Here is a 72,089-nt window from a genome sequence, read left to right as displayed (position 1 = left end):
CCCATAGTGGCCCCTCCACACAGTATAATGTCCCATAGTGGCCCCTCCACACAGTATAATGTCCCAAAGTGGCCCCTCTACACAGTACAATGTCCCATAGTGGCCCCTCCACACAGTATAATGTCCCATAGTGGCCCCTGCACACAGTATTATCCCCCATAGTGGCCCCTGCACACAGTATTATCCCCCATAGTGGCCCCTGCACACAGTATTATCCCCCATAGTGGCTCCTGCACACAGTATTATCCCCCATAGTGGCCCCTGCACACAGTATTATGTCCCATAGTGCCCCCTGCACACATTATTATGCCACATAGTGGCCCCTGCACACAGTATTATCCCCCATAGTGGCCCCTGCACACAGTATTATCCCCCATAGTGGCCCCTGCATACAGTATTATGTCCTTTAGTGGCCCCTGCACACAGTATTATCCCCCATAGTGGCTCCTGCACACAGTATTATGTCCCATAGTGCCCCCTGCACACAGTATTATGACCCTTAGTGGCCCCTGCACACAGTATTATCCCGCATAGTGGCCCCTGCACACAATATTATCCCCCATAGTGGCCCCTGCACACAGTATTATGTCCCATAGTGCTCCCTGCACACAGTATTATACCCCATAGTGGCCCCTGCACACAGTATTATGTCCCATAGTGCCCCCTGCACACAGTATTATGTCCCATAGTGGCCCCTGCACACAGTATAATGTCCCATAGTGGCCCCTGCACACAGTATTATGTCCCATAGTGGCTCCTGCACACAGTATTATCCCCCATAGTGGCCCCTGCACACAGTATTATGTCCCATAGTGGCCCCTGCACACAGTATTATGTCCCATAGTGGCTCCTGCACACAGTATTATCCCCCATAGTGGCCCCTGCACACAGTATTATGTCCCATAGTGCCCCCTGCACACAGTATTATGTCCCATAGTGGCCCCTGCACACAGTATACTGTCCCATAGTGGCCCCTACACACAGTATAATGTCCCATAGTGGCCCCTCCACACAGTATAATGTCCCATAGTGGCCCCTGCACACAGTATTATGTCCCATAGTGGCCCCTGCACACAGTATTATCCCCCATAGTGGCCCCTGCACACAGTATTATCCCCCATAGTGGCCCCTGCACACAGTATTATGTCCCATAGTGGCCCCTGCACACAGTATTATGTCCCATTGTGGCCCCTGCACACAGTATTATGTCCCATAGTGCCCCTGCACACATTATTATGCCACATAGTGGCCCCTGCACACAGTATTATCCCCCATAGTGGCCCCTGCACACAGTATTATCCCCCATAGTGGCCCCTGCATACAGTATTATGTCCTTTAGTGGCCCCTGCACACAGTATTATGTCCCATAGAGCCCCCTGCACACAGTATTATGTCCCATAGTGGCCCCTGCACACAGTATTATGTCCCATAGTGGCTCCTGCACACAGTATTATGTCCCATAGTGCCCCCTGCACACAGTATTATGACCCTTAGTGGCCCCTGCACACAGTATTATCCCACATAGTGGCCCCTGCACACAATATTATCCCCCATAGTGGCCCCTGCACACAGTATTATGTCCCATAGTGCCCCCTGCACACAGTATTATGTCCCATAGTGGCCCCTGCACACAGTATAATGTCCCATAGTGGTCCCTGCACACAGTATTATGTCCCATAGTGTCCCCTGCACACAGTATTATGTCCCATAGTGGTCCCTGCACACAGTATTATGCCCATAGTGGCCCTTTCACACAGTATTATGTCCCATAGTGGCCCCTGCACACAGTATTATGTCCCATAGTGGCTCCTGCACACAGTATTATGTCCCATAGTGCCCCCTGCACACAGTATTATGACCCTTAGTGACCCTGCACACAGTATTATCCCGCATAGTGGCCCCTGCACACAATATTATCCCCCATAGTGGCCCCTGCACACAGTATTGTGTCCCATAGTGTTCCCTGCACACAGTATTATGACCCTTAGTGGCCCCTGCACACAGTATTATGTCCCATAGTGGCTCCTGCACACAGTATTATGTCCCATAGTGGCTCCTGCACACAGTATTATCCCCCATAGTGGCCCCTGCACACAGTATTATGTCCAATTGTGCCCCCTGCACACAGTATTATGTCCCATAGTGGCCCCTGCACACAGTATTATGCCCCATAGCGGCCCCTGCACACAGTATAATGTCCTATAGTGGCCTTTCCATACAGTATAATGCCCCATAGGTGTCAATGACGCTCTGTGTGTTGGCTGTTGTACTGTAAGCAGTGCTGGAACCAGGAATCAGGGCTGGACTCTCAGTTTGGACAGATAAGCCAGTATAATGCCAGGCTGGTCAGTTAGTCATCCTTGTTGTCCCTCTATATTTTTATCCAGACAGGTTCCTGTTGGTCCTTCTCCTCCCCAGTCACTTCTGACAACATCTGTATGTCCCTCTCGACCTCTGTCTAGATACAGCAGAGTCAGACGGGGATTAGTGTGTCTGCAGGGAGAGCAGATATGTAGTATTAGCCTGAGCTGTATCCCCAGTACTGCCAGCTCCTGAATAACCCTGCAGGCCGCCCCTCAGTATAGCCTGCCCGTATCTACACATCAGCCCATGGAAATTGTATCAATACATTAAATGGCGCCACAAAAATATCTCTTGCCCAAAATAAAACAAGCCCAGATATGGCTACATCAGCAGAAACATCTGAGAATGAGAATTGAAATGTCAGGACTTATGAGTGCCCGACTCCTCCAGACTTCTCCAAACTCCTCCAAACTTCTACAGACTGCTCCAGACTCCTCCAGACTCCTCCATACTCCACTAGACTCCACCATGTTCTTTGTGTATCTCCCAGGTCTTCCACCTGTCGGATCTTCATTGTCGCCCAAAGATCTCAGAAGCTCGCTCTTGATTCCTCTTGGACTTCAGTCCGAGGACTCTCCTTTCCTGGTGTCATGGACCAAAGAGAGGATCCTTGTGGGCAAAGTTCGTGGTGGGCAATGTACTTACGGCTGTGGTGAGAGGGTCTCTGTGCTCTCCAATGGGAGTCTCTTCCTGAGCTGTGTACAGAGAGAAGACAAAGGCACATATATGGCCAATGTGTACAACAAATTAGGAGCCTCCATCCACCATGATGAGATCCACCTGCAGGTTGTTGGTAGGTACCTCAGGAGGTTAGAGTTCTCCTGGACATAGGGATCAGAAGACTTTTAGCCATTACTGCTAAGGGTAACGGCCCATTGGATGATGAAAAGGGGCAGTGTCCTATACGAGAGAAGAGACTGTGCCCTGTATAAGAGACTGTCCTGTATAAGAGACTGTGTCCTGTATAAGAGACTGTCTTCTATACAAGCAACTGTGCCATGTAATAAGAGACTGTGTCAGTACAAGACACTGTATCATTTATAAAAGACTACAACCTGTATAGGAGACTGTGCCCTATATAAGAGACTGTGTTCTATACAAGAGACTGTGACCTATATAAGAGACTGAATCATGTATAAGAAACTTCATCCTGTATGAGAGACTGTGTCCTTTATGACACTGTCCTGTACAAGAGACCCGTTCTTAGCCTTGCCCTCATTGAGAGACTGTCTCTATTCACGCCACTTGTTGACTCTTGTAAGGTCGCTGCCTCATCTTCAGTAAAACCTCTTTTGAGTTGATCTATTACGTCGGTCTCGATTAGGGCCCCATATACACATATCATAGGGCCAACGTGCCAGGTAAGGAGAAAGGACCCCCGTCTTCTTATATCATGGGCACCTTACCATGAGGGCCTTTCCTTAGATAGCAGTGGGCTGGCAGATGTCAGCAGGATCCAGTGACAGCTGAGAGAGGAGGAATGATGGTGGTCATGGGGGATGAGGGTAGGATGGGTAAGATGTCAGGCCCACGACTACCCAGTGTGACAGTCGTGTTGTGGTGACATGCGTCTACATACAGTCCAGTCATTCCATATTCACTAACATGTTCTATTCAGATGTCTTCACAGATCACATAATTGACGTCAGCCTGGAATACGGGTCACCCGGTCGCCCTCGTCAGGTGGTCTGGAATAAAGGAGGAGAACAGATCGGTCGTATGTACATGGGGATATGCATCCACGGCTGTGATGGGAGGACTCAGGTCTTCAATAATGGCAGCCTGTTCATACAGCGTGTACAGAAATCAGATGAAGGGATGTACTCGGTGGTGATGAATACCTCTTCCTTGTCTTCAGGACACCAGACCAATATCTTCTTATATGTCAATGGTGAGATTCCTCTACAGCGCCCCCCTCAGTACATGCAGCCTGCAGTCTGCCCTGTTCCTGTCTGCTCCTCCCTTGGTGTCTCTGTCTTGAAGCTCCAGGAGTCCTTCTGCACTTCCGTCCTGTGCACCACCAGGAGGCGGTATCGAGGACCTGTCCCATAAGGTGGTGGTCATTCAGGAAGAAAAAGTGGAATGGCTGTTTATTACAAGATGGTGCGGCATGTTGGGCTAACCTGCCTAGTAAAACCCCGGAGCCCCTATGCTGTAGCCCTGCAACTGTTATACAGGATTGCTGTACACATCCTGCATATTTAATTACTGGAGCCATAACCCTGCCCATGCCCTATTTAGCCCTAATAAGTCCTTTTGTGCCCCCACACAGTAAAATGCCCTTTCATGTTTAACCCTTAGTGGTCCTCACACAGTATAATGTCCCCTTAGTGGTCCTCACACAGTATAATGTCCCCTTAGTGGCCCTCACACAGTATAATGTCCCCTTAGTGGTCCTCACACAGTATAATGTCCTCTTAGTGGTCCTCACACAGTATAATGTCCCCTTAGTGGCCGTCACACTGTTTAATGTCCCCTTAGTGGTCCTCACACAGTATAATGTCCCCTTAGTGGTCGTCACACAGTATAATGTCCCCTTAGTGGTCGTCACACAGTATAATGTCCCCTTAGTGGTCGTCACACAGTATAACATCCCCTTAGTGGTCGTCACAGAGTATAATGTCCCCTTAGTGGTCCTCACACAGTATAATGTCCCCTTAGTGGTCCTCACACAGTATAATGTCCCCTTAGTGGTCGTCACACTGTATAATGTCCCCTTAGTGGTCGTCACACAGTATAATGTCCCCTTAGTGGTCGTCACACAGTATAATGTCCCCTTAGTGGTCGTCACACAGTATAACGTCCCCTTAGTGGTCGTCACAGAGTATAATGTCCCCTTAGTGGTCCTCACACAGTATAATGTCCCCTTAGTGGTCGTCACACAGTATAATGTCCCCTTAGTGGTCATCACACAGTATAACGTCCCCTTAGTGGTCGTCACAGAGTATAATGTCCCCTTAGTGGTCCTCACACAGTATAATGTCCCCTTAGTGGTCGTCACACAGTATAATGTCCCCTTAGTGGTCGTCACACAGTATAATGTCCCCTTAGTGGTCGTCACACAGTATAATGTCCCCTTAGTGGTCGTCACACAGTATAATGTCCCCTTAGTGGTCGTCACACAGTATAACATCCCCTTAGTGGTCGTCACACAGTATTATGTCCCCTTAGTGATCGTCACACAGTATAATGTCCCCTTAGTGGTCGTTACACAGTATAATGTCCCCTTAGTGGTCCTCACACAGTATAATGTCCCCTTAGTGGCCCCTTCAGACAGGATGCACTGCATATTGCTCCAGTAGGACACAGAGGGCCCCCAACTCCCTACATAAAGTTAGGGTCTACACGGATATAAATGGAAATCCTGATAGATTGACAATTCCCACTGGAAGCAGTAAATTAGCTCAGAGCTGTTGTCACCTCCCTCCTCCACTACTCTTAGAAGCTCATACAAAGTTCATTCATCAGCAGGGGGCAGTACTGAGCACAGAAGAAAGCTCTTCTCAGGGTACATAAAACATGGATCCTGATCCCCATTGTGAGACATGATGGGAGGGATATACTGTATAGAGTAAAGTAACAGTATCATACTGTATAAGATGGGACTTGTGGGTGACTTCTGCTCCAGCAGTGGTGGTATCAGCAGTGCCTGGAGCCGGCCAACCATATGTCCTATAACTGGGCAGAGAAGTTTATGCAGAATTCAGTTATTGGTTAGGATATGTGGGATTTCCAGAGTTTTGGGTTCTCAAGAGAAAAGTATTTTTTATAGAAGACGTCCCGTGGGAAGGGTCCTGGTTTTTACCTGGGGCCTCTGCTTCACCGGTTGTTTCCTCATCACTTTTGGGCCTCCCCTACAAATGGAGCCTTCTCTTCATCTGGGGTCTAATGTTCAGCAAGAGCTTTCTCTTCATCTGAGGCCTCCTCTTTCCCAATGGCCTGCTTCTCACTTGTGGTGGCCTTCTCTTCACCTGGGGACTCCTTTTCACATGGAGCCTCCTCCTCACTTGGGGTGGCCTCCTCTTCACATGGAGCTTCCTCCGCCCTTGGGGTGGCCTCTTCTTCACATGGAGCTTCCTCCACCCTTGGGGTGGCCTCTTCTTCAAATGGAGCCTACTCCTCCCTTGGGGTGGCCTCCTCTTCACATGGAGCTTCCTCCGCCCTTGGGGTGGCCTCCTCTTCACATGGAGCTTCCTCCACCCTTGGGGTGGCCTCTTCTTCACATGGAGCCTACTCCTCACTTGGGGTGGCCTTCTCTTCACATGGAGCTTCCTCCAGCCTTGGGGTGGCCTCTTCTTCACATGCAGCCTACTCCTCACTTGGGGTGGCCTCCTCTTCACATGGAGCCTCCTCCACCCTTGGGGTGGCCTCTTCTTCACATGGAGCCTCCTCATCACTTGGGGTGGCCTCCTCTTCACATGAAGCTTCCTCCACCCTTGGGGTGGCCTCTTCTTCACATGGAGCCTCCTCCTCATCGCTTGGGGTGGCCTCCTCTTCACATGGAGCTTCCTCCACCCTTGGGGCAGCCTCCTCTTCACCACTCTCTATGGTTTAGTTTCAGAAGCCACAGATGGTTGGAGTGTCTCAACGTCCTCAGCCTTCTTCATCGGTATGATGACTGTATCCTGCCTGACTGCAATCACCTTCATGATACTGGGAAGATTCCTCTGGAAACGGAAAAATCTGGAGAAAACAGGTATCATTGTAAAGGGTGTCTCCACCCAACATGTAGAGGTCTGTAATGTTATTCCTGGTCCTGATGATGATGGTTTTATTGTTGACAAGTCTGAATAATGTAATTCCAGACAGGGGTATATATAACATTTCATATATTGAGATCTGGAAGAACACCGACCGAAAATATGCTGAACGGAGCCGATCAAGAAGTGTCATAGGTAGGAAGTGTCATGGCACATAAAGACATAGAATGTATACACATTGTATACATATACAGTATACACTACACACATATACTGTATACATATTACACACATATACACATTACATACATATATATACACTACACACATATACTGTATACCTATTACACACATAAACACATTACATACATATATATACACTACACACATATACTGTATACCTATTACACACATATACACATTACATATATATATTACACACATATACTGTATACATATTACACACATATACACATTACATACATATATATACACTACACACATACTGTATACTGTATACCTATTACACACATATACGCATTACATACATATATATACACTACACACATATACTGTATACATATTACACACATATACACATTACATACATATATACATTACACACATATACTGTATACATATTACACACATATACACAGTACATACATATATACATTGCACACATATATTGTACACATTACACTTATATCACACATGAATGTACATTATGCACTCATATACATATTAAACACATATTTAGACATTACATACACAGGTAAGGTCTTTATGGTAATGATACTTGTAGGGGGGTCACTTACTTTATTATGACTGTATCTCCATTACTCATCTATTTGTCTTGTGTTATAGATTCTCAGGTTGAGATGCAGGAGCTGGGAAGAAATGAAGAAAAGATCTATGAATCAGAAGATCTGTCCACCTTCCAGTGAGGATGGCTTTATTTGGTCTTTACAGGTAGACCAGGGTCACCAGAGTGAGGACCGGTGCCTAGACGCAGGGCTTACCCTCCTTCCTCGGGTGTTCTCGGGTCTTCTCACCTGCGGCTGATCACATGGTCTATGGTCAATCACCTATGTATCCCTACAGATTAGGACTAGACCTTTCACTCCATCCATTAACTGGACTTGACTAGACTTTCACCACCATTCTGATCAGCCCGACCCATTGCTTTTATCGCCCCTTCCTATGTTTGGACATTGCACCCTCCTGCCCATTTTGTTATTTAGTTGGCACCATCTCTTCAGGGGGCACCAGTCACATCAGTGGAGGTAGAGAGAACTACAAAATCTTCAGAGGCAACATTAAACAACAGTATATTGAGTATAATGGCTGGAAAGTCAACAGTATGGAACACAAAAAAGGAGCTTTGTATGGAGCCAACTCAAGCAGACTTGTTTGCAGGACTCAGAGAACCTAAGATGGCGGACAAAGAGTCTTCTGAGATTGGGGGTTCTTGTGATTATTTCCTCATCCTTTTTATCATAAGTATCAGCGAATAAAACATTCACGTGTGACAAGTTGTCAGTGAGTTCTACTTGTCTGTAGATGTGTTGGGGCGTCTCTCAATCCTTCCTATCTTATCTTCCTCTTCCTCAGTGCCTTGTGCATCAGATCTTCTCTTATGTCTTGTACATCTTCAGGTCATGTCTCAAGTTCTGGACTCAAGCCTTATCTGATGTATTGGAACCACATTGACCTCTAAACTGTGTTCACTTCCTTGATTGTCCAATTTTGCGAGGTTATCCATTGATACGGACCATTGCCGGCTTCCAGTAGACCGGTAATGTGTAAGGTCTGGGGCAATCTAGTAAAGATGAGTGATATCCATGGTGGATCTACTGATGGGATCTATATAATACTACATCATGATAAATGCTGCTGTTTAAGTTTTACATAACCCTCTTCCATCCAAACAACTGCAGTCGTCCTCTGGTAACTTTGTCCCTGGTTACTTCGCCTTCTGGTAACTTTGTCCCTGTTTACTTTGTCCTCTGGTAACTTTGCCCCTGGTTACTTCGCCTTCTGGTAACTTTGCCCCTGGTTACTTTGCCTTCTGGTAACTTTGCCCCTGGTTACTTCGCCTTCTGGTAACTTTGCCCGTGGTTACTTCGCCTTCTGGTAACTTTGTCCCTGTTTACTTTGTCCTCTGGTAACTTTGCCCCTGGTTACTTCGCCTTCTGGTAACTTTGCCCCTGGTTACTTTGCCTTCTGGTAACTTTGCCCCTGGTTACTTCGCCTTCTGGTAACTTTGCCCGTGGTTACTTCGCCTTCTGGTAACTTTGCCCGTGGTTACTTCGCCTTCTGGTAACTTTGTCCCTGGTTACTTCGCCTTCTGGTAACTTTGCCCCTGGTTACTTCGCCTTCTGGTAACTTTGCCCCTGGTTACTTTGTCCTCTGGTAACTTTGCCCCTGGTTACTTCGCCTTCTGGTAACTTTGCCCCTGGTTACTTCGCCTTCTGGCAACTTCATTCTATGGTAACGTTGCTGGACTTTTCATAGACAGATGGAGATAAATAGTTTCCCAATGTGAAGAAGCTCCCATTTGTGAGTTACAGGGCTCCTGAGCAGTGATCATGCTGTCTAAGGTCCTAAGAATCATATGAGAGTCTTGGTCATGGCTGGTGAGCTAATGTTCAGTTGGACCCTAATATTACTCCTGATACAAGAAAGCTTGGAAAGGCATTTTGAAGATCCATCAGATCCAGAAATAAGAACCTGCTGGGATAATGGGGCACAGACCCCTCTATGAGAAGAAATCTAGTCAAATGTCATGCTACTTCCCAAAACTATTAAACAAACATCTTCATCACTGTTCAGGCCTGGCAAATGTATGTAAAGTGTGTCCATAAATATTCTTGTCTTACTTTCACAGAAGGCGTCATCGGATGTCATAACGTGAATAGGAAGAAGAAGTGAAGACATAGATAACACTTCTATAAATGCCTTCGCTTCATACCAGCTTCTTCCTTGCTAATCTTCGCACATTTCTGGTGTCATGTGATCGCTGCAGATTCTTCGGTCTAGTTCACACTGTCTCACTAGTGCACATGATTAGTAAATCTGCCCCGTAAGACATCAACCAATACCTGACGCTCAGAATTCAACTCTTCATAACTGATTTTTCTTCTATGGCCATTATCACTTTCTTCTATTTTTACCATTGTCTTGTTCTTCTGTCACCATTTTCTTTACCTACCATCTTCTGGTATCAGTATGGTCCTGTTCTCCAGTCACCATCTTCTGGTATCAGTATGGTCCTGTTCTCCAGTCACCATCTTCTGGTATCAGTATGGTCCTGTTCTCCAGTCACCATCTTCTGGTATCAGTATGGTCCTGTTCTCCAGTCACCATCTTCTGGTATCAGTATGGTCCTGTTCTCCAGTCACCATCTTCTGGTATCAGTATGGTCCTGTTCTCCAGTCACCATCTTCTGGTATCAGTATGGTCCTGTTCTCCAGTCACCATCTTCTTTTATCAGTACGGTCCTGTTCCCCAGTCACCATCTTCTGGTATCAGTATGGTCCTGTTCTCCAGTCACCATCTTCTGCTATCCGTATAGTCCTGTTCTCCAGACACCATCTTCTGGTATCAGTATGGTCCTGTTCTCCAGTCACCATCTTCTGCTATCCGTATAGTCCTGTTCTCCAGTCACCATCTTCTGGTATCAGTATGGTCCTGTTCTCCAGTCACCATCTTCTTGTATTAGTATGGTCCTGTTCTCCAGTCACCATCTTCTGGTATCAGTATGGTCCTGTTCTCCAGTCACCATCTTCTGCTATCCGTATAGTCCTGTTCTCCAGTCACCATCTTCTGGTATCAGTATGGTCCTGTTCTCCAGTCACCATCTTCTTGTATTAGTATGGTCCTGTTCTCCAGTCACCATCTTCTGCTATCCGTATAGTCCTGTTCTCCAGTCACCATCTTCTGGTATCAGTATGGTCCTGTTCTCCAGTCACCATCTTCTTGTATTAGTATGGTCCTGTTCTCCAGTCACCATCTTCTGGTATCAGTATGGTCCTGTTCTCCAGTCACCATCTTCTGCTATCCGTATAGTCCTGTTCTCCAGTCACCATCTTCTGGTATCAGTATGGTCCTGTTCTCCAGTCACCATCTTCTTGTATTAGTATGGTCCTGTTCTCCAGTCACCATCTTCTTGTATTAGTATGGTCCTGTTCTCCAGTCACCATCTTCTGCTATCCGTATAGTCCTGTTCTCCAGACACCATCTTCTGGTATCAGTATGGTCCTGTTCTCCAGTCACCATCTTCTTGTATCAGTATGGTCCTGTTCTCCAGTCACCATCTTCTTTTTCACTTTGTTCTTGTGCAATCTTTTTTTCTTTTCCTCCATGTTTATTCCATATTTAATATTCAGATTATACACCCCTGAAATTACAGAATGAAGGAAATATTCTCACCCCAGACACAACCAGAGGGAACAAAACGTTGCAAAACAAAAAGATCAGTAAAGAATAAATATGGCCTGGTGGTGCAGACCTCAGCACGTAGCTCAGCCACACTGGCCAGATATCCTCAGCTCTTTCCTTATATATAATAAATGTACAGTCTATTTTACTCTATTTTTGATATCCGGCCCTTGATAACCACAGATGGCGTCACTCACATAGCTCAAAACCCTAAAATACATTTCCTAGCAGCGTACAGAGACCGGCCTAGATCTGACCTTTATATCTGATCTCTTCGCTTTACACAGTTTCTGTGCAGATATCACAATTCTCTTCTTGTTCTCTGACAATTTCATCTTTATTGAAGGAGATGTCTAGGGAAAAGCTCATTGTCTGTCACCTCACCCATCTCCGTCTATTCAAGGTGTGGAGCTACCCAAGGTCCTGAAATGTGGGAGTAGACATATATGTTATGGGGGATCTGCGAGTGGGGATCTGTAATGGCGAGGTCTCAGTGATTGTGATGAGGTGAGGCCTGGAGCAGGGACATTTCTCCTGGAGTTGTCTTCTTCATCTCTTTTCCTGTGGTCGAGGTTTAGATCGCCATAGAGCAGTTCAGTAGAACCAAAGGAGGAGTTTGGTGCAGGGCTGGGGTTAAAGGGAGTAAACTGGGCAATTGCCCAAAGTCCCCGTCCCCATAAGGATCCTCTTTTGATGGAATATTTGTGGCAGAGGTACTGAACTGTAGCCATATTAAGGTGACATGAAAACCGCCTTAGTGTGTACGGAGATGGCCATTGAAGGGTCTGCAGATGATCGCACACAACATGGCTGCCTCAAGAAAGTCCTGCGATTACAAATTTTCTGTCCTCCTGTATCTGCCACAGGAGCACTCGCTATATACGAGTAGTGGATTGTTCTTCTGTATCTGCAGGTCTGGACCATGGTCAGATATTCACCCGCTCGGACGTTCTCCTCTTCCCCCAGATATAACATGAGTGAAGATGACAATAATGGAAAGTGGCGTGATGACAATGAAGAGCCCTCAGGGCCACAGTGGATCACTATCACTAGATGTAAATGCTGTAAGGAACTGTAATATCCTGCAGATCTCTAATTATATGACATCACTGGATGGACACCTGACCCTGATCAACGACAGCGGGAAATATACCGTTACTACATACAAGACACGCAACATTCATACAGTATAAGACTCTCCATGTGCAGGGTAAGTGACCCCAAGTGCAGTGGCGTAACTAGGAATGGCGGGGCCCTGTGGTGAACTTTTGACATGCCCCCCTCCCCCCCCCCGACCAACACCGAAGACCTCGACCGTCCCCCTCCTCCGCATTCCTGCGCGCTCTATTATGTCCCTTAGTAGCCCCTTTACACAGTATTATGTCCCGTAGTGGCCCCTGTACACAGTATTATACCCCATAGTGGCCCCTGCACACAGTATTATGTCCCGTAGTGGCCCCTGCACACAGTATTATACCCCATAGTGGCCCCTGCACACAGTATTATGTCCCATAGTGGCCCCTGCACACAGTATTATGTCCCATAGTGGCCCCTGCACACAGTATTATGTCCCATAGTGGCTCCTGCACACAGTATTATCCCCCATAGTGGCCCCTGCACACAGTATTATGTCCCATAGTGGCCCCTGCACACAGTATTATGTCCCATAGTGGCTCCTGCACACAGTATTATGTCCCTTAGTGGCCCCTGCACACAGTATTATACCCCATAGTGGCCCCTGCACACAGTATTATCCCCCATAGTGGCCCCTGCACACAGTATTATGTCCCATAGTGGCCCCTGCACACAGTATTATCCCCATAGTGGCCCCTGCACACAGTATTATCTCCATAGTGGCCCCTGCACACAGTATTATGTCCCATAGTGGCCCCTGCACACAGTATTATGTCCCTTAGTGGCCCCTGCACACAGTATTATACCCCATAGTGGCCCCTGCACACAGTATTATGTCCCCATAGTGGCCTCTGCACACAGTATTATGTCCCATAGTGGCTCCTGCACACAGTATTATGTCCCATAGTGGCCCCTGCACACAGTATTATGTCCCTTAGTGGCCCCTGCACACAGTATTATACCCCATAGTGGCCCCTGCACACAGTATTATGTCCCCATAGTGGCCTCTGCACACAGTATTATGTCCCTTAGTGGCCCCTGCACACAGTATTATGTCCCTTAGTGGCCCCTGCACACAGTATTATACCCCACAGTGGCCCCTGCACACAGTATTATACCCCATAGTGGCCCCTGCACACAGTATTATCCCCCATAGTGGCCCCTGCACACAGTATTATACCCCATAGTGGCTCCTGCACACAGTATTATCCCCCATAGTGGCCTCTGCACACAGTATTATCCCCCATAGTGGCCCCTGCACACAGTATTATGTCCCATAGTGGCCCCTGCACACAGTATTATGTCCCATAGTGGCCCCTGCACACAGTATTATCCCCCATAGTGGCCCCTGCACACAGTATTATCCCCCATAGTGGCCCCTGCACACAGTATTATGTCCCTTAGTGGCCCCTGCACACAGTATTATCCCCCATAGTGGCCCCTGCACACAGTATTATCCCCCATAGTGGCCCCTGCACACAGTATTATCCCCCATAGTGGCCCCTGCACACAGTATTATGTCCCATAGTGGCCCCTACACACAGTATTATGTCCCTTAGTGGCCCCTGCACACAGTATTATACCCCATAGTGACCCCTGCACACAGTATTATGTCCCATAGTGGCCCCTGCACACAGTATTATCCCCCATAGTGGCCCTTGCACACAGTATAATGTCCCATAGTGGCCCCTGCACACAGTATTATCCCCCATAGTGCCCCCTGCACACAGTATTATGCCCCATAGTGGCCCCTGCACACAGTATTATGTCCCTTAGTGGCCCCTGCACACAGTATTATACCACATAGTGGCCCCTGCACACAGTATTATACCCCATAGTGGCCCCTGCACACAGTATTATGTCCCATAGTGGCCCCTGCACACAGTATTATGTCCCATAGTGGCCCCTGCACACAGTATTATGTCCCTTAGTGGCCCCTGCACACAGTATTATGTCCCATAGTGGCCCCTGCACGCAGTATTATGCCCCATAGTGGCCCCTGCACACAGTATTATGTCCCATAGTGGCCCCTGCACACAGTATTATCCCCCATAGTGGCCCCTGCACACAGTATTATCCCCCATAGTGGCCCCTGCACACAGTATTATAGCCCATAGTGGCCCCTGCACACAGTATTATGTCCCATAGTGGCCCCTGCACACAGTATTATCCCCCATAGTGGCCCCTGCACACAGTATTATCCCCCATAGTGGCCCCTGCACACAGTATTATAGCCCATAGTGGACACCCATAAACAATTATTATACTCTGGAGTCTTTTCAGATCCCCAGAGTATAATAATCGGAGATCGGGGATTAAAAAACATAAAAAAAACACTGTTACTTACCTGTCCCCCGGCTCCGACGCTGTTGGCCTTCTGCAATGATGTCGGATGTCACATGACCCGGGACACAGATCGGCTTCATGTGTCGTCAGAGACGTCAGACAACTAGGGCTGAGGCCTGCCCGGATCGTGGAGAGGTAAGTAACAGTGTTCTACCAGTGACCATCCCTAATCTACAGCTAGAACCGGGCCACTATGGGACACAGGGGTGAACCTAGGGTTTCTGCTGCCTGAGGCGGATGTCAGAAACCCCCCCCCCCCCGTAGGAGGGGGCGGGGCGGGGCGGAGCGTAGGGGGCGGGGGCGAGCGGAGAGAGCGTCGTTAGCAGGCAGAGAGCAGGCAGGGAGAGGACCTGCTCTCTGCCTGAGCGTGAGGGGCGGCCGCTGGAGCAGCGCTGCGTCCACAGGGCCACCCCAATCTACCGCTCAGTGACGGTTACGCTAAGCCAGTCCAGGACAGCTTGTCCTGGACTGGCTTAGGTCAGCAAAAATGCCGCCCTCCCCCGGGGCCCCGGCATAGCGCCGCCTGAAACGGTCGCTTCAGGTTGCCTCATGGGAGGTGTGGCGCTGATGGGACATGCAATGATAGATTTTGTGGTGCACTTGACGTCATAAATGACAGTGACTCATTTACTGCCGCTCATTACCACTAGGGGGAGACAGGGTTATATTGGGATTAATGTGTTTTAGCCTCGCTATAGTCCCAGATACTTTTGGTTTTTAGTTTCCTATCGCTGGAGCTGAGGGCTTGGTATTTGTGGCTTCAGCTGATGTTTTTATTCGTACTTTTCTTCCTGTGTTTGAGGCAACGTAAGCAAAAAGGCAGCAAGTTTGTATCTTTTTAATGTTTTTTTTATTTTTTATGTCAATAAATGTTGTATTTTTATATATTCATTTTTTTATTTAATTACACCATTTTGTTATATAATATATGAGGCTTATATTTACTCCCATACTGGGAGTGGACATTAGGTGGCGTGATACATTGCATTAAAAAGAGAACCCTTAGATTCCACCTCCATTATTGATCAATATATTATATGATCAACTGCAACTCCACACACAGTATAATGCTCCCTAGTGGTCCCCGCACACAGTATAATGCTCACTAGAAGTCCCAACACACAGTATAATGCTCCCTAGTGGTCCCTGCACACAGTATAATGCTCCCTAGTAGTCCCCACACACAGTATAATGCTTCCTAGTGGTCCCCACATACAGTATAATGCTCCCTACTGGCCCTCACACAGTATAATGCACCCTAGTGGCCCCTGCACACAGTATAATACTCCCTAGTAGTCCCCTCACACAGTATAATGCTCCCTAGTAGTCCCCACACACAGTATAATGCTCCCTACTGGCCCTCACACAGTATAATGCTCCCTAGTAGTCCCCACACACAGTATAATGCTCCCTAGTGGTCCCCGCACACAGTATAATGCTCCTTACTGATCCTCACACAGTATAATGCTCCCTACTTGCCCTCACACAATATAATGCTCCCTACTTGCCCTCACACAGTATAATGCTCCCTAGAAGTCCCAACACACAGTATAATGCTCCCTAGTGGTCCCCGCACAGTGTAATGCTCCCTAGTGGTCCCCGCACACAGTATAATGCTCCCTAGTAGTCCCCACACACAGTATAATTCTCCCTAGTAGTCCCCGCACACAGTATAATGCTCCTTACTGGTCCTCACACAGTATAATGCTCCCTAGTAGTCCCCACACACAGTATAATGCTCCCTAGTAGTCCCCACACACAGTATAATGCTCCCTATTAGTCCCCACACACAGTATAATGCTCCCTAGTAGTCCCCGCACACAGTATAATGCTCCCTACTGGTCCTCACACAGTATAATGCTCCCTAGTGGTCCCCACACACAGTATAATGCTCCCTAGTGGTCCCCGCACACAGTATAATGCTCCCTAGTAGTCCCCACACACAGTATAATGCTCCTTACTGATCCTCACACAGTATAATGCTCCTTACTGGTCCTCACACAGTATAATGCTCCCTAGTAGTCCCCACACACAGTATAATGCTCCCTAGTGGTTCCCGCACACAGTATAATGCTCCCTAGTAGTCCCCACACACAGTATAATGCTCCCTAGTGGTCCCCGCACACAGTATAATGCTTCCTAGTAGTCCCCGCACACAGTATAATGCTCCCTAGTTGTCCCCACACACAGTATAATGCTCCTTACTGGTCCTCACACAGTATAATGCTCCCTACTGGCCCCTACATGTGGTATAATGCTCCTTATTGGCCAGAGCACACACTATAATTCTACCCATGAAATTCACCCTAAGGGTATGTTCACACAACAGAAACCTTTTCCGCCATGTGAACTCTCTGCGCAGCCAGCTGCGACAGCATTTTGATGCAGTGCACCAGGATACCACTCCTAATTTGGCCCGAATGAATGGGCCTAATTGGGAGCGAGTCTTGCACCACGGACGCCATTGCTGTCTCAGCCGCAGAATTTGCGGGAAGAAGGAGCGTGTCGCTTCTCTTTCTGCTAGAGGAAAAAAATCGCTGGCGGGGAAAAAAAAGCAAGCGGCTCCCATTCTGCGTCAAAATCCGCCAGCAAAAAACTCTGTGTGAACTGACCCTAAGTTTTGCTACTTTCTGAAACTACAGAGCAACCAAACATCTTCATTACTGTTTAGACCTGGCAAACATCAGAGATCCAGAAGCTGAAAGTGGAGAGGAGGCAGAGCGAGGGATGGAGGAGGTGGAAAGATCGGATGAGTGACCTGTCCATACTGACTCTTACTTCAGGGCCTCTGAGCTTCAAAGGCTACCAAATACAAAACCCAAATACAAGACGTGCTGAGATTACAAAACGTCCTCAAAAATTACTAATCCCTTAATGCGCAATGACAGAAGTTCTGTCCCGGTTCTTAAAGAGGACCTTTCACCACTTTTGGGCACATGCAGTGTTATATACTGCCAGAAAGCCGACAGTGCGCTGATTTCAGCGCACTGTCGGCTTTCCCGATCTGTGCCCGGTGTAAAGAGCTTACGGTGCCGGTACCGTAGTGCTCTATGGTCAGAAGGGCGTTTCTGACCATTAGCCAGAGACGTCCTTCTGCCTCGCGGCGCCAATCGCGCTGTGCTGTGGAGCGGGGAGGAACGCCCCCTCCCGCTCCTGATAATACTCGTCTATGGATGAGCGCTGTGACCAGAGGGAGGGGGCGTTCCTCCCGGCTCCACAGCACAGCGTGATTGGCGCCACGAGGCAGAAGGACGTCTCTGGCTAATGGTCAGAAACGCCCTTCTGACCATAGAGCACTACGGTACCGGCACCGTAAGCTCTTTACACCGGGCACAGATCGGGAAAGCCGACAGTGCGCTGAAATCAGCGCACTGTCGGCTTTCTGGCAGTATATAACACTGCATGTGCCCAAAAGTGATGAAAGGTCCTCTTTAAGGGGTTAAATATACTGACTTACCGTAAATAGAAAGAAGAAGTCCAGACAGAGAAAAAGACTTCTATAAATGTCTTCTACTACTTCCATCAGGCTTCTTCGCTCGTTTCTGGTGTTGTGTGATCACTGGAGATTCTTCGGTCTCGTTCACACAGTCTAACTAGTCCACATTATTAGTAAATCTGCCCCATAAGACATGAAACAAAATCTGAAGCCCAGAAACCTTCTGTCACCTCTAGGTCTCCAGTAACCAAAATCTTCTTCTATTCTCACCAATGTCTCTTTTCTTAGACACCATCTTATCGTCATGACTGATCTTCTGATGGCTCCTAGGACACTATATCTAACCCCTGTCATGTCCAATCCCCTGAGGGATCCTAGGACTGTATCTAATCCTCTGAGGACTCCTGGTGCTATATCTAATCCTTTTTATGTCGGAGGGGGGGGGGGGCGGTGTTGCCATGTCAAATGTTCGTCATGGGGCCCACCATTCCTAGTTACGCCAAGTAGTATATACAATCGTCTGCAGTGGCCCCACATGGTATAAATAATGCTATCCAGTGGCCTCATATTTGCTAATTCTCCTCAGTTGCCTCACATGTTATAACAATTATAATGTTCTCCAGGTTTTCTGTCACTATGGTCATCTGATTCTCCTGTCACCATCTTCCTGTTACTATGATCTAGTTCTTCTGTCACCATTTTCTTCTTTTACTATGGTCTGGTTCTTCTGTCACCATCTTCTTCTGTCACTATGGTCTGGTTCTCAGGTCACCATCTTCTTCTGTCACTATGGTCGTCTGGTTCTTCTGTCACCATCTTCTTCTGTCACTATGGTCTGGTTCTCAGGTCACCATCTTCTTCTGTCACTATGGTCGTCTGGTTCTTTTGTCACCATCTTCTTCTGTCACTATGGTTTGGTTCTCCTGTCACCATTTTCTTCTGTCACTATGGTTGTCTGGTTCTCCTGTCACCATCTTCTTCTGTCACTATGATCTGGTTCTTCAGTCACCATCTTCTTCTGTAACTATGGTTTGGTTCTCCTGTCACAATTTTCTTCTGTCACTATGGTCGTCTGGTTCTCCTGTCACCATCTTCGTCTGTCACTATGATCTGGTTCTTCAGTCACCATCTTTTTCTGTCACTATGATCTGGTTCTCCTGTCACCATCTTCTGTCACTATGGTCTGGTTCTCAGGTCATCATCTTCTTCTGTCACTATGGCCTGGTTCTCCTGTCACCATCTTCTTCTGTCACTATGGTCGTCTGGTTCTCCTGTCACCATCTTCTTCTGTCACTATGGTCGTCTGGTTCTCCTGTCACCATCTTCTTCTGTCACTATGGTCGTCTGGTTCTCCTGTCACCATCTTCTTCTGTCACTATGATCTGGTTCTTCAGTCACCATCTTCTGTCACTATGGTCTGGTTCTCAGGTCACCATCCTCTTCTGTCACTATGGCCTGGTTCTCCTGTCACCATCTTCTTCTGTCACTATGATCTGCTACTTCAGTCACCATCTTCTTCTGTCACTATGGTCTGGTTCTCAGGTCACCATCTTCTTCTGTCACTATGGTCTGGTTCTCAGGTCACCATCTTCTTCAGTCACTATGATCTGGTTCTCAGGTCACCATCTTCTTCTGTCACTATGGTCTGGTTCTCAGGTCACCATCTTCTTCTGTCACAATGGCCTGGTTCTCCTGTCACCATCTTCTTCTGTCACTATGGTCGCCTAGTTCTCCTGTCACCATCTTCTCCTGTCACAATCTTCTTTTGTAACTGTTCTATCTTTTTTTGTCATACATTTTTCATGTAGTTCTTGTGCAATCTTTTAGCTTTACACAATTTCCTGCCTGGTGGACATCATACTGCTTTATTTCTGAGAACTTCTTTGTTTTTATTCAAGGGGATATCTAGAGAAAGGATGTTTCTCATTGTCTGTCTCTTCATTCATCTCCCCCTATCATCTACTCAAGGTATGGAACTACCCAAGGTCCTGAAATGTGGGGGTAGAAATACATGTCATGAGGTATCTGTGAGTGGGGATCTGTAATGTCGAGATCTCAGTGATTGTGATGAGGTGAGGGCTGGAGCAGGGACATTTCTCCTGGAGTTGTCTTCTTCATCTCTTTTTCTCTGGTTGACGTATAAACCTGTAGAAGCTTCTGGTTCTTATGTGTCATCTCATATAGTCATGGATTCTACTTGGGTTTATGGCCATTATATTTTTGAGCTGTAGTAAAGCCCCCTTAATCTGGAATCTTGGTGACTTGGAACCTCAATTATATGGCGGACACAAGAGTGGTCCATTACCAGGTTAGTGGGGACTTTCAGAGAGTCCAGCATGTTACTGGTGACTGTCAGGTCTATGGTGGCTGCTCGGTGGCTCACACAGGTGGTGAAGTCCTCATCTGTACACCAGCATATTCATGTACCAATGTTTAGCACTGCAGTGTTGATGGCAGCCAAGGTCACGATAAAGGTCTCATTAGACCACTGGCATCACCACTGGAGCACTGGAATCAGCGTGTCATCACTGCCGGAAGTGCAAGGAGGTGACACGTATACTGAGATACTGCGGTCTGCAAGAGGACTTCACCATCTTCATGTATGCGCCACATGGTTGTATTTCTTGGCAGTGTGGACTTATGGTTGTAGGGTGTTGACTCTATTGTATCCTGAGTATAGACCTGGGGTGTGCAGGACAGGTTAGCGAGGTGCACCTCATCGCTTCTGACCTGATATGGGGCAGACATACTTGCACCAACTCTTCCAATATTTGGTGAGGTTTTAGGGATTGTCGGCTCCTCATATATGTGTTCAGGGACACATACGCTTATGTACTGGACATGTCTGCAGTGGACACTGGTGGTCGTGGATCTTAGTAATATGTGACTCCATATCTGTCATCTCAGATCTTCTCTTTTCTTTCTGTATGAATTTGGACTATGGCCGGTCTCACATACCTATAAGATTTCCCATCCCCCAACCCCAAGGGGCCCCTATCGGTGGCTATAACATAGATACCAAATACTTATCACTGTATTATTGGATAGGATTAAATCTTACAGTGACTGAAACAGTGTCCCAGACTAAAACCTGCTACATGGACTTACTATCTATCCCTATAAAGAGAGTTGAGGCTGATAACAGAGAGCAAAGGAAGTTAAGGAGCCTTAGCAAAGACCTTACAACGGTACTACAGCACCTCACTGGTTAATAAGCCCAGAGCTCTAATGGTTAATATTAAAAATGAGTGAATTGGTTTGTAATGAATTTTCCACAAATCTCAGGATCGACCAATGCGTTCCTCCGTCTTAGTAGACGAGAGGCTCGGTCGGGAAATCCAGTTTTTTATTGATTTTTTGGGGGGTTTAAATTAAATGAAAGCACAAAAACATCTTAAAGAGACATAAAATGTACAAATAGCAAAAATAGGTGAAAAAAGTCCAAGATACTAAAAAAATCCCCAAATCTGACTAATTCAGTGTTTGTATCGGCACAAAAGGAAAACCTGAAGAAGAGCGAGCGAGAGATCTCAGTATAGGAGGATCGGCTGCCATGAGGTCATACTGGGTGAGACCCCAGAGCCAATGGTGGAGCGGTATTGGGGAGGAGGACAACGGTCTGACAGCTGTGTCATAAATACGGGGGATATAAAGGACTCCTGTAAGGTAGTAATCTCCCAGATGTTCAGTTCACCCAGGTTTCCAGATAACGGATGCCCAGACCAATTGGTAGGTAGTCGACCTAGCCTCAGCCAGTAGATGGGTCTGGGGTTGCTTACAAGGAAGTCCTTTGGGCCCAAATACCTTTTACTGGGCGGGTCCAGGAGCACAGTTCCTGGATAGCAGGACTCGGGGTAATATTTTTTTTATGGTAATAACCTCTTCTATTTTTATGTCCTCCAGTATCCGCCATATAATGGATTGTTCTTCTGTATCTGCAGGTCTGGACTATGATCAGATATTCGCCTATCCAGGTTCGGACGTTCTCCTGCCCCTCAGCTACGCATTGGCTATGGAGAACCCTACACGATGTGATGACTTTACCTGGTCTTATTATGGGTTCTCGGAGTCACGGCGGATCAGCAGAAGTAAAAGATGTGAGAAGAGAGAATATGACTTCACAACCATCTCTGACTATAAGATCTCACTGGACGGACAACTGACCCTGATCAACGTCACCGCCAGGAACAACGGGAATTATACCGTTATTGTAAACCATCCAAGAAGTGGAAAGCTGCTGCACATACATTCTTATAACCTCTGGGTACAGAGTAAGTCACCCTATGTGCCATCTATACACAGCAGAGGTTCTCAGACGCTGACCGAGGCGCCATCTTCCTGGTGATCGCTGGCACCCGGGTCCAGGATCCCATTGCCTTGACAGCAGGGAGCTTTTTGATGACTCTCTGGCCTGTCATTTAATGGATTCTATTGCATGATACTCTATGTAGCCTGCAATAGAATTGATGATTTTTTTTTTTTTTTTTGCAAAGCAAAAAAGACCACTAGGGGGTCTAATAAAAGCAAAAATAAAAAAAAAATAAAAAAGTAAAAAAAATTAAAAATAATAAAATGTCAAATCCCCCTTTCCCTAAAACACATATAAAAGTAGTTAAATACTGTGAAACACCTACATGTTAGGTATCCCTGTGTCCAAAAAAACACCCGCTCTACAAATCTATGAAAAAAAAAGAATTCCTGTACAGTAAATGCTGTAGCGGGAGAAAAAAAAAAATCAATAGTGCCAAAAACGGCGTTTTTTCACTGTTTTGCCTCTAATAAAAATTTGAATAAAAAGTGATCAAAGCAATAGCAATTCCCTAAAATGGTAGAACTAAAAAATATACCCGGCCCCGCAAAAAAAAAGACGCCCTATACGTCCCCGTACACGGAAGTATAAAAAAAGTTACAGGTGTCAGAAGATGGCGACTTTTAGAAAAAAAATTTTTTGGCACAGTTTTGGATTTTTGTTAAGGGGTTAAAACGTAAATAAAACTATAGAAATTAGGTATCCCCAGAATCGTACCGAAACACAGAATACAGGGCACATAACGAATACAGGGTGATACATAGAATACGAGGGACATATAGAATACAGGGGAGTATACAGAATACAGGGGACATATAGAATACAGGCAACATATAGAATACAGGCAACATATAGAATACAGGGGACACAGACTACAGGGGGACACATAGAATATAGGAGGCATATAGAATACAGGGGAGTATACAGAATACAGGGGACATATAGAATACAGGCAACATATAGAATACAGGCAACATATAGAATACAGGGGACACAGACTACAGGGGGACACATAGAATATAGGAGGCATATAGAATACAGGTGACATATAGAATACAGGTGACATATAGAATACAGGTGACATATAGAATACAGGTGACATATAGAATACAGGGGACATATAGAATACAGGTGACATAGAATACAGGGGACACATAGAATACAGGGGACATATAGAATACAGGTGACATATAGAATACAGGTGACATATAGAATACAGGTGACATATAGAATACAGGTGACATATAGAATATAGGGGGCATATAGAATACAGGTGACACAGAATACAGGGGACACATAGAATATAGAGGACACATAGAATACAGGGGGACATATAGAATACAGGTGATGTAATTTTGGCTGCACAGTGAACACTGTAAGAACAAAGCCCACCCAAAAGTCGTACAAATGCAGTTTTTCTCCACTACCCCCATACTGAATTATTTTCCAGCTTCGCAGCACCTTGTACAGAATAATAAATGTCACCATAAGAAGAATAATTCGTCCCACAAACATGAAGACCTCAAACGGCCCTGAGAAGAGAAAAGTAACAAACTTATGGGGTTTGGGGGTCAAAAATTAAAATTGAAAAATACCTGTGGAAGGAAGGGGTTAAAGCAGTATTTCTGGATATTACTATTGATGGGTTATCCTTAGACAATGACTCTCAGATCTCTGGGCTTCGTCTCCAGGCTTGAGCAGTGGGATCTGAGCTCTGAGACCCCCACTGATCCTAAGAATGGGGGGGGGGGGGGGAATCATCCAGATTGAAGTCTGTGCCGTACTTTGGCTACCTCTGGTGCTCCCATTGAAGTGAAAGAGAGTCCAATACCAGTCCTGGCCACATTGGCTACTGTCAGGCTAATTGTGCAACAGAAGGAAAATAAACCCCTTGTTCTTGGGATTGGTGGGGGTCTCCAGTAATAACAGCCAATGGCAGACAGCAGCTTCCTCTTAGGCTGGAACATAGCGGGGGTCTCAGCAGTTCCCATGCAGCGCTCTCTCCGGTGTATAGGTGCAGGAGACAGTGGGGATAATATACAAGCAGAGATATTATTACAAGCTCTACCAGGGGGCCCTACAGGGAATGGGGGGCCCTGGGCTATTGCCCAATTTTCTCCCTCCCCCCTAACACCGGTCCTGGCTACACTGTGCTGACCACTACCTTGCACAGATAATAACCCCCCGATACACCACCGGGGCCACCCATACATCAGACTGAAGGGTGTCCAGAGGTGGCATCTATACACCACCAGGGGAGGGTCAGAGGTCGCTCACACTGCTCGCTGACTGGTAGAAAAATGGGAAATACTAATAAAAGTTCTCATGTGAAAGACACCACAAGGGTGTTACTGACTGTGAGTATTCAGGACATTGTGGTGAGACTGTAAATTCACTTATGTCACAGCAATATCTTATTAGTGGCTTCCTGGCCTATTAGGTGCAGAACTGTACATCACCCATAGGGGGAGCATTTCAGCATTGCATCACAGTATAGTACAGTACAATACCCCAGTACTACCTGGGCACTCTGAGAACAGTGTGTGCAGAGGTAGCTGAGGGTGGGGAGAGAACAGTATATGCAGAAGGGGCTGAAGCCTAGGGAGCTTGTGTAGAGGTATCCATCAGTGTGGAGAGACCAGTGGGTGCAGAGGGGGCTGAGAGTGAGGAGAGAACAGTGTGTTCAGAGGTAGGTGAAGGTGAGGAGAAAACAATGTGTGCAGAGGGTGAGGAGAGAACAGTGGGTACAGAGGGGGCAGAGGGTGAGGAGAGAACAGTGGGTACAGAGGGGGCAGAGGGTGAGGAGAGAACAGTGGGTACAGAGGGGGCAGAGGGTGAGGAGAGAACAGTGGGTACAGAGGGGGCAGAGGGTGAGGAGAGAACAGTGGGTACAGAGGGGGCAGAGGGTGAGGAGAGAACAGTGGGTACAGAGGGGACAGAGGGTGAGGAGAGAACAGTGGGTACAGAGAGGGCAGAGGGTGAGGAGAGAACAGTGGGTACAGAGGGGACAGAGGGTGAGGAGAGAACAGTGGGTACAGAGAGGGCGGAGGGTGAGGAGAGAACAGTGGGTACAGAGGGGACAGAGGGTGAGGAGAGAACAGTGGGTACAGAGAGGACAGAGGGTGTGGAGAGAACAGTGGGTACAGAGAGGGCGGAGGGTGAGGAGAGAACAGTGGGTACAGAGAGGGCGGAGGGTGAGGAGAGAACAGTGGGTACAGAGAGGGTGGAGGGTGAGGAGAGAACAGTGGGTACAGAGGGGGCGGAGGGTGAGGAGAGAACAGTGGGTACAGAGGGGACAGAGGGTGAGGAAAGAACGGTGGGTACAGAGGGGGCAGAGGGTGAGGAGAGAACAGTGGGTACAGAGGGGACAGAGGGTGAGAAAGAATGGTGGGTACAGAGGGGACAGAGGGTGAGGAAAGAACGGTGGGTACAAAGGGGACAGAGGGTGAGGAAAGAACGGTGGGTACAGAGGGGACAGAGGGTGAGGAGAGAACAGTGGGTACAGAGGGGACAGAGGGTGAGGAGAGAACAGTGGGTACAGAGGGGACAGAGGGTGAGGAAAGAACGGTGGGTACAGAGGGGGCAGAGAGTGAGGAGAGAACAGTGGGTACAGAGGGGGCAGAGAGTGAGGAGAGAACAGTGGGTACAGAGGGGGCAGAGGGTGAGGAGAGAACAGTGGGTACAGAGGGGGCAGAGGGTGAGGAGAGAACAGTGGGTACAGAGGGGGCAGAGGGTGAGGAGAGAACAGTGGGTACAGAGAGGGCAGAGGGTGAGGAGAGAACAGTGGGTACAGAGGGGACAGAGGGTGAGGAGAGAACAGTGGGTACAGAGAGGGCAGAGGGTGAGGAGAGAACAGTGGGTACAGAGGGGGCAGAGGGTGAGGAGAGAACAGTGGGTACAGAGAGGGCAGAGGGTGAGAAGAGAACAGTGGGTACAGAGAGGGCAGAGGGTGAGGAGAGAACAGAGGGGGCAGAGGGTGAGGAGAGAACAGTGGGTACAGAGGGGGCAGAGGGTGAGGAGAGAACAGAGGGGAAAGAGGGTGAGGAGAGAACAGTGGGTACAGAGGGGGCAGAGGGTGAGGAGAGAACAATGCTCATCTCCCTCTCCTCACACTCTGCACATTTTGTTCTCTCCTCACGTTCTTCCCCCGTACACACTCTGTTTTCTCCTTCCTCTCCTCTCTCTTCTCTCATATAACATGATTACATCTTTCTTGATACATTTTGTCATTTTTCTCTTGTTCACTTTCCTAACACAATATCCATTTCCTCAGCCCCGGTATCGGTGCCTCTCCTGAATGTTTCATGTCACCAGGACGGTGGAGCGGACATATTGTGCAGGACGGACACTGGGGATGATCCTCGGTTTTCCCTTATGGTAAATGGACATTTATTGCTGGAGAACTCTACCTCATCCAGGACTGTGGGGGGCGCCACCGAGGTTACTGTTCCTGTAACTTCACCGAGACCTTGGGATATTACGTGTTCTGTAAGAAACCATGTCAGTAACAACCAGACCAGGAAGACCCAGGTGACATGTCCAGGTGAGTGTGGCTCATGATGGAGGTGAAGATCTGAGAGAACTGCAAGTATAGAGACTGGAACACTTTGTGATGAACCGATTTGCCAATCTCTAGTAGTTTGTAGACTTGGAATGAAGAGGTTCTATGTGTAGTTTATAGTGGAGTGAACAATATTTCTCATATACAACCATAGAGCAAATTATTTGTGCCTTGTAGATGTAGAATGGTCATACACAGAGAGATAACTAGCAAAGACTGGGCCCCATACCAAACCTTAGACTTGGCACCCAACTCCACATGGCATATAGCCCCCTTTCCTAGCGCCGCCATGGTAAAATGCTCTTTACTGGCCCTCACATGATAAAACAATCCCTTTATTGACCCCACATGGTATAATGTAAATGCAAAAAAATTGGTTTGGGCCAAACCCAAAATTTTTGGGGCTCACCACCTACGAACTATTATTCCTGGGGGATTCTTCAGACTCCAAAGTATACAGAGTAAAGGCCCAGAGGAGGTGATCAATCATAATAAACAGTGTTACTCACCTCTCCTGGGCTCTGGTGCCGGTCTTTGCGCTTCTTTAATGACATCACCTCCTCTGGCTCATTATACAGTACTTTGGGGTCTCAAACATGTTTAGCCCCCCCAAAAAAACACTGGGTGAGACGAATCTCATGAGTGTAACCCCTGCTAGGGGTAAAGTAACAGCAGTACACAACACTGTACAGACACCCTGGATTACCTATCCCAGCCCCACCTACTTCTCTGTGCCCCTGCCACCTAGGGGAGGAGCTGCAGAGGATTGGGGGAGAAGGGGATTGGGGGTCAAGGGAAAACAGGAAGAAGATGAGGGGACTTTTCCAATGTGTTCTCCTGAGCACACTCCTATTTACTTCTATTCCAATAAATATTCCCCGATTGTTTTACCCCTATTTCGGTGAGTGTGTACTGAGCTTAGGCAGGGGTTTCCTGAGTCAACCCCTGGCAGAAGAGGACAAACCCTCCTGCCTTCCTACAGAGCTCCGAGAAAGATTCGGGTGGAGGCACTGCGCCATAGCGAATTTAAAGATACACACACCCTTCCTATAGAGTGAGGTCTGAAGGGGTGTTACATGAGGTTCACACAACAACACCCTGCACATGGCTGCGTTTACTCTCCATTCAGCCTCTAGGAGGTCCCGTGTGGGGACCCCTGGAGGGCTAAAGGGGGAGGGGAGGCGGCCGTGGGTAAGTAAGTAGTGGCCATTACTTGCTGTGGTAACTCCTGTTAGTGAAAAATGTTTTTGGGCAAGAGTTAACATTTTTTCACTAAATTCACACATAAGTGCTGCTGATTTTGCCTGAGAAAACCTTAAAAACAAAATAACTCGATTGTATGCAAGCCGTGGTTATTCACCCAATATAAATTCTAGCCTGCGCAAATATTAAAAAAAAAAATCTTAAAAAAAAAAATTCTGAATTTCATGTTTTTTTGTGCTCTGGTCTGTTGTTTGATCCACGTACAATGTGAAGGAGCGTTGTCACTAATCTGAGCAAATTATTTAACCCTTCAGAACACAGCCAAAAATTACTTTAATGACCAGGCCTCATTTATCTAATCTGATGCGTCACTTTATCTCTCTATATTATAAAAATGAGCTTCTGTCTGTTCGTCTGTCTGTTCTCTATTGCAAACCAAACGACTGGACCGATCTTCACCAAATTTGGTACAGAGATACTTCAGGTATCCGGGAAGGTTTAAGATGAGACTCCAACTTGCTCGGACGTACCGTTACTGAGATACAGCATTCCAAACACAATGCCCCCCCCCCCTCCTTAGCCAATACAAACCTGCAAGTCTTTCACTCATATTCCAACTGCAATACACACGGTCACTCCACATGCACAATACAACACTGATATGCAAGCTGAGATACACGCATCAGTGGATTAGGTACACAGGTAAGCACACAGTATCATACGCCACAGGATTAGATACACGCATCTGCACACAGTCCCACACATCAGAGGATTAAATACGCACTTCTGCATACAGTTCCACACACTGGAGGATTAGATACGCATGTCTACACACAGTACCACACGACCAAGGATTAGATATACGCGTCTGCACACACTACCACATGGGGGAGGATTAGATACATGCATCTGCACACAGTACCACACACCGGAGGATTAGATACGCGCGTCTGCACACAGTTCCACATGGGGGAGGATTAGATATGCGCGTCTGCACACAGTTCCACACGCCAGAGAATTAGATACGCATGTCTGCACACAGTACCACATGCCGGGGGATTGGATACATACATCTTCACACAATACCACACAGTAGAGGATTAGATACATGCCACTGCACACAATACCACATGGGTGAGGATTAGATACATGTCTCTGCACATAGTACCACACTGGGAAGGATTAGATAAGCGCGTCTGCACACAGTACCACAAGCCAGAGGATTAGATATGCGTCTCTGCACACGATTCTACACACCAGAGTATTAGATACACGTGTCTGTACACAGTACCACATGCCGTAGGATTAGATACACGCGTCTACACACAGTTCCACACGCCGTAGGATTAGATATGTACCTCTTCACACAATACCACACAGGGGAGGATTAGATACGTGCGTCTACATACAGTACCACATGATCGAGGATTAGATATTCGCATCTGCATACAGTTCTACGTGCTGAAGGATTAGATACGCGTTTCTGCACATAGCACCACACAGGAGAGGATTAGATACACACGTCTGCACACAGTTCAACACGCCGGAGAATTAGATATGCTTGTCTTCACATAGTACCACCGCCAGAGGATTAGATACGCGCATCTATACACAGTACCACACGCCGGGGGATTGGATACATGCGTCTGCACACAGTACTACATGCCAGAGGATTAGATACATGCCACTGCACACAATACCACATGGGTGAGGATTAGATATGTGCATCTGCACACAATACCACACAGGGAAGGATTAGATACATGCCTCTACACATAGTACCACACGCCAAAGAATAAGATACGTGTCTCAGCACACAGTACCACACGCCAGAGGATTAGATATGCATGTCTGCACACAGTTCTACATGCCAGAGGATTAAATGTACGCGTCTGTACACAGTACCACATGCCGTAGGATTATATACGCGCGTCTTCACACAGTTCCATATGCTGTAGGATTAGATATGCACCTCTCCACCAAATTCCACACAGGGGATTAAATCAATTAATAAATTAATAAATGCATCTGCAGACAGTACCACACTTTGGAGGATTAGATACATGCCTTTGCACACAGTACCACACGCTAGAGAATTAGATACGCGTCTCAGAACACAGTATCACACGGGGGAGGATTAAATACACGCATCTGCACAAAGTACCACACGGGGGAGGATTAGATACATGCATCTGCACACAGTACCACATGACGGAGGGTTAGATACGCGCCTCTACACACAGTTCTACACACCCAGAGTATTAGATACACCGTGCGTCTGCAGACAGTACCACACGACCGAGGATTAGATATGCATGTCTGCACATAGTACCCCACGGGGGAGGATTAGATACGCACTTCTGCACACAGTTCAACACGCCGGAGGATTAGATACGCACGTCTTCACATAGCACCACCACCAGAGGATTAGATACATGCGTCTGCACACAGTACCACACGGGGGAGGAGGATTAGATACGCACATCTGCACACAGTACCACATGCCATAGGATTAGATACACCTGTCTGCACACAGTTTTACACATCAGAGGATTAGATACACGTGTCTGCATAAAGTATTACACCCTGGGGGATTGGATACAAGCGTCTTCACACAGTTCCACACGCCAGAGGATTATATACGCACGTCTGCACACAGTTCCACACGCCAGAGGATTAGATACGTGCGTCTGCACACAGTTCTACACGCCAGAGGATTAAATGCACGCGTCTGTACACAGTACCACATGCCGTAGGATTATATACGCGCGTCTGCACACAGTTCCATATGCTGTAGGATTAGATATGCGCCTCTACACCAAATTTCACACAGGGGATTAAATAAATTAATAAATGCGTCTGCAGACAGTACCACACTTTGGAGGATTAGATACATGCCTTTGCACACAGTACCACACGCTAGAGAATTATATACGCGTCTCAGAATGCAGTATCACACGGGAGAGGATTAAATATGCGCATCTGCACACAGTACCACACGGGGAGGATTAGATACATGCATCTGCACACAGTAACACATGATGGAGGGTTAGATACGTGCCTCTACACACAATTCTACACACCCAGAGTATTAGATACACCGTGCGTCTGCACACAGTACCACGCGACCGAGGATTAGATATGCATGTCTGCACATATTACCCCACGGGGGAGGATTAGATACGCACTTCTGCACACAGTTCAACACGCCGGAGGATTAGATACGCACGTCTTCACATAGCACCACCACCAGAGGATTAGATACATGCGTCTGCACACAGTACCACACGGGGGAGGAGGATTAGATACGCACATCTGCACACAGTACCACATGCCATAGGATTAGATACGCCTGTCTGCACACAGTTTTACACATCAGAGGATTAGATACACATGTCTGCATAAAGTATTACACCCTGGGAGATTGGATACAAGCGTCTTCACACAGTTCCACACACCAGAGGATTATATACGCACGTCTGCACACAGTTCCACACACCAGAGGATTAGATACACATGTCTGCACACAGTACCACATGCCGTAGGATTAGATACGTGTGTCCGCACACAGTTCCATACGCCAGAGGATTAGATACATGCGTCTGCACACATTACCATATGCCGGGGGATTGGATACATGCGTCTTCACACAATACCACATGGGTGAGGATTAGATATGTGTGTCTGCAGACAGTACCACACGGGGCAGGATTAGATACATGCCTCTGCACACAGTACCACGTGCCAGAGGATTAGATGTGCATCTCAGCACACAGTACCACACGTTGGAGAATTAGATACGCACGTCTTCAGACAGTACCACACGCCAGAGGATTATATACGCGCGTCTACACACAGTACCACATGCCAGAGCATTAGATACACACCTCTTTACACAATACCACACAGAAGGGATGAGATACATGCCTCTGCACTCAGTACCACAAACCGTAGGATGAGATATGTGCCTCAGCACACAGTACCACACGCCGGAGGATTAGATACGCGGCTCTGCACAGAGTACCACACAGTACTGCACATCTACCCTCCACTATCTCCTGTATACCGCACATCTACCCTCTGCTATCTCCTGTATACCGCACACCTACCCTCCGCTATCTCCTGTATACTGCACACCTACCTTCCGCTATCTCCTGTATACTGCACACCTACCCTCCGCTGTCTCCTGTGTACCGTACACCTACCTTCCGCTATCTCCTGTATACTGCACACCTACCCTCCGCTGTCTCCTGTGTACCGTACATCTACCTTCCGCTATCTCCTGTATACTGCACATCTACCTTCCGCTATCTCCTGTATACTGCACACCTACACTCCGCTGTCTCCTGTGTACCGTACATCTACCTTCCGCTGTCTCCTTATACTTCACATCTACCTTCCGCTATCTCCTGTATACTGCACACCTACCCTCCGCTGTCTCCTGTGTACCGTACATCTACCTTCCGCTATCTCCTGTATACTGCACATCTACCTTCCGCTATCTCCTGTATACTGCACACCTACCTTCCGCTATCTCCTGTGTACCGTACATCTACCTTCCGCTGTCTCCTGTATACTGCATACCTACCCTCCGCTATCTCCTGTATACCGCACACCTACCTTCTGCTATCTCCTGTATACCAGACACCTACCTTCCACTATCTCCTGTATACCGCATACCTACCCTCCGCTATCTCATGTATACCGCACACCTACCCTCTGCTGTCTCCTGTATACTGCACATATATACTCTAGCTCATGTATACCATGAGTCTTTGTAAACATAGACCTACGGTATAAAGGAACAATCTTCACCCCTTATAGGTCTTTGAGCGATAATCTGGCACCTCTGTGCAGTAGAGAAGAATAATGTGAGTGTGTCACACTTGTGAACTTGTGTAAGTGATCAGACTGCAGACCACTGACATAGAGTGTTAGCTCTTCAGCCCATGCTGTAGGTCTTTCCCCTCGTACGTACATCTCTTCAGCAGATTTCCTTCTCTCTCCTAGTTCCACTATCAGATCCTGACCTGGAGGTCTCGTGTCTCCATAATGGCCACCTCCAGATCTCCTGCTCGGTGAAGAATGGATCAGACCCCATCTTCTCCCTGTCCGTGAATGAGAAATTATTGTTGACAAATGAAAAGGGAAGGGTTAATGTCTCCTCACCATCACTGGGGCCTTGGGATATTCGTTGTTCGGTGAAAAACATCCTCGGGGAGAAGAGTCACAGCAAGACATACACGGCTTGTCCAGGTGAGTGGTGGCACGTTCTGTCTGCTCAGTGAGAGATGGTAGATCGGGTGGAGGAGAGGAGAAGCTTCTTCCACCTACTGTGTTGGGTGTCACATGGGTGGGGTCCGAATAACTGATCCCGAGACCTTGCTCCTGTCCACGTATAACTCACCACACCACTGGGCTGGACCGTGCAGGCGATCTGGGTCAGTGCTGGGTCTTCTGCATTTTCAGGTTCTCTGCTGGGTAACCCAAAAAATGGCAAAACTTCAATTTATTGGTAAGTATTATAAATCTAATATCAAAAACCCGGATATAACATCAAATAAACTATTCCTATGGGAACCCCACCCAACTAGGGACAGAGAGCCCCCTTAAGTGACAATGACCTAACACATCAGGGGTGTCTTCATATTCATAAATAATACATAAATTCAACTTGCTACTATTGGTAACAGTCACATAGAATAAGATGTTTCATGTAGTCAGTCAGGTGTGTGTTGATTTCTTCGAGAGACTCGGATGCTAAGCCCAGGAGAGGTGAGTATAAGTATTTTTTTTTTTTTTTTTAATTTTTAGTCACTTCCCCTGGGCTGGCATCAATTGGAAAGTAGCCCAACAATAGTCAGACCCCTTTCCATTAACAATATGTACAGCAGTCAGGGAACCAGGCTTAACTGCTAACATGGTGGCCCAGGGCCCTGGCCATTTCCATCTGGCCGTGGCTCCCATACCTTTCCAGCTCCAGACATTACGCCATTTTATCTAGTACTAGACCTAGTCATCTGTCTCAGAATAAAGTGGCCAAAGCAAAAATCATTTCCTTTAATGTGTCCAGTTTTCTGAAAATGTAGCCTGCAGGTAGGGCATGGCCTAAAATAACAAATGCAACACTACAATGACACATCTAGTAACATCTGTGGTGTACTGCCAAGGACAGTGATAAGGAGTAATGATGCAACGGTGAGGACATTGATAAGTAGAAGTGGGTGAACCGCTCAAGATTTATTTTATTTCAGGTTAGGGTGGCTCAGATCCAAGATTCATTTCGGGACAAACAAGTTTAGTACAAAACACAGCTTAAAATGACTTAAAACACAGTGTATGACACCGTCAGGGCTCCTAGGACTATATATCTATAATACATAGTGTATGACACTGTCAGGGCTCCTAGGACTATATATCTATAATACATAGTGTATGACACTGTCAGAACTCCTAGGACTATATATATCTATAATACATAGTGTATGACACCGTCAGGGCTCCTAGGACTATATATCTATAATACATAGTGTATGACACTGTCAGGGCTCCTAGGACTATATATCTATAATACATAGTGTATGACACTGTCAGAACTCCTAGGACTATATATCTATAATACATAGTGTATGACACTGTCAGGGCTCTTAGGACTATATCTATAATACATAGTGTATGACACTGTCAGAGCTCCTAGGACTATATATATGTGTAATACATAGTGTATGACACTGTCAGGACTCCTAGGACTATATATCTATAATACATAGTGTATGACACTGTCAAGGCTCTTAGGACTATATATCTATAATACATAGTGTATAACACTGTCAGGGCTCCTAGTACTATACATCTATAATACATAGTGTATGACACTGTCAAGGCTCTTAGGACTATATATCTATAATACATAGTGTATAACACTGTCAGGACTCCTAGGACTATATATCTATAATACATAGTGTATGACACTGTCAAGGCTCTTAGGACTATATATCTATCATACATAGTGTATGACACTGTCAGAGCTCCTAGGACTATATATATCTATAATACATAGTGTATGACACTGTCAGGGCTCCTAGGTCTGTATATCTATAATACATAGTGTATGACACTGTCAGGGCTCCTAGGACTATATATCTATAATACATAGTGTATGACACTGTCAGGGCTCCTAGGACTATATATCTATAATACATAGTGTATGACACTATGACCCCCGGAAGAAGGCTGGTCACGTGCCGAAACGCGCGTCGGGTTAGGGTGCCTGCAGCTACGGAAGTGTGTGCTTTATTATCCTAGCAATGGGTAAGATACTTTGTGTCTGGGTTTGATTATAGTATTGCTAAAGATTCTTTGTATGCATGGAGGTTTCTTACATTCTCTATAGTAATGGAGTCTTTCTTCACTTCTTGACACTTGTCTCATATATTTGTTTGATTCATTCCCCTAGACATACATAGCTCTCTGTTGCTCTTTTTTAGTACATCTCACTTATGCATTCCCTCAGTCTGAGGGCTCATTCACACTGAGTAAACGCTAGCTTATTCTGAACGTAAAACACGTTCAGAATAAGCGGCGTCTAAAGCAGCTCCATTCATTTCTATGGGAGCGGGGATACGAGCGCTCCCCATAGAAATGAATGGGCTGCTTCTTTCACTCCGTGCAGTCCCATTGAAGTGAATGGGGAGTGCCGGCGTATACGGCAAGCTCTGCTCATGCCGGAGCGTACACGCCGGCACTCCCCATTCACTTCAATGGGACTGCACGGAGTGAAAGAAGCAGCCCATTCATTTCTATGGGGAGCGCTCGTATCCCCGCTCCCATAGAAATGAATGGAGCTGCTTTAGACGCCGCTTATTCTGAACGTGTTTTACGTTCAGAATAAGCTAGCGTTTACTCAGTGTGAATTCACCCTGAGGGTGTTTATGTGATAGATTATTTAGTCTGTATAGAAGGGATGTATTCTTGAGCAGCTATAAGTTCATGATGTTATCACCTTTGACATTTATTATGCTATAGTACCTTTCCGTACCTGTTGGTTACCCTATTTGTGGAATATGGTGTCCTATGTGTCTATTTTAAATGATGTGAATTTTTCATAAATAAAAGCTATTTTTGTATATTTTCTGATATATGCTGAGTATTCTTCAACCTTCTGGGATTTTCTATCCCTCCCCTCTTTTTCTTGGAATATAGTGCATGGTTGGGATATGCTTTGTATTATGGGGCTGATATATGAGAGTTAGATATGTATATTTGATGGTAATATAACTCTCTTGTGCTATGCGTTTTCTATATATATATATCTATAACGCATAGTGTATGACACTGTCAGGGCTCCTAGGACTATATAGCTATAATACATAGTGTATGACACTGTCAGGGCTCCTAGGACTATATATATCTATAATACATAGTGTATGACACTGTCAGGGCTCCTAGGACTATATATATCTATAATACATAGTGTATGACACTGTCAGGGCTCCTAGGACTATATATCTATAATACATAGTGTATGACACTGTCAGGACTCCTAGGACTATATATCTATAATACATAGTGTATGACACTGTCAGGGCTCCTAGGACTATATATATCTATAATACATAGTGTATGACACTGTCAGGACTCCTAGGACTATATATCTATAATACATAGTGTATGACACTGTCAGGGCTCCTAGGACTATATATATCTATAATACATAGTGTATGACACTGTCAGGGCTCCTAGGACTATATATCTATAATACATAGTGTATGACACTGTCAGGACTCCTAGGACTATATATCTATAATACATAGTGTATGACACTGTCAGGGCTCCTAGGACTATATATCTATAATACATAGTTTATGACACTGTCAGGGCTCCTAGGACTATATATATCTATAATACATAGTGTATGACACTGTCAGGGCTCCTAGGACTATATATCTATAATACATAGTGTATGACACTGTCAGGACTCCTAGGACTATATATCTATAATACATAGTGTATGACACTGTCAGGGCTCCTAGGACTATATATCTATAATACATAGTGTATGACACTGTCAGGGCTCCTAGGACTATATATCTATAATACATAGTGTATGACACTGTCAGGGCTCCTAGGACTATATATCTATAATACATAGTGTATGACACTGTCAGGACTCCTAGGACTATATATCTATAATACATAGTGTCTATTGTTCTATATTTTTTGTTCCCATAAAAAACTTCAAAAACCTTAAGCTGAGTTCCGTGTTGTCATTGTCCTTGTACGCCCGGGGTATTGGGCAGTCCTTCAGCCTTGGCTCCCTAGATGTTACTTCCACATGTGGGTCTTTTCCTCTCCACAGTGCTGGAGTATGACTCCATATGAGTCTGGGGTCTGGAGCCTTTTGTATGGCGGTTGATCTAATTTTATTGTTACATTTTATAATTCATGAAAAGAAGTTTTCCAATGAAAGTCAATGTTTTCTGCATCCTTATTGGTCTGTTCATTATCAGTCATGATGTAGTGGATGGGGAGTCGGGGACATTGCAGGAAATTTGATGGATTCATTGTATCTAATGGTGGAAGGTCAGTGCATAGTGACGGCCATTCTTATGTGTGATAATGGTAACACATTCGGGGATTGGCAGGTGGTTCATAGTGGACTGAGTGTCTTCTGTAGGGACACTGAAGTAGACTTGTGTGTCAGATGGCCGAGGTATCTAATAGACACGTCCTGATTAGAGATGAGCGAACAGTGTTCTATAGAACTCATGTTCGATCGGATATTAGGCTGTTCGGCATGTTCGAATCGAATCGAACACCGCGTGGTAAAGTGCGCCATTACTCGATTCCCCTCCCACCTTCCCTGGCGCCTTTTTTGCTCCAATAACAGCGCAGGGTAGGTGGGACAGGAACTACGACACCGGTGACGTTGAAAAAAGTAGGCAAAACCCATTGGCTGCCGAAAACATGTGACCTCTAATTTAAAAGAACAGCGCCGCCCAGGTTCGCGTCATTCTGAGCTTGCAATTCACCGAGGACGGAGGTTTCCGTCCAGCTAGCTAGGGCTTAGATTCTGGGTAGGCAGGGACAGGCTAGGATAGGAAGGAGAAGACAACCAACAGCTCTTATAAGAGCTAAATTCCAGGGAGAAGCTTGTCAGTGTAACGTGGCACTGACGGGCTCAATCGCCGCAACCCAGCTTTCCCAGGATCCTGAATGGAATACACTGTCAGTGTATTCCCGTATACCCGATATATACCCCCGATACCCGTTCCAACGGTGTGCCCCCCCACCTTCACCCCAGAAATACCCTGCAAGTCCCCTAGCAATAGAATTGGGGCTATATACACCCACTATTTTTGCTACTGCCATATAGTGCCATTGTCTGACTGGGAATTCAAAGAATATATTGGGCTTACATATAACTTCAATTCCAGGGAGAAGCTTGTCAGTGTAACGTGGCACTGACGGGCTCAATCGCCGCAACCCAGCTTTCCCAGGATCCTGAATGGAACACACTGACAGTGTATTCCCGTATACCCCATATATACACCCCAAATCACCGTTCCAACGGTGTGCCCCCCACCTTCACCTCAGAAATACCCTGCAAGTCCCCTAGCAATAGAATTGGGGCTATATACACCCACAATTTTTGCTACTGCCATATAGTGCCATTGTCTGACTGGGAATTCAAAGAATATATGGGGGTTACGTGCACCCACAATTTTTACTACTGGTATATAGTGCCATTGTCTGACTGGGAATTCAAAGAATATATTGGGGTTATAAATACCCTCATTTCTTGCTACTGGTATATAGTGCCATTGTCTGACTGGGAATTCAAAGAATATATTGGGGTTACGTGCACCCACAATTTTTACTACTGATATATAGTGCCATTGTCTGACTGGGAATTCAAAGAATATATTGGGGTTACGTGCACCCACAATTTTTACTACTGGTATACAGTGCCATTGTCTGACTGGGAATTCAAAGAATATATTGGGGTTACGTGCACCCACAATTTTTACTACTGATATACAGTGCCATTGTCTGACTGGGAATTCAAAGAATATATTGGGGTTACGTGCACCCACAATTTTTACTACTGGTATACAGTGCCAGTTTCTGACTGGGAATTCAAAGAATATATTGGGGTTACAAATACCCTCATTTCTTGCTACTGCCATATAGTGCCAGTTTCTGACTGGTAATTCAAAGAATATATTGGGGTTACGTGCACCCACAATTTTTACTACTGGTATACAGTGCCATTGTCTGACTGGGAATTCAAAGAATATGTTGGGGTTATAAATACCCTCATTTCTTGCTACTGCCATATAGTGCCAGTTTCTGACTGGTAATTCAAAGAATATATTGGGGTTACGTGCACCCACAATTTTTACTACTGGTATACAGTGCCATTGTCTGACTGGGAATTCAAAGAATATATTGGGGTTACGTGCACCCACAATTTTTACTACTGGTATATAGTGCCAATTTCTAACTGGGAATTCAAAATGCGCAAGGCTCCCGGAAAGGGACGTGGACGAGGCCGTGGGCGAGGTCGGGGGAATGGTTCTGGGGAGCAAGGTAGCAGTGAAGCCACAGGGCGTCCCGTGCCTACTCCTGTGGGGCAGCAAGCATTGCGCCACTCCACAGTGCTAGGGTTGCTTGCCACATTAACTAAACTGCAGGGTACAAACCTTAGTAGGCCCGAGAACCAGGAACAGGTCTTGCAATGGCTGTCAGAGAACGCTTACAGCACATGGTCCAGCAGCCAGTCAGACTCTGCCTCCTCTCCTCCTATTACCCAACAGTCTTGTCCTCCTTCCTCCCAAAATTCCCAAGCTTCACAGAACAATAACCCCAAATGTCCCTGCTCCCCAGAGCTGTTCTCCGCTCCTTTCATTGTCCCTCAACCTGCCTCTCCACGTCACGATTCCACGAACCTAACAGAGGAGCATCTGTGTCCAGATGCTCAAACACTAGAGTCTCCTCCATCTCCGTTCGATTTGGTGGTGGATGACCAGCAACCCACCCTCATCGACGATGATGTGACGCAGTTGCCGTCAGGGCATCCAGTTGACCGGCGCATTGTGCGGGAGGAGGAGATGAGACAGGAGTTGGAAGAGGAAGTGGTGGATGATGAGGACACTGACCCGACCTGGACAGGGGGGATGTCAAGCGGGGAAAGTAGTGTGGATGTTGAGGCAAGTGCAGCACCAAAAAGGGTAGCTAGAGGCAGAGGCAGAGGTCAGCAGCTTAGGCGAAGCCAGGCCACACCCGGAATCTCCCAAGATGTTCCAGTTCGTACCCAGCCCCGAAAAACTCCCACCTCGAGGGCACGTTTCTCGAAGGTGTGGAGTTTTTTCAAGGAATGCGTCGAGGACAGATATAGTGTTGTCTGCACAATTTGCCTCTCGAAATTGATTAGGGGCTCTGAGAAGAGCAACCTGTCCACCACTTCAATGTGCCGTCATTTGGAATCCAAGCACTGGAATCAGTGGCAGGCAGCAACGGCAGGACAAAGGCCGCCTGCCGTTCACGCCACTGCCACTGCCTCTGCCACTGCCTCTGCCTCTGCCACTGCCACTGCTGACTGTGCTGGCGATGCACTCCAGAGGACGAGCCAGGACACCACTTCATCTGCCTCCGCCACTTTGTTGACTTCTCCCTCATCCTCCCCTGTTCCTGTCTTATCTCCTTCTCCTGCACCATCAAAGGCACCATCAGGCGCTTCTTTACAACAACCCACCATCTCTCAGACATTGGAGCGGCGGCAGAAATACACTGCTAACCACCCACACGCGCAAGCCTTGAACGCCAACATCGCTAAACTGCTGGCCCAGGAGATGTTGGCGTTCCGGCTTGTTGAAACTCCCGCCTTCCTGGACCTGATGGCAACTGCGGCACCTCGCTATGCCGTCCCTAGCCATCACTACTTCTCCCGGTGTGCCGTCCCCGCCTTGCACCAGCACGTGTCACTCAACATCAGGCGGGCCCTTAGTTCCGCGCTTTGCACAAAGGTCCACTTGACCACCGACGCGTGGACAAGTGCATGCGGACAGGGATGCTACATTTCACTGACGGCACACTGGGTGAATGTAGTTGAGGCTGGGACTGCTTCCCAAACTGGCCCGGTGTACCTCGTCTCCCCGCCTAACATTCCTGGCAGGGACACGAGAAGAACACCCCCCTCCTCCTCCTCCTCTACCGCCTCCTCCTCCGCCACCGCCTCCTCCTCCGCTGTTAGATTGACCCCAGCTACGAGTTGGAAACGTTGCAGCACTGGCGTTGGTAGACGTCAGCAGGCTGTGCTGAAGCTGATCAGCTTGGGGGACAGACAGCACACTGCCTCCGAGGTGAGGGATGCCCTCCTCGATGAGACGGCAATATGGTTTGAGCCGCTGCACCTGGGCCCAGGCATGGTCGTTTGTGATAACGGCCGGAACCTGGTAGCAGCTCTGGAGCTTGCCGGACTCCAACATGTTCCATGCCTGGCCCACGTCTTCAACCTAGTGGTGCAACGTTTCCTAAAGAGCTACCCCAATGTTCCAGAGCTACTGGTGAAAGTGCGGCGCATGTGCGCCCACTTTCGCAAGTCGACAGTAGCCGCTGCTAGCTTAAAATCTCTCCAGCAACGCCTGCATGTGCCACAACACCGGCTTTTGTGCGACGTCCTCACACGCTGGAACTCAACGTTTCAGATGTTGAATAGAGTGGTTGAGCAGCAGAGACCTTTGATGGAATACCAGCTACAAAACCCTAGGGTGCCACAAAGTCAGCTGCCTCAGTTTCTCATCCATGAGTGGCCATGGATGAGAGACCTTTGTGACATCCTACGGGTCTTTGAGGAGTCCACAAGGAGGGTGAGCTCTGAGGATGCGATGGTGAGCCTTACAATCCCGCTCTTGTGTGTTCTGAGAGAATCCCTGATTGACATCAGGGATAACTCAGATCACACAGAGGAGTTAGGGATAGCATCCGATCCGTCACAGCTGGAGAGTAGGTCCACACATCTGTCCGCTTCACTGCGTTTAATGGAGGAGGAGGAGGAGGAGGAAGAAGAGTTGTCCGATGATGTGATGGTGATACAGGAGGCTTCCGGGCAACTTCGAATCGTCCCATTGTTGCAGCGCGGATGGGTAGACATGGAGGATGAGGAGGAAATGGAGATTGAACTTTCCGGTGGGGCCAGAGGAGTCATGCCAACTAACACTGTGGCAGACATGGCTGAGTTCATGTTGGGGTGCTTTACAACCGACAAGCGTATTGTCAAAATCATGGAGGACAACCAGTACTGGATCTTTGCTATCCTTGACCCCCGGTATAAAAACAACATCTCGTCTTTTATTCCGGTAGAGGGGAGGGCCAATCGCATCAATGCTTGCCACAGGCAATTGGTGCAGAATATGATGGAGATGTTTCCAGCATGTGACGTTGGCGGCAGGGAGGGCAGTTCCTCCAGTAGGCAACCAAGTTCTCACCGGTCCACACAAACGAGGGGCACACTGTCTAAGGTCTGGGACACCTTGATGGCACCCCCTCGCCAAAGTGCCGCCACGGAGGGTCCTAGTGTCACCAGGCGTGAGAAGTATAGGCGCATGTTGCGGGAATACCTTTCCGACCACAGCCCTGTCCTCTCCGACCCCTCTGCGCCCTACACGTATTGGGTGTCGAAGTTGGACCTGTGGCTTGAACTTGCCCTATATGCCTTGGAGGTGCTGTCCTGTCCTGCCGCCAGCGTCCTATCTGAGAGGGTGTTCAGTGCAGCCGGTGGCTTCATCACTGACAAGCGCACCCGTCTGTCAGCTGAGAGTGCCGACCGGCTCACTTTGATAAAAATGAACCACCACTGGATAGAGCCTTCATTTTTGGGCCCACCTGTGTAAAGCACCCCAACATGAAACTCCATGTCTGTACTCAACCTCTCCAATTCCTCCGCATCCTCATACTCATCCACCATAAGCGTTGCACAATTCTGCTAATACTAGGCTCCCTCCACCCTGATTTCCCCCAACTCTGCTGGTTAGAGGCTCCCTCCACCCTGCTTTCCCACAACTCTGCTGGTTAGAGGCTCCCTCCACCCTGATTTCCACCAACTCTGCTGGTTAGAGGCTCCCTCCACCATGAATTGGTCCAAACTGGGCTGTTTAGCGGCTCCCTCCACCATGAATTGGTCCAAACTGGGGTTTTTAGAGGCTCCCTCCACCATGAATTGGTCCAAACTGGGCTGTTTAGAGGCTCCCTCCACCATGAATTGGTCCAAACTTGGGTTTTTAGAGGCTCTCTCCACCATGAATTGGTCCAAACTGGGCTGTTTAGAGGCTCCCTCCATCATGAATTGGTCCAAACTGGGGTTTTTAGAGGCTCCCTCCACCATGAATTGGTCCAAACTGGGGTTTTTAGAGGCTCCCTCCACCATGAATTGGTCCAAACTGGGCTGTTTAGAGGCTCCCTCCACCATGAATTGGTCCAAACTGGGGTTTTTAGAGGCTCCCTCCACCATGAATTTGCCCAAACTGGCCTGTTTAGAGGCTCCCTCCACCATGAATTGGTCCAAACTGGGGTTTTTAGAGGCTCTCTCCACCATGAATTGGTCCAAACTGGGCTGTTTAGAGGCTCCCTCCACCATGAATTGGTCCAAACTGGGGTTTTTAGAGGCTCCCTCCACCATGAATTGGTCCAAACTGGGCTGTTTAGAGGCTCCCTCCACCATGAATTGGTCCAAACTTGGGTTTTTAGAGGCTCTCTCCACCATGAATTGGTCCAAACTGGGCTGTTTAGAGGCTCCCTCCATCATGAATTGGTCCAAACTGGGGTTTTTAGAGGCTCCCTCCACCATGAATTGGTCCAAACTGGGCTGTTTAGAGGCTCCCTCCACCATGAATTGGTCCAAACTGGGGTTTTTAGAGGCTCCCTCCACCATGAATTTGCCCAAACTGGGCTGTTTAGAGGCTCCCTCCACCATGAATTCGTCCAAACTGGGGTTTTTAGAGGCTCTCTCCACCATGAATTGGTCCAAACTGGGCTGTTTAGAGGCTCCCTCCACCATGAATTGGTCCAAACTGGGGTTTTTAGAGGCTCCCTCCACCATGAATTGGTCCAAACTGGGCTGTTTAGAGGCTCCCTCCACCATGAATTGGTCCAAACTGGGGTTTTTAGAGGCTCCCTCCACCATGAATTTGCCCAAACTGGCCTGTTTAGAGGCTCCCTCCACCATGAATTGGTCCAAACTGGGGTTTTTAGAGGCTCTCTCCACCATGAATTGGTCCAAACTGGGCTGTTTAGAGGCTCCCTCCACCATGAATTGGTCCAAACTGGGGTTTTTAGAGGCTCCCTCCACCATGAATTGGTCCAAACTGGGCTGTTTAGAGGCTCCCTCCACCATGAATTGGTCCAAACTGGGCTGTTTAGAGGCTCCCTCCACCATGAATTGGTCCAAACTGGGGTTTTTAGAGGCTCCCTCCACCATGAATTTGCCCAAACTGGGCTGTTTAGAGGCTCCCTCCACCATGAATTTGCCCAAACTGGGCTGTTTAGAGGCTCCCTCCATCATGAATTGGTCCAAACTGGGGTTTTTAGAGACTCCCTCCACCATGAATTGGTCCAAACTGGGGTTTTTAGAGGCTCCCTCCACCATGAATTGGTCCAAACTGGGCTGTTTAGAGGCTCCCTCCACCATGAATTGGTCCAAACTGGGGTTTTTAGAGGCTCTCTCCACCATGAATTGGTCCAAACTGGGCTGTTTAGAGGCTCCCTCCATCATGAATTGGTCCAAACTGGGGTTTTTAGAGGCTCCCTCCACCATGAATTGGTCCAAACTGGGGTTTTTAGAGGCTCCCTCCACCATGAATTGGTCCAAACTGGGGTTTTTAGAGGCTCCCTCCACCATGAATTTGCCCAAACTGGCCTGTTTAGAGGCTCCCTCCACCATGAATTGGTCCAAACTGGGGTTTTTAGAGGCTCTCTCCACCATGAATTGGTCCAAACTGGGCTGTTTAGAGGCTCCCTCCACCATGAATTGGTCCAAACTGGGGTTTTTAGAGGCTCCCTCCACCATGAATTGGTCCAAACTGGGCTGTTTAGAGGCTCCCTCCACCATGAATTGGTCCAAACTGGGGTTTTTAGAGGCTCCCTCCACCATGAATTTGCCCAAACTGGGCTGTTTAGAGGCTCCCTCCACCATGAATTGGTCCAAACTGGGCTGGTTAGAGGCTCCCTCCACCATGAATTTGCCCAAACTGGCCTGTTTAGAGGCTCCCTCCACCATGAATTGGTCCAAACTGGGGTTTTTAGAGGCTCTCTCCACCATGAATTGGTCCAAACTGGGCTGTTTAGAGGCTCCCTCCATCATGAATTGGTCCAAACTGGGCTGTTTAGAGGCTCCCTCCATCATGAATTGGTCCAAACTGGGGTTTTTAGAGGCTCCCTCCACCATGAATTTGCCCAAACTGGGCTGTTTAGAGGCTCCCTCCACCATGAATTGGTCCAAACTGGGCTGGTTAGAGGCTCCCTCCACCATGAATTTGCCCAAACTGGCCTGTTTAGAGGCTCCCTCCACTATGAATTGGTCCAAACTGGGGTTTTTAGAGGCTCTCTCCACCATGAATTGGTCCAAACTGGGCTGTTTAGAGGCTCCCTCCATCATGAATTGGTCCAAACTGGGCTGTTTAGAGGCTCCCTCCATCATGAATTGGTCCAAACTGGGGTTTTTAGAGGCTCCCTCCACCATGAATTGGTCCAAACTGGGGTTTTTAGAGGCTCCCTCCACCATGAATTTGCCCAAACTGGGCTGTTTAGAGTCTCCCTCCATCATGAATTGGTCCAAACTGGGGTTTTTAGAGGCTCCCTCCACCATGAATTGGTCCAAACTGGGGTTTTTAGAGGCTCCCTCCACCATGAATTGGTCCAAACTGGGCTGTTTAGAGGCTCCCTCCACCATGAATTGGTCCAAACTGGGGTTTTTAGAGGCTCTCTCCACCATGAATTGGTCCAAACTGGGCTGTTTAGAGGCTCCCTCCACCATGAATTGGTCCAAACTGGGGTTTTTAGAGGCTCTCTCCACCATGAATTGGTCCAAACTGGGCTGTTTAGAGGCTCCCTCCACCATGAATTCGTCCAAACTGGGGTTTTTAGAGGCTCCCTCCACCATGAATTTGCCCAAACTGGCCTGTTTAGAGGCTCCCTCCACCATGAATTGGTCCAAACTGGGGTTTTTAGAGGCTCTCTCCACCATGAATTGGTCCAAACTGGGCTGTTTAGAGGCTCCCTCCACCATGAATTGGTCCAAACTGGGGTTTTTAGAGGCTCCCTCCACCATGAATTGGTCCAAACTGGGCTGTTTAGAGGCTCCCTCCACCATGAATTGGTCCAAACTGGGGTTTTTAGAGGCTCCCTCCACCATGAATTTGCCCAAACTGGGCTGTTTAGAGGCTCCCTCCACCATGAATTGGTCCAAACTGGGGTTTTTAGAGGCTCTCTCCACCATGAATTGGTCCAAACTGGGCTGTTTAGAGGCTCCCTCCACCATGAATTGGTCCAAACTGGGGTTTTTAGAGGCTCCCTCCACCATGAATTTGCCCAAACTGGGCTGTTTAGAGGCTCCCTCCACCATGAATTGGTCCAAACTGGGGTTTTTAGAGGCTCCCTCCACCATGAATTTGCCCAAACTGGCCTGTTTAGAGGCTCCCTCCACCATGAATTGGTCCAAACTGGGGTTTTTAGAGGCTCTCTCCACCATGAATTGGTCCAAACTGGGCTGTTTAGAGGCTCCCTCCACCATGAATTGGTCCAAACTGGGGTTTTAAGAGGCTCCCTCCACCATGAATTGGTCCAAACTGGGCTGTTTAGAGGCTCCCTCCACCATGAATTGGTCCAAACTGGGGTTTTAAGAGGCTCCCTCCACCATGAATTGGTCCAAACTGGGCTGGTTAGAGGCTCCCTCCACCATGAATTGGTCCAAACTGGGGTTTTAAGAGGCTCCCTCCACCATGAATTGGTCCAAACTGGGCTGTTTAGAGGCTCCCTCCACCATGAATTGGTCCAAACTGGGGTTTTTAGAGGCTCCCTCCACCATGAATTGGTCCAAACTGGGCTGTTTAGAGGCTCCCTCCACCATGAATTGGTCCAAACTGGGCTGGTTAGAGGCTCCCTCCACCATGAATTTGCCCAAACTGGCCTGTTTAGAGGCTCCCTCCACCATGAACTTGCCCAAACTGGCCTGTTTAGAGGCTCCCTCCACCATGAATTGGTCCAAACTGGGGTTTTTAGAGGCTCTCTCCACCATGAATTGGTCCAAACTGGGGTTTTTAGAGGCTCCCTCCACCATGAATTGGTCCAAACTGGGGTTTTTAGAGGCTCCCTCCACCATGAATTGGTCCAAACTGGGGTTTTTAGAGGCTCCCTCCACCATGAATTTGCCCAAACTCTGCTGGTTAGAGGCTCAATCCACCCTGATTTTCAAAACAAATGTTGGTGCCAACCTCAACTTACTACAAGGGCCAAATTCACTGCTGGTGACAAGCTCTCCTCACTGCAAGTGCCAAATACACATGTTTCAAGGTGTTTTCCTACTGTCAGAGAGGTGGTATTGAGTGTGTAAAGTGTGTAGTTGTTAGGCTGTGATGTTGGGGTAATAGAGGGTCTTTGGTGTGTTAGATGCCCCCAGACATGCTTCCCCTGCTGTCCCAGTGTCATTCCAGAGGTGTTGGCATCATTTCCTGGGTTGTCTTAGTGGACTTGGTGACCCTCCAGACACGGATTTGGGTTTCCCCCTTAACGAGTATCTGTTCCCCATAGACTATAATGGGGTTCGAAACCCGTTCGAACACACGAACATTGAGCGGCTGTTCCAATCGAATTTCGAACCTCGAACATTTTAGTGTTCGCTCATCTCTAGTCCTGATCATCTCCCGAGTCCTTCTCTGATGGTCATGTACTAAAATATAAAGCTGTTCATGTATTGACATCATAGAACCAACGGTGAGGAGCCATCTCATATCCAGAAGTCATGATCTCAGGAACATCTGTGATACTCCAATATTTCTAAAACTACAACTCCCAGCATTCCCTGATCAGTAGAGTGTTAGCTCTGGGGCCCACACTGGACGTTGATCTCTCTTCATCAGCTGTCTGTCTCTCTCCTAGTTCCACCATCAGTACCTGTCCTGAAGTTCTCGTGTCACAATGGCAGCCTCCAGATCTCCTGCTCGGTGGACAGTGGCACGAGCCCCTACTTCAATCTCTCTATGAACGGGGAAAAATTTACTAAAAATGTCAGAGAGGGGCAGAAAATGATCAATGTCACCTCCCCGACGTCACCAGGACCTTGGCACGTCCACTGCTCTGTGAGGAACAGCCTGGGGGAGAAGACTTCCAGCAAGACCTACGAGACTTGTCCAGGTGAGCGATGACATGTTCTACTTTATGGAGTCAGGTAGGTGATTATAGTCCGGCTCATTGACTCCTCTAATCTGTGTGAATGGAGGGCAGTAACCTAAGCGGTGCGCCACAGGCTGCACTGGGGTCTATGGGAGGATTGCTTCTAGCTGTAAGCCTCCGGAACATTCTTATACATAGAAATGACTTCCAGCTTATAGTGAAAATTTAACATTACAAAATCCGAGTTCTGAGGCACCTTATTATATGAGGCCACTATATAGTCATATACAGACACGTATAGGAGCGGTCCCTGTCACCCCAATAACCTGCACATTGGGCACATTATTTATAGGGAGCGATAAATGTCATAAATTAATTTTATCCATCATTTCGCCCATAATAAAATGTAATGCAAATGAAATAGTTACAGCAAAATCAGAAGTGGCCCCTCTGGAGAGTGCGGGGCCCCGAGCATGGCCTTACAGTGGCCCCACAAACACCTTGGCTCCGTTCTCATGGAGTAACGTGCTGCTCATTTAGACACGTATACACGGTGTATATACTCAGCACGGCGCTTCAGAACAGATCTTCTCCTCGTTCACTCAATGTCTCTTTAGTTCCCATCTCTGTACCCTCCATTAATGTCTCCTGTCAAAACGATGGAAGTGCCAGAGTCGTCTGTGAGGTAGAGAGAGGCAGCAGAGTCACATATAACTGGACCGTGAATGGGAAACTCACTCACTGGAACACTGTTCCAAACCTCACTATAAACGCTCTAGAATTCACATCTGGTGCCATAAACATCAGCTGTTCTGCAGAGAACTCTGTCAGCGAGGAGCAAAGCAGAGACATCAGAGTGTTCTGTGCAGGTGAGTTATAGAAAGAGCGAGCAGAGAGGTAAATAGGTAAATACTCACATCTCACACTCCAGCCTGTCCTTACACCAAATTATCTGCTCTCTCTCTCCTCACACTCTGCTGTCTCTGATGTCTCTGCACTCTTATTCTGATCTTTTCTCATGTTCTCTTCCTCCTCACCTCCTCTTGTCTCTTCTGCTTTCTCTCCGTCAGCTCCAGTATCAGACCCCCTGCTCAATGCCTCCTGCCTCAGTAATGGCAGCGCTGTCATCACCTGCCGGGTTCTTAGAGGGACTGACCCCAAATTCCACCTGACTGTGAATGGAGACGTAATAAGACTTCCTAATACTAGTTCCTCTTATTATGGGGTTAATTATACAATATCAGCGAGAGGTCCATGGAATATTTCCTGTTCTGTGGAGAACACGTTAAAGACGTCTCTGACCAATATATCAAATCATTCATGTCCTGGTGAGTGTGTGAGATTATGTGATCGCTCCTCGTACTGTACGTAATATAGTGGTGTATAAGACTCTTTATTATCAATGAGATTTATCATCCAGTACAATATATACATTACATTACTTATCCTGTATTATACTCCAGAGCTGCGCTCACTATTCTGCTGGTGCAGTCACTGTGTACATACATTACATTACTTATCCTGTATTATACTCCAGAGCTGCGCTCACTATTCTGCTGGTACAGTCACTGTGTACATACATTACATTACTTATCCTGTATTATACTCCAGAGCTGCACTCACTATTCTGCTGGTGCAGTCACTGTGTACATACATTACATTACTTATCCTGTATTATACTCCAGAGCTGCGCTCACTATTCTGCTGGTACAGTCACTGTGTACATACATTACATTACTTATCCTGTATTATACTCCAGAGCTGCGCTCACTATTCTGCTGGTACAGTCACTGTGTACATACATTACATTACTTATCCTGTATTATACTCCAGAGCTGCACTCACTATTCTGCTGGTGCAGTCACTGTGTACATACATTACATTACTTATCCTGTATTATACTCCAGAGCTGCGCTCACTATTCTGCTGGAACAGTCACTGTGTACATACATTAAATTACTTATCCTGTATTATACTCCAGAGCTGCGCTCACTATTCTGCTGGTGCAGTCACTGTGTACATACATTACTTATCCTGTATTATACCCCAGAGCTGCACTCACTATTCTGCTGGTGCAGTCACTGTGTACATACATTACATTACTTATCCTGTATTATACTACAGAGCTGCACTCACTATTCTGCTGGTACAGTCACTGTGTACATACATTACATTACTTATCCTGTATTATACTCCAGAGCTGCGCTCACTATTCTGCTGGTGAAATCACTGTGTACATACATTACATTACTTATCCTGTATTATACTACAGAGCTGCACTCACTATTCTGCTGGTACAGTCACTGTGTACATACATTACATTACTTATCCTGTATTATACTCCAGAGCTGCGCTCTCTATTCTGCTGGTACAGTCACTGTGTACATACATTACATTACTTATCCTGTATTATACTCCAGAGCTGCACTCACTATTCTGCTGGTGCAGTCACTGTGTACATACATTACTTATCCTGTATTATACTCCAGAGCTGCACTCACTATTCTGCTGGTACAGTCACTGTGTACATACATTACATTACTTATCCTGTATTATACTCCAGAGCAGGTACAGCAGACATTACAGACAATGTGATTTGCCGTTCACTAGGAAACTGAGGGAGCGTTCACACTACCGTCGGTGTCCGACATGTAGTGTCCGCTCCTAGTGTCCACTCAAAATCTGTCACGGACATTAGGAGCGGACACTAGCTGTGTCCGTGACACCTGTCATTCATCTCAATGGGCTTCGGGTGCGTTCTTTTGCAGTCCGTGCATGCAGGGTTCTTCTGTCCGCTTGAGAAGTCGGACATCTTCACTTGTGGACAGGGAAGGACGGGCACGGACTGCAAAAGAACGCACCCGATGCCCATTGAGATGAATGACAGGTGTCACGGACACAGCTAGTGTCCGCTCCTAATGTCCGTGACAGATTTTGAGCGGACACTACATGTCGGACACCGACGGTAGTGTGAACGCTCCCTTACTGTGTCTGGTTAAAAAGTGAAATTGTTTATTGAAAATAAAGTCCCCAGAATGATCCCTTTATGGAAGGGGGAGTATCAGAGGATGACTGGATAAGTCTGAGGCTGGACGAGAGAGACTCACAATACCGGACAGCCATGGCATACTGGGCCAGCTCCTGCCACTCATCTATTCTGTTGGCCCAGAAGTCTCTGGGCTCTCGTTCCTGGACTCGGGTTTGGCAGACAAGTACAGCAGTATAAGAAGACCTCGGAGTCTTCAGCATTGACACTGATGAATCCTCAATGTGCCCTAATTCCTGTAGTATGTACAAGGCCCCCATCTCTACATGGCAGTATATGGGACCATGCTTGTCTCTGACCGGTCAGGAATACCCAGTGAATGGCACGCCATGTTTTGGGATTTATACCCAGTACCAAAACCACCCACAAATGCCGAGGCTCAGGAAGAACGAGGAGTCAGGAATTGAAGATGCTGGATGGCACTAGATGTAAATTTCTGTTGCTTAAGCTCAAACTCTCATGCAATACTATCTTAGGAAAGTGTGAGTTGAGTTTTGTCAGGTTTCTGCGTGCAGCTTCTGCTGAAGTCTACAGTAAGGGGCAGCCATATATGACAAGGACCCATCACTGGCACTCAAGAGTAGGAAACAAAAATAGTTAAAATATCTGCACCCGTAATTGTGCCCTAACAGTATATACTCTAATCAATTACAGTCAGACTGTAATGTAGGACAGCAGTTTGGTCATTGTCTCTTATCTCTAATCCATCTTCTATATATTTCATCTTTCTGTACTATACAGTGGGGCAAAAAAGTATTTAGTCAGTCACCAATAGTGCAAGTTCCACCACTTAAAAAGATGAGAGGCGTCTGTAATTTACATCAGAGGTAGACCTCAACTATGAGAGACAAAATGAGAAAACAAATCCAGAAAATCACATTGTCTGATTTTGTAAGAATTTATTTGCAAATTATGGTGGAAAATAAGTATTTGGTCACCTACAAACAATCAAGATTTCTGGCTCTCACAGACCTGTAACTTCTTCTTTAAGAGTCTCCTCTTTCCTCCACTCATTACCTGTAGTAATGGCACCTGTTTAAACTTGTTATCAGTATAAAAAGACAACTGTGCACACCCTCAAACAGTCAGACTCCAAACTCCACTGTGGTGAAGACCAAAGAGCTGTCAAAGGACACCAGAAACAACATTGTAGCCCTGCACCAGGCTGGGAAGACTGAATCTGCAATAGGCAACCAGCTTGGATTGAAGAAATCAACCGTGGGAGCAATAATTAGAAAATGGAAGACATACAAGACCACTGATAATCTCCCTCGCTCTGGGGCTCCACGCAAAATCTCACCCCGTAGGGTCAAAATGATCACAAGAACGGTGAGCAAAAATCCCAGAACCACGCGGGGGGACCTAGTGAATGAACTGCAGAGAGCTGGGACCAATGTAACAAAGCCTACCATCAGTAACACACTACGCCGCCAGGGACTCAGATCCTGCAGTGCCAGACGTGTCCCACTGCTTAAGCCAGTACATGTCCAGGCCCGTCTGAAGTTTGCTAGAGAGCATTTGGATGATCCAGAAGAGTATTGGGAGAATGTCCTATGGTCTGATGAAACCAAACTGGAACTGTTTGGTAGAAACACAACTTTTCGTGTTCGGAGGAAAAAGAATACTGAGTTGCATCCATCAAACACCATACCTACTGTAAAGCATGGGGGTGGAAACATCATGCTTTGGGGCTGCTTCTGGGGCCAGGACGACTGATCCGGGTACATGAAAGAATGAATGGAGCCATGTATCGTGAGATTTTGAGTGCAAACCTCCTTCCATCAGCAAGGGCATTGAAGATGAAACGTGGCTGGGTCTTTCAACATGACAATGATCCAAAGCACACCGCCAGGGCAACGAAGGAGTGGCTTTGTAAGAAGCATTTCAAGGTCCTGGAGTGGCCTAGCCAGTCTCCAGATCTCAACCCTATAGAAAACCTTTGGAGGGAGTTGAAAGTCCGTGTTGCCAAGCGACAGCCCTAAAACATCACTGCTGTAGAGGAGATCTGCATGGAGGAATGGGCCGACATACCAACAACAGTGTGTGCCAACCTTGTGAAGACTTACAGAAAACGTTTGATCTCTGTCATTGCCAACAAAGGATATATAACAAAGTATTGAGATGAAATTTTGTTACTGACCAAATACTTATTTTCCACCATAATTTGCAAATAAATTCTTACAAAATCAGACAATGTGATTTTCTGGATTTGTTTTCTCATTTTGTCTCTCATAGTTGAGGTCTACCTATGATGTAAATTACAGACGCCTCCCATCTTTTTTAGTGGTGGAACTTGCACTATTGGTGACTGACTAAATACTTTTTTGCCCCACTGTATGTCCATTGTATAGATCAACACTATATGTCAGCTTTATAAATCTGTATGATATGTATTTTGGGTGTTGCTATCATTTAACACTTGTGATCTTTAGGTGATATTAAATCCTCCGCTGTTTGTACATTTCTCTCCCCTCCAGATATTTATAGGGTGCGGAGTATCTCCTGGGGTCACCCGGTCTTCCATGGTCTGGTGTGTGTCCTGTACACTCTGCTCCTGCTCTGTATAGTCAGAGACCTCAGGAAAATGAAGACACGTTCATAAAGAGACGTCATGAAGAAGAGAGAGAAGTCTACCGGTGACCACCCCGAATCTACAGCTACTACCAGTGACCACCCCCAATCTACAGCTACTACCAGTGACCATCCCCAATCTACAGCTATTACCAGTGACCATCCCTAATCTACAGCTACTATAGTGACCATCCCCAATCTACAACTACTACCAGTGACCATTCCCAATCTACAGCTACTACCAGTGACCATCCCTAATCTACAGCTACTATAGTGACCACCCCCAATCTACAGCTACTACCGGTGACCATCCCCAATCTACAGCTACTACCAGTGACCATCCCTAATCTACAGCTACTATAGTGACCATCCCCAATCTACAACTACTACCAGTGACCATCCCCAATCTACAGCTACTACTAGTGACCATCCCCAATCTACAGCTACTACCAGTGACCATCCCCAATCTACAACTACTACCAGTGACCATCCCCAATCTACAGCTACTACTAGTGACCATCCCCAATCTACAGCTACTACCAGTGACCATCCCCAATCTACAGCTACTACCAGTGACCACCCCCAATCTACAGCTACTACCAGTGAGCACCCCCAATCTACAGCTACTACCAGTGCCCGCCCCCAATCTACAGCTACTACCAGTGACCAGCGCCAATCTACAGCTACTACCAGTGACCACCCCCAATCTACAGCTACTACCGGTGACCATCCCCAATCTACAGCTACTACCAGTGAGCACCCCCAATCTACAGCTACTACCAGTGCCCGCCCCCAATCTACAGCTACTACCAGTGACCAGCGCCAATCTGCAGCTACTACCAGTGACCATCACCAATCTACAGCTACTACCAGTGCCCGCCCCCAATCTGCAGCTACTACCAGTGACCATCACCAATCTACAGCTACTACCAGTGCCCGCCCCCAATCTACAGCTACTACCAGTGCCCGCCCCCAATCTACACCTACTACCGGTGACCATCCGCAATCTACAGTTACTACCGGTGACCAGCGCCAATCTACAGCTACTACCAGTGACCATCACCAATCTACAGCTACTACCAGTGACCATTCCCAATCTACAGCTACTACCGGTGACCATCCCCAATCTACAGCTATTACCGGTGACCATCCCCAATCTACAACTACTACCGGTGACCATCCCCAATCTACAGCTACTACCAGTGACCATCACCAATCTACAGCTACTACCAGTGACCACCCCCAATCTACAGCTATTACCGGTGACCATCCCCAATCTAGAGCTACTACCAGTGACCATCCCCAATCTACAGCTACTACCAGTGACCACCCCAATCTACAGCTACTACCGGTGACCACCCCCAATCTACAGCTACTACCAGTGACCATCCCCAATCTACAGCTACTACCAGTGACCACCCCCAATCTACAGCTACTACCAGTGCCCGCCCCCAATCTACAGCTACTACCAGTGACCATCCCCAATCTACAACTACTACCAGTGACCACCCCCAATCTACAGCTACTACCAGTGACCACCCCCAATCTACAGCTACTACCAGTGCCCGCCCCCAATCTACAGCTACTACCAGTGACCATCCCCAATCTACAGCTACTACCAGTGACCACCCCAATCTACAGCTACTACCAGTGACCATCCCCAATCTACAGCTACTACCAGTGACCACCCCCAATCTACAGCTACTACCAGTGACAACCCCCAATCTACAGCTACTACCAGTGACCATCCCCAATCTACAGCTACTACCAGTGACCATCCCCAATCTACAGCTATTACCGGTGACCATCCCCAATATACAGCTACTACCGGTGACCACCCCAATCTACAGCTACTACCAGTGCCCGCCCCCCAATCTACAGCTACTACCGGTGACCATCCCCAATCTACAGCTACTACCAGTGACCATCCGCAATCTACACTCTCCACAGTGCTACCATATTCTGCAAAAATATTCCTGCCATAATATTGTAATATATTACTAAAGTTGGCAAATAAAAGATATTGCTTCTGATTTGTGGTTCAACCGAATAAGTGTAAAAAACAAACTAATGAAACTGACCTGGAGATAACTGATGTTCTGCTTAACTTAGTATTTGGTTGCCCAACCCCTCCCCGGAGGACGCAGATGAGTTGACTATACTGGTGAATGAAGCAGGCAGACATCCCCTGCTTCACCGCAGTCCTCTGTCCCCTGGAGCCTTAGGTGCGATGTGATGACGTCATTCACATTGCACCAACAGCCCCGTGACTGAGACTGTGCACAGAGGAGGGAGGGAGGAAAGGTGAGTATCAGTGTTTTTTTATGTTAAACTTTGAGGGAAAATTGAGAGGGAACATGATGAAGGGGACACTTGAAACTAGGGGCAGATGAAAGGGGGGCAGATTGAGGAAGAAATTAATGTGGAAGCAGATGAAGGTGGGGGGCATGAAACTGGGGGCAGAGATGGAGGGGGGATATGAAACTGAGGGCAGATAAAGGGGGGCATGAAATTAGGGGCACATGGAAAGGATATTAAATTGGGGCAGATGATGGAGGGGGCATGAAACTGGGGGCAGAGATGGATATGAAACAGGGCAGATAAAGGGGGGCATGAAATTGGAGGCACATGGAAAGGATATTAAATTGGGGGCAGATGAAGGAGGGGGGCATGAAACTGGGGGCACAGATGGAGGGGGATATGAAACTGAGGGCAGATAAAGGGTATGAAATTGGGGGCACATGGAAAGGATATCAAATTGGGGGAAGATGAAGGAGGGGGGCATGAAACTGGGGGCAGAGATGGAGGGGGGATATGAAACTGAGGGCAGATAAAAGGGGGCATGAAATTGGGGGCACATGGAAAGGATATCAAATTGGGGCAGATGAAGGAGGGGGGGCATGAAACTGGGGGCAGAGATGGACGGGGGATATGAAACTGAGGGCAGATAAAGGGGGGCATGAAATTGGGGGCACATGGAAAGGATATCAAATTGGGGTCTGTTCTATCATTTTTCAGTTTCAATCTTCTCACTTTTCATGTAGCTCTGGTGCAATCTTTTAGCTTTGCACAGTTTCCTGCCCTGGTGCACATCACACTTCTATTTTTATCTGAGAACTTCTTTCATTATTCAAGAGGATGTCTAGTGAAAAGATGTTGCCCATTGCTTGTCTCCTCATCCATCTTCATCTTCCATCTACTCAAGGTATAGAACTAGATGAGGTCCTAAAATGTGGGGGTAGAAATAAGTGTCACGGGGTATCTCGTGGGGGGGGGGGGGGGTTGTAATGTCGAGGTCTCAGTGATTGTGATGAGGTGAGGGCTGGAGCGGGGACATTTCTCCTGGAGTTGTCTTCATCAATTTTCCACTGGTTGGCATATAAATTTGCATGAGCTTCTGGTTCTTATGTGGCATTTCATACAGTCATCAATCATGGATTCTACTTGGGTTTATGTCCCTTATATATTTTTTTAGCTCTAGTAACCTCCCCCCCTCCCACCAATCTGGAAGCTTGGTGACTTTGTGGTTGGCACTGTATATAGGGCTGCTTGGTGACTCTGTGGTTGGCACTGTATATAGGCAGGGCCGCCATCAGGAATTTTGGGGCCCCATACAGCCTAAGTGTCTGCCCCCCCCCTCCCCCGCCATTTTAAAACTACCTTATTTTGCGTCATACCAATTATGTATTACATTTCCCTTTATTTAGCAGCATTACAAGGCTTAATCAGATTCTATTTGCAGGTAAAATCTGCTACGTGTGAAAGCGCCTATAGAGAGCCAACACCATCTATAAGAGCCCTCCTAATAAATCCTCAGGGCTTTTTCACGTTGCGTTTTTGGCCTCCCTTGCCGGGATACGTTGGTAACCAGTCAGAATCAGCTGTCAACTTATCCCTGCACGAAGAACTGGCCATTAAAAAAAAAGGGGGACCTGCAGTTCTCCGTGCAGGGATAAGTGGGGAGCTGATTGTGACTGGTTACCAACGTATCCCGGCAAGGGAGGCCAAAAACGCAATGTGAACACTCCTTTAAAGTGAAAGTCCCACCCCCAAACAGGCTGCTATGCTAGTAGCATAGCGGCCTACATCATTATTATTCTCCAGCTAAAAACTTATATATTATTGCCCCAGTTCCCTCTCCGCAGTGCCGCACACCCGATGCCCCAACAATCCCCCCGTCCACCTTCTAACATCTTTCCATTGCCCCCTGTACCCATACCTCCCAACTTTTGAAGAACCAAAAGAGGGAAATTTAGCCCCACCCACTGTTATGTTGACTCCGCCCACTCATTAATTTTCCATTTGCCCGCACACTGTATAATCCTCCTACAGTCACCCGTAAATTATATGTCCCCCCCTCCGTCTCTCCCCCAGCTTCATATACACCCTTCATCTGCCCCAGATTCATGTCCCCTCCATTTCTGCCCTGATTCATGTCCCTTCATCTGCCCCCAGATTCATGTCCCCTCCATCTCTGCCCCCAGATTCATGTCCCCTCCATTTCTGCCCACAGATTCATGTCCCCACATCTCTGCTCCCAGATTCATGTCCCTCCATCTCTGCCCCCAGATTCATGTCCCCCCATCTCTGGCCCCAGATTAATGTCCCCTCCATCTCTGCCCCCAGATTCATGTCCACCCATCTCTGCCCTCAGATTCATGTCCCCTCCATCTCTGCCCCCAGATTCATGTCCTCACATCTCTGCCCCCAGATTCATGTCCTCACATCTCTGCCCCCAGATTCATGTCCCACCATCTCTGCCCCCAGATTCATGTCCCCTCCATCTCTGCCCCCAGATTCATGTCCCCTCCATCTCTGCCCCCAGATTCATGTCCCCTCCATCTCTGCCGCCAGATTCATGTCCCCTCCATCTCTGCCCCCAGATTCATGTCCCCACATTTCTGCCCCCAGATTCATGTCCCCCTCCATCTCTGCCCCCAGATTCATGTCCCCTCCATCTCTGCACCCAGATTCATGTCCCCCCATCTCTGCCCCCAGATTCATGTCCTCTCCATCTCTGCCCCCAGATCCATGTCCCCTCCATTTCTGCCCACAGATTCATGTCCTCACATCTCTGCCCCCAGATTCATGTCCCGCCATCTCTGCCCCAGATTCATGTCCCCCCATCTCTGCCCCCAGATTCATGTCCCCGATCTCTACCCCAAGATTCATATCCCTTCATCTCTGCCCCCAGATTCATGTCCCCTCCATCTCTGCCCCCAGATTCATGTCCCCTCCATCTCTGCCCCCAGATTCATGTCCCCTCCATCTCTGCCCCCAGATTCATGTCCCCTCCATCTGGTTCCGGCTCAGCCACATATGTGTCAGCGAGAGAGGCGGCAGCGGCGAAGCGAGTAGCTGACACAGGTCAGCTCCTCGCTTCAGCTGCATATGTGTCAGCGAGAGAGGCGTGCAGTGGCAAAGCGAGGAGCTGATACAGGTCAGCTCCTCGCTTCAGCCACGTATGTGTTCAACTCAGTTGAAACAGGACATACAATGACTGCTGCCGGCGCCAGGGGGCCGGCACACAGTGGCGGGCCAAAACCGGGCCCCCCCCATTTTTAAATTTGGCCAGGCCCCTGACGCCAGTAGCAGTAGTACTGGCCTATCGGCGGCCCTGTATATAGGGCTGCTTAGTGGCTCTGTGGTTGACACTGTATATAATGCTGCTTGGTGGCTCTGTGGTTGGCACTGTATATAGGGCTGCTTGGTGGCTCTGTGATTGGCACTGTATATAGGGCTGCTTGGTGGCTCTGTGGTTAGCACTGTATATAGGGCTGCTTGGTGACTCTGTGGTTGGCACTGTATATAGGGCTGCTTAGTGGCTCTGTGGTTGGCACTGTATATAGGGCTGCTTGGTGGCTCTTCGGTTGGCACTGTATATAGGGCTGCTTGGTGGCTCTTCGGTTAGCTCTATACAAGTAAGCAAAAACAGCAAAACCCCCACACCAATTCCCAAGCAATAACGCCATAGAACAAAGCCCCCACAATCACCCAACCAGGGGTGAACCTGCCTTTTTTGCCGCCCGAGGCGGACGACAAGGAAGGGGCAGAGCGAAGGGGGGTGGGGCGGAGCGAAGGGGGCATGGCGGAGTGGCGTTAGCAGGCAGAGAGCAGGCACGGAGAGGACCTGCTCTCTGCCTGAGCGTGAGGGGAGGCCGCTGGAACAGCGGCCTCCCCAATCCACCACTCGGTGATGCTAAGCCAGTCCAGGACAGCTTGTCCTGGACTGGCTTAGGTAAGCAAAAATGCCACCCTCCCCGGGGCCCTGGCATAGCGCCGCCTGAAGCGGTCGCTTCAGGTCGCCTCATGGGAGGTGTGGCGCTGCACCCAACACCTCCAAAGACAACAATTGCCATAGTCTTCTTGTTCACTTCTTATACAACTTCTTATTGTCCAGGTATAGACCGAAGAGGCCTTCAAAAATCTATTATTTTAGTTTTTCAAGTTGTTCAAGATAAGGCCGTGGTCACCACACCATGATGAGAAATGCTGACCACTTCATGTTGCCTTATCATCACCATCAGTTATACAATCCACCCCCGCCATATTGTCTAAGAACTTCTGCAAAACCCAAGAGCAAGAGTCATAGTGAAAGTCTGACAAATACACAGTAAAGTGAAACAGAGCAAAACACTCCAATACCATCAACAAATTCTAAGAACGCCATCACAACCAAGCAAGTCACGATGAGAGAATTGGTCGGTAACAATTCCAGGCTGGATGTAAGTGTGACGGGTGGTGGATGGCGCTCCCATTCACGTCAATAGAAGTACTAGAGATAACCAAGTGCTTTACTTTGGCTGTCTCAGGTGTTGCCATTGAAAAGAATGGGAGAGGCACTTCCATGGTAGGTCTAATTTCTAGTATTTATAGGCTCCTTGCCACCTTGGGAAAGAATAGCTCCCCCTCACATCACATAAGTACATGGATAGGTGGTCTAATGCATTGAACAGGTAGATCTCGCCCAGACAGAGGCAGGTCATTTGGTCTTGTGCCTCCAAGTCTTTCATGTGCGTAACCTTCTGGGAGACACAGTATAAGTTGCTTATGCACTGGTATCACAGCCCTGCATTCTCCACTCCTTGAACCCTAGCATTTTTCCTCTTTGCTGGTGGGTACCTTGTGCTACATTTTCTGGGACTGCCCAGGTATTCGTTCCTTTTGGCTGGAGGTGAAAACTCGTACAAATGCTCTTTTTATTCAGGGGGTCCCACTGGACCCTTTTGCTTACCTGCTTAATCCCCCCCTTATTTTGGTAAGCAGACGTCTAAATTGGTTTTGCATGTTTGTACAGCGGTAAAGACGCTCTTTGCTTTGCATTGGAAATGAATCTTGCCTCCTTCTGGTCCCAATTTGGTGGCTTGAATTAAGGATGTCTGCAGTATGGAGTATTTGACGGCCTCCCTTAATCACACTCTGGATGCATTCCAGGCTGTGTGGTGGTCCTGGGACGCATACTGTGCAGACTACTGACAGGACCCCATGATAGTAACAATCAGAGGAAAGAGCCAGGCAGCAGAATACTGACAGGACCCCAGGATAGATAATATCAGAGGTAAGAGCCAGGCAGCAGACTACTGACAGGACCCCAGGATAGATAATATCAGAGGTAAGAGCCAGGCAGCAGACTATGGACAGGACCCCAGGATAGATAATATCAGAGGTAAGTGCCAGGCAACAGACTATTGGCTGGACCGCAGGATAGATACAATCAGAGGTAAGAGCCAGGCAGCAGACTACTGACAGGACCCCTGGATAGTAATAATCAGAGGTAAGAGCCAGGCAGCAGACTATTGACTGGACCCAAGGATAGTAACAATCAGAGGTAAGAGCCAGGCAGCAGAATACTGACAGGACCCCAGGATAGATAATATCAGAGGTAAGAGCCAGGCAGCAGACTACTGATTGGACCCCAGGATAGATACAATCAGAAGTAAAAGCCAGGCAGCAGACTACTGATAGGACCCCTGTGTCAGGTTTGTCACTTCAGATGCTAAATTTTTAAGGTTGCCAGGACAACCTAGAGAGACCTATTTAAAACCCCTCCTTCCTGACACAGTCACCGACTAATTGTTTACTACTCCTGGTTTCACTCCATTGCCTGTTGTGACTATTTCTTACTGACCCCTTGGCTTGTTCTCAGATTTCCCTTTGTCTCCTGATTCTTTTGACTTGGCTTGTTTCCCAGTTTTTGTGTTAGTCCTCTGATCTGGTTCCTGGCATTCTCTTCTGAATACTGACCCGTGCCTGTACGACTTCTCCTTTTTAAGTTCTGCTGTATATGTTGTAGTGGATTTTTGTTTGGTTCCAGCCAGCTTTGCATTCATTTTTAGCACATTTATCTGTTTGGTGACAACTCAGGTTTAGAGATGAGCGGACGCCGTTCGATCGAATAGGTATATATATCATGACGTTCGATGTATTCATTCACAATCGAATACAAGACCACATACGCAGTGAAAATTTGTATCCGCTCCCACCTTCTCTGGCACATTTTTTGCTCCAATAACTGTGCAGGGGAGGTGGGACAGGAACTACGACACCGGAGGCAGTGAAAAAAATTGAAAAAACCCATTGGCTGCCGAAAACATGTGACCTCCCATTCATAAGAACGGCCGCCGCCATATTCCTGTCATTTCAGTTTTGGAGTGATAGGGAGAGCTTGTTCTGAGGGTGATAAAGTGCTTTCATAGCTTTGGTTAGGCAGGAAATAACAGCTCTTTTCAGAGCTTAATACATCATGCAGCGTAGCAGTACGGGACGTGCGCGAGGACATGGACGTGGATATTCCGCTGGGTATCCAGTCCACATTCCAGCTACTGGAGAGGGGCTGCCAGCATTGCCTCTTGTCAGTAGCAGCAAGGGACGTGCGCGAGGACGTGGACGTGCATACCCAGCTGTATATCCAGTCCACAGTCCAGGTACTGGAGAGGGGCTGCCAGCAGCAGCAGGGGACATGGATGAGGACGTGGATAACCAGCTGGGTATCCACTCCATAGTCCAGGTACTGGAGAGAAGCTGCCAGCACCCAATTTACTCATACTCCTCATACTCCTCCAAGCCCAAGGGCTTAAAAAATAATTTTTCAGGGCTCACCCCCAGGGGGTTGAAATCTAATTTTTTAGGGCTCACCCCAAGGGCCTGAAAATTAATGTTTTAGGGCTCCCCCCAAGGGCCTGAAAATTAATGTTTTAGGGCTCACCCCCAAGGGCCTGAAATCTAATTTTTTAGGGGTCACCCCAAGGGCCAAAAAATGAAACACTGCTGCTGCATGGCTCTAGTCACCAAAAGGGCCAAAAACACTGCTGGTGCATGGCTCTACTCACTCCAAGGGCCAAAATCTGAATCTGCTGTTTAAAGGCTCAACTCACCCAAAGAACCAACAAATCTCTGCTGGTACAAGGCTGAACTAAGTTAAAGGGCCTAAATCTCTGCAGGTAGAGGCTGAAGTCACCTGAAGGGCCTCGATCTCTGCTGGGAGCTCAGCTTAAGGGCCTGGAACTTAATTTGGAAGGGCTCCTGTTAAGGGCCATAAAAGTGAATTTTGGAAGGTCTTACCACATCACACACACACACACACACACAATAAAAGTTCAGGGTGAGGACTGAAGGATTTCCCATTGCCTATTCCATCTGTGGTTGTCCTGGGGAACATGATTTAAAGGGGTGCTTATTAATGTTTGTTGAGCTTAAATTGGGGTTTGTGTCCATCTATTTGGGGAGTAAGGAAGGTTTCCAGGTATTTTCCCACTTTGATAGAGGTGTTTTTGAATGTGGAAAGTGTGTAGTTGTAGGCTGTGATAGTGGGGTAATAGGGGGACTTTAGTGTGTTAGATGCCCCCAGACATGCTTCCCCTGCTGTCCCAGTTGGCTTCATTTCCTGGGGTGTCATAGTGGACTTGGTGACCCCCCTGAGTCGAATGGTGGGATCCCCTGAAATGAAGCATTTTCTCCCGTAGACTATAATGGGGTTCGATATTCGGTCGAATATTGAAAATCTATTTGGAACAAATAACGAACATCGAATATGTTACTGTTCGCTCATCTCTACTCAGGTTCCCAGATTCAGAACAAGTCCAACTCTCCTCGTGGTGGGCGCTGGTGAAGACGTCTGGGGCTCTCTACTGCTCGCAGTTATCAGACAATCTCCTGCTATTACTCTTGTGAGGACTTGGTATACAAACATAACACCCAGGATAGAAACAATCGTTGATAAGAGCCAGACAGCAAGTTACTACCGGAAAATAAATTTATGTTCGCGACGTAGGAATTTGTGTATAAGAGTCTGGTGATATTTGTATCTAGCTGTATAGGGGCCCCATAGACTGAATTTATCTGCTGGGCCCCAGGTACCCCAGTCCCAGGGGTGAACCTGGGCTTTCTGCCGCCTGAAGCGGAGGAGGGGCGGAGCTGAGGAGCAAGGTTGCATGAAAGGGGCGGGGCCGTGCGGAAGGGGAGGGTCGATCGGAAAGGGGGCGTGACCGAGCGGAGCAAGCGGCGTTCACAGGCAGAGAACAGGCAGGGAGAAGACCTGCTCTCTGCCTGAGTGTGAGGGGCGGCCACTGGAGCAGCGCTGCATCCAGCAGGGCCGTCCCAATACACTGCTCGTTTCCCGTGTCGAGCTGCAGACACGGTGACGGTAAGCCAGTCCAGGACAGCTTGTCCTGGACTGGCTTAGGTCAGCAAAAATGCCGCCCTGGCCCTGGCATAGCGCCACCTGAAGAGGTCGCTTCAGGTCGCCTCATGGGAGGTGTGGCGCTGCCCAGTCCCACACTGATGGCACTATGTAGGGCACTGTGAATTATCTTTTACTACATTGGGGGTCACTATCATTTATGGCTATATAATAACAGTCATAATGTAAGTTTCTTCTCCACATATTCCAGTGACTTAGATGCTATAGCAGCCATATTACATGTGACATAGAAACCGTCTCATAGTGTACAGAAATGGTGATTGAAGGGTCTGCAGATGATCGCACACAACATGGCTGCCCAAAGAAAGTCCTGAAACTGTAGACGTTCTGTCCTCCTGTATCCACCACATGAGCAGCCGCCATATAATGGATTGTTCTTCTGTATCTGCAGGTCTGAACCATTATGAGATATTCGCCCGCCCGGGCTCGGACGTTCTCCTCTCTCCCAAATATATCTAGACAATAGATAAGGAGAACCCTACACGGTGTGATGACTTTACCTGGAAATATAACGGATCCTCAGGGTCACACCTGATCAGCAAAAGTAAAAGATGTGAGAAGAGAGAATATAACTTCACACAGATCTCTCTATATAACACATCACCGGACGGACACCTAACCCTGAGAAACATCTCCTACAGGAACAGTGGGATGTATACCATTACTGTAACCCATCCAAATGGAGGTGCGCTGCACGAACAATATTATACTCTCCAGGTACAGGGTAAGTGCCCCCATGTGCCATATATATATAGAATCATATACAGTGACTTACCCGGAGCTGACAACTACCCCGCACAGATAATAACCCCCCCCCCCCATACACCATAAACGGCAATGGAAGGCGTGATGTCACCTGGGTCGCCCATATATCAGACAAAGGGGTATCCAGAGGTGATATCTATATACCCCTGGGGAGGCCAGGGGTCGCTCTCACCCAGGACCAGCGTCAGGGCACGGCATAGTTGGGCTAGAAAAAAAGTGGTTAAATGATAGGATCCCTTTATAGGGAATGGGACGAGCAGTCCCGGGACATTACAGAAGTCTCTGGGGTCTCCTTCCTTATGGACTCTTGGGTTTGGCAAACAAGTACAGCACCGTTCCGAAGGTCAGAGAATCTTCTGGTTAATGTGTTTGGCCACAATTGAGGCTCTAAAGCATCTAAGGCAACCCTGTCAAGATGGATCAGAGAAGCCATTAGCTGTTCCCTACGGGCCCAAGAGCTTCCTGTTCCAGAGTTTATCCGGGCCCATGCCACCCGAGCAGTGGTGACATCATGGGCAGAGACACGGTTCCTCTCCTTAGAGCAGATATGTGCTGCAGCCTCGTGGAGCTCACAGCTGACCTTTGCCAAACATTACAGACTGGACTGGCGTACGGCCGATGCTACAGCGTTCGGTACTCCGTCTTGGCATCAGCCTGCCAGGAGGACCCGCCCTAGGGGAAACAATACTTGCTAAATCCCCAGTTGTGCTGCTGTTGGGCGTAGGGGGAAAGAAGGATTATGAATGATAATCTGTTTTCCCTTAGCCCAAACAGCAGCACAAGGCTCCCTCCCTATGATGTACTGTTTGTACTATTTACACTGCGTGTATTATCATTTATAAACTGCTTTCTGTATGCTATACTTGCTACTAACACAAGGGAGGAGCAGGTCTTCCGGCCTCTTATAGGGGTCAAAGCTGTTAGGTAATTAAAAATTGTATAGGGGCCCCATAGACTGAATTTCTCTGCTGGGCCCCAGGTACCCCAGTCCACACTGATGGCACTATGTAGGGCACTGTGAGTTATCTTTTACTACATTGGGGTCACTATTATTTATGGCTATATAATAACAGTCATAGTGTAAGTTTCTTCTCCACATATTCCAGTGACTTAGATGCTATAGCAGCCATATTATATGTGACATAGAAACCGTCTCATAGTGTACAGAAATGGTGATTGAAGGGTCTGCAGATGATCGCACACAACATGGCTGCCCAAAGAAAGTCCTGAAACTGTAGACGTTCTGTCCTCCTGTATCCACCACATGAGCAGCCGCCATATAATGGATTGTTCTTCTGTATCTGCAGGTCTGAACCATTATGAGATATTCGCCCGCTCGGGCTCGGACGTTCTCCTCTCTCCCAAATATATCTTGACAATAGATAAGGAGAACCCTACACGGTGTGATGACTTTATCTGGAATTATAATGGATCCTCAGGGTCACACCTGATCAGCAAAAGTAAAAGATGTGAGAAGAAAGAATATAACTTCAGACAGATCTCTCTATATAACACATCACCGGACGGACACCTGACCCTGAGAAACATCTCCTACAGGAACAGCGGGATGTATACCATTACTGTAACCCATCCAAATGGAGGTGTGCTGCACAAACAATATTACACTCTCCAGGTACAGGGTAAGTGCCCCCATGTGCCATCTATATAGAGTCATATACAGTGACTTACCCGGTGCTGACAACTACTCCGCACAGATAATAACACCCCCCCCCCCCCCCGTACACCATAAACGGCAACGGAAGGCGTGATGTCACCTGGGTCGCCCATATATCAGACAAAGGGGTATCCAGAGGTGATATCTATATACCCCTGGGGAGGCCAGGGGTCGCTCTCACCCAGGACCAGTGTCAGGGCACGGCATAGTTGGGCTAGAAAAAAAGTGTTTAAATGATAGGATCCCTTTAAAGGGAATGGGACGAGCAGTCCCGGGACATTACAGAAGTCTCTGGGGTCTCCTTCCTTATGTACTCTTGGGTTTGGCAAACAAGTACAGCAGTATAAAAACAACTCAGGGTCTTCAGCATTGACACTGACTAATCCTCAATGTGCCCTAATTCCTGTAGTATGTACAAGGCCCCCATCTCTACATGGCAGTACATGGGACTACCAGGAATTGGACTAGTCAGGAACAACCAGTGAATGGCACGCCATGTTTTGGGATTTATACCCAGTACCAAAACCATCTACAAATACTGAGGCTCAGGAGGAACGAGGAGTCAGGAATTGAAGATGCTGGATGGCACTATATATAAATTTCTGTTGCTTAAAATCAATCTCTTTCAGTGTTCCCTTTATTTTTTTGAACAGTGTATATCTGTATGACATGTATTTTGGGTGTTGCTATCATTTAACACTTGTGATCTTCAGGTGACATTAAATCCTCATCTGTTTGTACATTTCTCTCCCTCTCCAGATATTTATAGGGTGCGGAGTATCTCCTGGGGTCACCCGGTCTTCCATGGTCTGGTGTGTGTCCTGTACACTCTGCTCCTGCTCTGTATAGTCAGAGACCTCAGGAAAATGAAGACATGTTCATAAAGAGGATGAGAAGATACATCATGGAGAAGAGAGAGGAGTCTACTGGTGACCATTGCCAATCTACAGCTACTACCTGTGACCATTGCCAATCTACAGCTAATACCGGTGACCACCCCCAATCTACAGCTAATACCGGTGACCATTCCCAATCTACAGCTACTACCGGTGACCATCCCCAATCTACAGCTATTATTGGTGACCAGCGCCAATCTACAGCTACTACCGGTGACCATTCCCAATCTACAGCAATGACCGGTGGCCATCTCCAATCTACAGCTACTATCAGTGACCATCCCCAATCTACAGCTACTACCAGTGACCATCCCCAATCTACAGCTACTACCAGTGACCACCCCCAATATACAGCTACTACCAGTGACCATCCCCAATCTACAGCTACTACCAGTGACCACCCCCAATCTACAGCTACTACCGGTGACCATCCCCAATCTACAGCTACTACCGGTGACCATCCCCAATCTACAGCTACTACCGGTGACCATCCGCAATCTACAGCTACTACTGGTGACCATCCCCAATCTACAGCTACTACCAGTGACCATCCCCAATCTACAGCTACTACCAGTGACCACCCCCAATCTACAGCTACTACCAGTGACCATCCCCAATCTACAGCTACTACCAGTGACCATCCCCAATCTACAGCTACTACCGGTGACCATCCCCAATCTACAGCTACTACCAGTGACCACCCCAATCTACAGCTACTACCAGTGCCCGCCCCCAATCTACAGCTACTACCAGTGACCATCCCCAATCTACAGCTACGACCAGTGACCATCCCCAATCTACAGCTACTACCAGTGACCATTCCCAATCTACAGCTACTACCAGTGACCATCCCCAATCTGCAGCTATTAACAGTGACCATCCCCAATCTACAGCTACTACCAGTGACCATCCCCAATCTACAGCTATGACCAGTGACCATCCCCAATCTACAGCTACTACCAGTGACCATTCCCAATCTACAGCTACTACCAGTGACCATTCCCAATCTACAGCTACTACCAGTGACCACCCCCAATCTACAGCTACTACCAGTGACCATCCCCAATCTACAGCTACTACCAGTGACCATCTCCCAAATATATTATTATATTACTAAACTGAATAATATATGCATTAACCATAGTAACAGGAACATCCGGCTGTTTGGAGATGTCTTACAGACTTAACCTATAACTAATTGGACTATTATGTCCTTTCTAATCTCCTTAGACAAGTCTCTCTGAAGCTTTCTTTATTCCATTTTGAGTGTTGTTCACACTTTGATACCAGCCAACACATTGACTACTTCTCACAACCTAAAATAGACTGAGGACAAGTGTGAAGACTCCAGTGATGATAGTTACAGGACACAATTTAGCTGACATGTCCCAATGGTCCCATTATTTCAGTTTTTCTAGGGGGCCATAATTTTTGTCCCGGTCAGTTTTATTAGTTTGTTTGCTGCATTTATTCAGTTTGAATCACAATTTACAGGCAATGTCTGAATGTGATTAATTGATTTTCAGTAAATTTCCACCTATTAAAGGGCTATTCCTATCTCAAGGATCCTATCTATACTGGTAACTTAAGTAAATTCAAGATTTTTCCTAAATTTGTTGCTTTACAATGCTGCTTTGTTTACCTGTTATGTGAAAGTATTCCTCCCAGTGTTTACACCTTGTCAGATGACGTGACTCACTGCTCTCTGGAGTGGAGGGGGGGGGGGGAGGTCCAAGTTCTCTGCAATATGTACATAGCGGTTTATCTTCTATAGTGCGTCAGGACAATCACATAATTTGTTTGCAGTTTGCTTATAAAGGCATGGACAGCGTGTTTTTCCTCTTTCTGTTATAACATTGAGTTGATGCAAGAGTATTGTCTGTCTTAGCAAATGTCCTCTACAAACCTGTGTAATGTAATTGACATTAACTATGTAGATTATTATCTGTGTTTATACTAGATTTCTAAGTAATCATAATAATCTTTCACAGTAAAGGCAATGTCTATATCTAGTGAGGTACTTCATAGTGTTCTATCAAACAGTTGCCACCCCCCCAGCTTACTCAGGAATACAGAAGGTGAGAAGAAGAGAGACCAGAAAAACTAGAGGGGAGGTGGGAAACCCCTTTAAGACGTTTGTCAGTTTCAAGTTATGTCAGTGACAATTGTAGGATTTTCTTTCACAATCACATGTTGCTTTGTTATGATCCTTTCTAGAATGCTCATTTATGATCTAATTACCTAGAACCTACCAAGTGCAGAAACATTGGGATACGGTGTAACATCTTTGCCCATCCGGGTTTTGGCGTCATCATCTGGCCGCATGCTGCGGCGCAGGAGATGTGTTCGGTTGTGATTTATTCCGTTGGGTTCTCCTTGCACTGTCTGAACACTGCCCTATTCTTTCACCTTGGTGATTGATTTTCCACCACACCCATCTCCTTCACCTTCAGTTTTCTCTGCTCCTCTAATGGTTAATCTGGCCTTGCCCTGTGATTGACAACCTGCCTTCCTGTCAACTCCATGGGCGGGTTCTTCCTCCCTATTTAGCCTTGGCTCCCATTCACACCAGTACTTGCTATTGCTGTGTGCATACCTGCTCTTTACTGTCCCTGTTTTGCTTACACTATTATCCTTGACCTTTGGCTTTCCTCACTGACTATTTTTTGGACTCTGATTTGGCACTGCATCGCTCGACTGTTACTGACCCTTGGCTAGCTGACATCCCGTTGTTGTTGTTCATCTTGTCTGCGTTTTGTGTTTCACGTATTCAGGGAGGAAACGTCTTGATGATTTCCGCCTATTACGTAGGATAGGGCCTGGCAATAGGAAGGGACAGTTGGGGGCGTCAGCTTAGGGCTCACTGTCTCTTGTGTCCCGTTCCAGGGTTCCCTAACACTGTCTAACATACGGCTTATATAAGGAAAGTATTAGTAAAAATATAACATAAAACGAGAGACAGGCCTGATGATGAGGAGCAATAATGTTCTTTCGAAGTAACTATATATGTCTCGTGTATAATTATGATCATTCTCCTATGACCGTGCTATTGACTATAAGGGGACAATCTGATGGCTGGATGACAGAAATTCAGCTATCTATCCCATTTGTAGGTTATGAGTAGGGTTGAGCCGATCTTGAGATTTCAGGATCGATTTTAAAATCTGATTTCCGATCAATTTCCAGCCAATCCCAATTGTGAAATTTGTTTGATCGCCAATCGGGATCCGATCTTTCCCTATCCTGATCGCTCAACCCTAGTTTCGAGGCCACTTCTCTACCATGTCAGGGAAACTCCATAGCCATGTTATTACTTCTATCTATATCTGTTGTTGGTGTAACCTCACTTTCAATAAAACTTCATCTGCTTTTATCTCCCTGAGAGACGAATGTCTATTAAAGTTTCTATAACATAATACTTCTAAAACATTACTTACACATTCAGTTTAAAAAAATACAATTATATGTAAATAAAATACAATGTCCGTATACAATCCACAGAATACAGTAATTAATACTAAAATATTACAGCCATATACAGTCCACACAATGTAAA

The 72,089-nt window shown here is 47.3% G+C and overlaps 1 protein-coding gene across 1 annotated transcript; it reads left to right on the top strand.

Annotated features, from left to right (window-relative positions):
• The first annotated feature begins 27,013 nt into the window (after window positions 1-27,013).
• LOC142193565 (uncharacterized) lies at window positions 27,014-54,629 on the top strand. The gene is made up of 4 exons (XM_075262540.1): window positions 27,014-27,275; window positions 33,507-33,752; window positions 48,648-48,902; window positions 54,405-54,629. The coding sequence occupies exons 1-4, from the start codon at window positions 27,107-27,109 to the stop codon at window positions 54,527-54,529; spliced, it is 795 nt and encodes a 264-aa protein (XP_075118641.1). The 5' UTR covers window positions 27,014-27,106; the 3' UTR covers window positions 54,530-54,629.
• The last annotated feature ends 17,460 nt before the right edge of the window (window positions 54,630-72,089 follow it).

Source organism: Leptodactylus fuscus, chromosome 2 (assembly GCF_031893055.1).
Source record: "Leptodactylus fuscus isolate aLepFus1 chromosome 2, aLepFus1.hap2, whole genome shotgun sequence".
NCBI lineage: Eukaryota > Metazoa > Chordata > Amphibia > Anura > Leptodactylidae > Leptodactylus > Leptodactylus fuscus.
This window is presented reverse-complemented; position numbering and strand designations above follow the sequence as displayed.

Coding starts and splice junctions, on each gene's coding strand:
- LOC142193565 (XM_075262540.1), top strand. CDS start 27,107: ATGGTAAATGGACATTTATTGCTGGAGAACTCTACCTCATCCAGGACT. Junction 33,753..48,647: donor GACATACACGGCTTGTCCAG/GTGAGTGGTGGC, acceptor TCTCTCTCCTAG/TTCCACCATCAGTACCTGTC. Junction 48,903..54,404: donor GACCTACGAGACTTGTCCAG/GTGAGCGATGAC, acceptor TCTCCCCTCCAG/ATATTTATAGGGTGCGGAGT.